Here is a 65828-nt window from a genome sequence, read left to right as displayed (position 1 = left end):
TATCTATCTATCTATCTATCTATCTATCTATCTATCTATCTATCTATCTATCTATCTATCTATCATCTGTCTGTCTCCCTGCCTCCCAATGTCCATACTATCCATCCTAAATAGTATGTGAGATTACAGTTTATCTCCATTGGTTTGGCTCATTTCTTGAAACAGAAATTATATTCTCAAAACTCTAAGATCATTTGGCAAAACAGTCTTACAGTTCAGCACAACACTATAGCTCACTTGCAAAAGCTCATATCTCTCCCAAAACTGTTCACTTATGCTTCAAAACTAAATTCCTTTCCCATATAAAGAGTCAGTGCCACAGAAATGGCAAAGATCCTTCTCAATTGCTTTGGCTCATTTCTTGAAACAGACCGGACATTCTCAACACTCTTGGTGCTTTTGCCAAAGTAACGTGGACGGTTCAGCACAACACCATGGTTCACCTGCAAAAGCTCATACCTCTCCCAAAACAAATTTCCTTCTCATTTAAACAGTTAGTGTCCCCAAAATGCTTCGTCCCTTTGGCATTGTGTAATCACTGCAGGTCAAAATGTTTAGATGTTTTGTCACTATGGCAGAGGACCATTGAAATATCCCTCATGTCCACGTTTCAGTCTTAGCCCAGTCCTTCATTGACAATGGTTACTGTACTGTTTTTTTGTCTAGCTAACAGAATACAATTGTGTATAAAACTGAAAAAAAGAAATAGGATTTTAGGGTAAAAGTAGCCTCCAAGGTTTGACATCACACATTGCACTTATTGTAACCATTATCATTCACATACATAAAGTAACTTCCATACATCAGAGTAAAAAGAAAATGTATACAGCATAATATACTATAATATAAACACACAAACAATGAAAATTATATGCAGCCTACAGTGCTGTAAATAAAGCTGGAGTTTCACAACTAACAGTTCTTCACTGGTCGCTGTCCTCACCCTCCCTCTCCTGGCCACCGTCCTCACCCTCCTGGCCATCCACACACTGCTGTCTGTTTGGCTACAGATTCTCGTCCACATCACAGCGTATATTCTCCCTTGTGATGCAACAAGGCAAGAAACGCTGTGCATGTCGCAACCATCCCCTACAATGATCTCCTGTAATATCCTCACACGCAGCGTCTATTGCTCTGATCTTGAGCCCGATGCTCATACACTCTCCACATCCAAGTGGAGAAAAACTCCTCAATAGGATTAAGGAAAGGAGAGTAAGGTGGTAGGAACACCATGACCATCCTTGGATGAGTAGTGAACCAGGCCCTGATGAGCGGGCCATGGTGGAAATTCACATTGTCCAATACAATGACATATTGTGGTAGGTGAGGCCCTACGAGACCTCTCTCATTTCCAGGGTCATCTGAGATGTGTGAAACTCCTCCTTCGTTAGTCAAGTTCTAGTTTCACCTGACTGTCAATTGCTGTAAGAAATGTATCAAATGTTCCAAGGATTATGGTATTCATGGAATTATGTTCTTGACTAATTTTGACAATTGAACAGACTATTGTGCACGTGATGACTTATACAATGAAATGATGCTGGCACATTTTGGAGCGAACAACCATTAGACTGAGAATCAACAATCAGTTTAGATCAACAAGATCTATTCACTAGGAAATTGTGCTAAATGTAGGCTACCTGTACTTAATCATTTGCAAAGATGTACTTAGACATTTGCAATTTGAGGAAATTAATGAGAAAATCAATTCTGTTGTGAACAATTGCCAGGTGGTTTGGAGGTTTGTCCATGTTGTTTTGAGAATGTAATTTCTGTTTCAAGAAATGAGCCAAACCAATGGAGAAAAACTGTAAAAAAACAAACAAAACAAAAAAACGACAAAACATGGCGGATATATGCGACCGACAATGAGAGGTCTGAGTGATTAATAATCAGTTTAACCTGATAGAAAATATTAATTTAATGTTATCCATGTTATATTTCATCTGCAATACCAATGACTTTTATAAAGATCCAGTTGGCCATTAACTGTTAAATGCATCATTATGCATATGAGATCAACGTGCTACTGCATTTCTCTCCAATATGGTAGGAAATTAATTAAATGAAATTTGGAGGATATACGATACTGACAGGCCAATTTACAGTGACAGCATGCGACAGAGAGCAAAGACGCAATTGTATGGTATGGTATGTCCCAAAGCTTGTGTACTCTTTAGCTACACACTCAAAAGTATGTATTTTTTGTTCAAAAAAAGAGTACATACTTTTAGGGTGTAGTAGAAGTATGCAAATTGGGACGCAGCATCTGTCTGTCTGTCTATCTGTCTGTCTGTCTGTCTCTATCTATCTATCTATCTATCTATCTATCTATCTATCTATCTATCTATCTATCTATCTATCTGTCTGTCTGTCTGTCTGTCTGTCTGTCTGTCTGTCTGTCTGTCTATCTGTCTGTCTGTCTGTCTGTCTGTCTATCTATCTATCTATCTATCTATCTATCTATCTATCTATCTATCTATCTATCTATCTATCTGTCTATCTGTCTGTCTATCTATCTATCTATCTATCTATCTATCTATCTATCTATCTATCTATCTATCTATCTATCTATCTATCTATCTATCTATCTATCTATCTATCTATCTATCTATCTGTCTACTTTGTGAAATACTTCTGCAGCACTTCAGAATAGGCTGTATTGTACTCTGTTCCACGATGAAATCTCCTAAAACAATAAAACACTTGTATGTATGCATTCCAACAAGTACAAAACTGTTCCCTTGTAACTGAGCGTTCTTGAGAAGTCTGCAGTTTCCATGCCATTTTTCAGATGAGAAAGCTGGCTGTAACCCTGTAGTATTTCACTGTCCCGCCACGCTGGGGTGAGAAGGGGCAGTTTCCCTTTGATGTCTGTGGGAAAAGTCTATCTTCAGTGGGATTTCGGCCCTTGTGATTTACAGTAAAGAAAAGAGGAGTCATAAGACAATGATTTGACCCCCAAACATCACTTTATTTGAACATGATTCATAGTGATTTCCTCTTTAACATCTTATCACTTTTCTGTGGATTTCAGTAATGGTGCAGTTACTATCCATAAAGGCTTCCAGAGCTGTAGTTATTTATTCAGTGGTGACTCTGGGTGAAGTATGACCAGTGGATCATGTTCTTTGGCTCTTTCTAAGTTGAAAGACCATGTTTGTATTTGCTGACTCACATTTACAGCAAGAAGGTACTTTATACATGCTTTTTTGAATACTGAGTACGCTTTTCCCAAATTCTTCCCACAATCGAAGCTTGACACACTCTTCCAGCATGCACTAAAACCACAGAAAAATTCCACACATTTCAAAATCAGCTCACTCCACTATAATCATTCACACTCATCAAACATGCAAGAGTAATCACACATTTTGTAAAGTTCAAAATAATATACTACTTAATTTTTCAAACTCCAAAATATAAGAAATGACACCCTCTAATAGTGTAAAACAAACCAAATGTACATATATATACTCTGTGTTATTGTGTTAGATACAGTATCAAATCTTTGGTGGCATCTGCAAAACGTTGCAGGACTTTGATGAAATCATTAAGAACAGGGGGACCTTTCTTTTACCTCCATCTTGTTAAAAGGTCATTCGTAGGTGGATGTAAAACATCAGTATGCCTCTAGTTGACACAGGTTTCTTAAATTAACCAAAGGTGTTAATCGCATCTTCTACCGGATACTCCTACATACTCATCAACCGAGGGCATGTGCCACAAAGTCTGAAACCAAAACTTTCTAAACACTGTAAAAAAAAAAAAATCCCCATAAAATTTACAGTAAAAAAAGCAGCTGTGGATGATAAATCAAAGCTCATCACAAACAGCTTTTCCACAAGCTGAGAAGGACAATACTAATATGTAGAAGGTGCACACAGTGTAATTTACACAAACACTAAACACAACACATGAATTTTTAAAAATGCAATAAACATTAATTTAAAAACATTAGATGTAACATAAAACCCTAATGTACATAAATTATTAGAAAAAACTAAGAAAAACTAAGAAGAAACAGAGTTGTTTCAACAAAAATACATCAAATGTGAAGTGTCACGCAGGGAATTGTGGGAATGTCAATTGTGGGAACTGTAAATTTGAATGAATGAATGAATGAATGAATGAATGAATGAATGAATGAATGAATGAATGAATGAATGAATGAATGAGGCATTTATATAGCGCATTCATATGTACTACTGAACACCCGAAGCGCTTTACAATCATAGCAGGGGTCTCTCCTCATCCACCACCAGTGATACCGTTCAATTTAATGGTATTTTACCATAAAATTACATTAAATGTACCATTAGATCTATTACAGTTATTCACCATTAGATCTATTACAGTTATTCACCATATATAGTACAGAAACTATCTTTATACCAATTTTGTAGTATTTTTACAGTCTTTTACTGTTAAAATCACAGTCATTTATTGTTCCATGACCTAACAATTTTTTTTGTCTCTTTTTCTGTCTCTCTTACAGTTTTGTTTGTTTTTGTTTTTGAAAGATCATTAAAAACAACATTGATAATAATAATAAATGTTTCTTGAGCAGCAAATCAGCATATTAGAATGATTTCTGAAGGATCATGTAACACTGAAGACAGGAGTAATAATGCTATATATGTATATATATATATATATATATATATATATATATATATATATATATATATATATATATATATGTATCATCAATAAGAAATACAATGACAAAATGATCCACAGTGTATCGAGAAACGTGCTTCAGCAGTAAATACACTATAACTTCTGGTTCCAGTTACCTATGCTATCTTTTTGCACATTATGCTTCGTTATTCTGCTTTCAGGAATTCCACGGATACCAGAGAAATTCCTGAAATGTTCCGTTTCTGTTAGGTATGATTTTGAACATGCATTTCAGCAAGATCAATTATAGTACACAGACCTGCCCCTGTTGCATTCATGGTTAAATGCTTTACTGAAAGTGATTGAGCAGGGTTTTCATTATCAGTATATCAGGACTTCCTTTGCCACCCCCTATACTGGAACTGAAACTTTCCTATTATCTCTAATTCAACTTTAGACATTTGATCCGTGCAGGTACAATGCATTTTTTCTTATTGTCAGCAATCCAGTTTCTGAAACAATTTCACCAAATGTTAATTATGAAGATACATACTGTTAATCTAAATCATACCAAGACATCTTCTATTCAAAAGGCTTTCTTTTAACATTTTTAAAGTCCTCCACTTGTTTCCCATGAGAAAGTCTCACAGCACAAATGGGACAAAGTTTAATGTAGTTTTATAAAGCCTGGGAGACTCCATTCATTTGAATGAACAAAGAGATAGTTTTGAATCTGGTATTGTTCAGACTCACAGATAGATCTCTGTAACACTGTCGACTGCTAGATGTTTCACACGTAGAAGCTGGACGATTGTTGCTTTCTTAAGGCATGAAGAAATACAGGATTTTGAAAGATGCATTGCCGACATAATAGCTTTTACTGACTCGTCACAGGCGTGGTACATAAAGTAATAAGCCACAAGAAACTGTTCATTACAAAGATTGTAACACAAGAGGATTCACATTGTAAACACCTTACAATGCTAAATGGGTTATTTAATTTTTTTAAAGTGATAAAGCATGTTTATGATCTGTTTAATTCATAAAATATAATTAAAATGAATAATGAATTAAAACATATGTATTCACTGTCACCCTTGATGATTGCACTATTGAACCCCTAGCAATTGAAGGTTTGAAGACAAGAGGCAACATACAATCAAAAAAGGCAATTAAATCCTGCATCTGTCAGGCACTGTGTATCTGTAGTAAGTGCACGATCGCAAAGGATAACAAACAGTGTTTAATAGTAAATTCTACTAGGAACCAATAGGACAATCACAGGGAAGAATCTCAGGAAATAACCACGCTTAACATAAACAATACCGGACAATGAAACAAAGGAAACTGAGGGCTTAAATACAATCAACTGAACAGAAACAGGCGCATAGAACTAATTAACAACCAAGGAAACTAGGGAAAACTAAATGAACTAAACTAAAAAAAACTAAATCAAAACTGAGCATACATGTGACAGCATCTTAAGTAGGCCTACCTCTTCTTGATATTATTACTTTCAGTACTGTCTCAGGATATAAAATCAATCTAAACAAATCTGTTGGTACAATGAAAAAGATGCCAAATGTTAGTCCTTCATTTACATTTAAGTGGTCCCCTGCAGGATTTATATACTTGGTATCTTTGTAAGCACTGTATTCAACAATGTATACAAAGACAGCTTCACCCCTTTGTTTAGTAAAATTAGAGAAGATTTAAATCATTGGGATACTCTACCTTCTGGTTAGATAGAGTGGCTCTTAAGAAAATGATTACTCTCCCAAAGCTCCTGTACCCAATTCACATGATCCCTTATATCCTGTTCTCTAAAAAGGGTTTAAAAGATATGAATGGCTGGCTCAGTTCTTTACCTGGAGCAGGGGTTCCCAAACACATTCCTGCCTCCCCAGCAGCACTACACATTTTGCATGTCTCCTTTGTCTGACACACCCATTTCAGGTCTTAGAGCAGAGATCATATTATTATAGGGAAATAAGAAGGTCTGTATCTCTTACCATTGGAGAAAGCGTAACAGCTAACTTAATCGCGTGCGGCCCCTCTCAGCCTATCGTGTCGCCGTTCAAAACTCCTCCCTGCGTACCGCCAGTTAGCATAAGCCGTCACGCTTTTTTGGCTAAAGGTTGCAGGCTTGCCTTCTAGTGGCTTTGCTTGGAGTCTCAACTAATGAGCTGATGATCTGAATCAGATGTGTTTGATGAGGAGACATGGAAAACATGCAGTGTTGGGGAGGCTCCAGGAATGTGTTTGGGAACCCCTGACCTGGAGCAAGTGCAAACCAAGGCTTAAATTCTCTGCACTACAACTACCGGGGTCGATGGGAGGACTGGATTTGCCTAATATTAAGCTATACCAGTGGTCTGCACATCTAAAATATGTTTCAGATTGGGTTGCTCTAGATAACTCTTCTACATGGTTGGACCTTGAACAATAATTGTCAAAACTTCCTCTTGTGGATTTGTTATTTTTCAAAAAACTGAAATCCATATTGGAGAACTGTGATAATCCTGTAACTTTAAATGCACTGGTGGACTGACTGTTTGTTGTTTCGAGGGAAGAGCTTTTGCTCTCACACCAATTGTGAACCATCCAGACTTCCCTCCAGGTAGATCTGATGAAAGGTTTAAATTTTGAGTGAACCAAGGTATTAGTCAGCTTATGGACTTTTTGATGAAGAATGTTTGATGTCTTTTGAGGAGTTGATACAGCAGTATCAATTATTAAAGCAGGACTTTTTTGTTTTTTACAGATTAGAAACTAGCTATATTCTGAAAGATACCTCATTATGTAACAACAGTCTGTCTCCTATAAAACAAAGTGAGGGAAATTTAATAGACTTGCTTGGAAGAGGGAACTTTTTGTCTCAAGTAAAGAAGAATGGGGAAGTACTTGGAAATATTCTAAATATATTTCAATATGAAATCGTGCCAATAATATACATAGCATGTGTATTTCACCAAACCGCAGACATGCATTTAACAATAAACCTTTCACCTCTATGGGCCCTGTCATACACCTGGCATGATTTTTGCTAGTTTCAGCCTGACGCAGTTAATCATTTTCACGTCCTGCGCCACATTGTTTAAATAGCAAATGCTTTTGAGCCCATTTGTGCACCCATGGGCGTGCTGGTTTGAAAACGAGTTGCGTTTAGGCACATTGCTGGCGCATTGCTATTTTGAAGCAACTGAAATAGACTGCACCATTGAACAACTGAAACTTGGTCTAAAGTCAATGGCACAATATTTTCTTGTTATTTAAAGAGCATGTTAGTAATATGCCCCTATAGGTCCTTGTGCTAGAAGCATTCAGTTTTTCCGCTTGCAAATTCCGCCGTGGTGCAAGTGCAACTGGCTTTTAAAGGGAATGGGACATGAGACTCTGATTGGTTTATTGCACGTTACGCCCAAAACACAGCCATTACTCATTAAGAGAATAGAGACAACCCTTTTAGACCACGCACTGGCCATTTTTCCCGTCGTTAAACTACCAAAAGTCGATTCAGACATGCCCTAAGTGCTCTTGCGCCATGCGATTTAGACTATGCACTTAGATCATTAAAATAGGGCCCTATGCCTTAGGTCCAGTATGTAATATTGACAGCTAGCAGTTGAAATAGGTACTGCAGTCCAAATTCAAAATATTGGAGAGAGTTGTTCCCCCCACCAACTCCTCCTCAGGCTCCACGCTCACGCGGGTTGCCAGATTAAGGACACGCAACAGGAGCGAGCGCAATTGACAATGGAAGACGAAGAGTTGATTTATCCTCGTTTTAATATGCTCCCATTCAAAAAGATTTTTAAATGGATGGGTTTTATGTCAGGTAGAATCTGCAATCTCTGACCAAGTTTGTTTGCTGGCTTCCATGGCTGCAATATGCTGTTTTCCGCCAACCGAGATGTTGAAATACTATTGGGTAAATCGGCAGTGTGTGGAATCACAGACCAAAACAAAACAGACATTCCGACAAGGAGCGCACATTTCAAAGTAAAATAACTTGCTGTAGCATTGTTTTTCAGAGAAACAAGTATGTGAACTTATGTGTATGTGAACAGCATGTTTCCTATATCTGCAAACATATGGTACAGTTAAAAAATTACATACTGTACCTTTAAGTGCAAAACACAAATTGGTACTCTCACTCACTGTCTTTGGTCATGTAATCATCTACAAATATATTGGGCCAAGATAGTTTGTGAAAAGAGTAATATCTTTGACAAGGAGTTGGAGTTGGTATTTGATCCTTTATTTTTGATCCTTGGTGTTCCTGATAAAGCTTTGATTTTATCAAAAGAAAAAAGATTGTATAATCTTCTTTTGCAGCTAGGAAAAATATATTACTAAGGTAAATAAGTGACAAGACTCCGACTATTTCGGGTTGATCCTTCCCTCTGCCGGATTCCCCATGGACTTTCCTCCAACTAACTTTGTTTCTGTTTTCCCCCTCAATCCACTTCGGTTTAGTTTCTGTTTACGGCATGAGGACACAGTGGGAATTATTTTATACTTTTGGTTTGTATCACCTTGTTTTCATGTATCCTGTCCTGATTCCATTGGTTCCCATGTTCCCGCTCATTATTTCTTAACATAGTTACTGATTTGAGTTTTATGAACTTATTTCTTTTAATTTAGACAAACTTAAGTTTAACTGAAACTGGGCTGGGATTTCTATTTCCCAGCATACTTTGCCCATGGCACTCATAAGAGAGGGTAAATGCTAAAATTAAGTGTTATATAATGTGCAAGATTAATGTTAAGTGGGAGATTTAGTGATTAATGTTTTATAATTTAGAAGAAATCCTGTTAATGTTGGTTTTTGGACCATCATGGTTACAAGTGCAGCATGCAGCTTGGTTTGAGAGCTAGTTATTAAATGCTTTATATTGCTGTGCTCATTCAGCAAGCTGCTATGCCATGCTATTGTTAACATGTTAGCATATTGGTTCAACCTTAATATTATAAAGCGATGAGAATACTTTTTGTGCACCCAAAAAAACAAACAAAAAAATGACTTTTCAACAATATCTAGTGAAGGGTGATTTCAAAACACTTCTTCATGAATCTTATGTTTCGAATCAGTGTTAACATACAGTTTGATCGTGTATCAAACTGCCAAAGTCACATGAACAATTCAATGAAAAGATTCATAAAGCTTCAAAGCTTCATGAAGCAGTGTTTTGAAATTGCATGAGGGTGAGTAATTAATGACATAATTTTAATTTTTGGGTGAACTAACCCTTTAAAATGCATGAGTACAAAGGAAAAGTTCTGCTTACTTAAACTTTGAGTTTTGCCAACTTATTTGGGTTTACAGTGCAGAGAATAATGCATGTGCTACAAGGAAGTGTTGGTAGAGCCAGGTAAAAGAATGACTCAATCTGACCTGAAAGGAGTGTTAACAGGGAGTTAAGATACTTTAGATACAATTGGGGGGGAAAAAACATGATAAAAGCACAAAATATCCTTAAATATAGACTTTTGAAATTAACACCATGCAGGAAAATCAATCTTCAACATCAAAAAGATCTAAAACTGTGCTCATAGGTAAGCAGGTCCGTGAAAATAAAATAGAAGCTCACTCAGGGGGGAGGGGGCAGCGGTGATTCCCAGAAGGTTATAGAGGAATTAAATGTTTGCTTGTTTGTACTTGACTTATTGAAAACAGCATGATGCATGATGTTACACAGATACACAGTTTCGAGAAAACCGCTCAGGCGGGTTCAATGACCTGAAGAAACTGTGGGAGAAACATGCTCAGATAAATTTCTATTTCGCAAGAAAAGTCATTGCCATACTTTCACTTGATTTAAAAATTATGAACTCTTTTTGTTGTTGTTATTTCTTTAGTAAATAAAAAATATTGGAAACATTATATGTATAAAGGCACAAAGGATAAAAGAATTTTGTGCAAGAATCCATATAATTCTCACACCCATACTGACATTCATGTTCATTTTCACACACCCACATTCCAAAATCTGTTTTACAAAAGACATCATTGCCATACTTTAACTTGGCCATTTTTTATTTTTTGAATAATAATAATAATAACAATAATAATGACAAGTGATAAACTGACTGCCTTAAAAATTGTGAAAGAGGAAAAAGTGATGAAAGTTCACCCCCTTCTTACAGGAAATTAAAGATTTCTCAAGAAGCTGTTTTTACTGGCATTTTCAATTAGTTTTAACAGGCTTTAAAGGCTCAACAATTCATAATATTTTATTCTAAGCCAGTCTAATGATGGCTAGACACTGTAATGAACATTTCAATGAACTGGTTTAATTTTGATTTTGATGCAAATGGTAAATGGTTTTTGATGGTATTATTATTATTATTATTTATTTATTTTAAAAATTAGCCTAAAATTTATTAGAAAAAAGTGATGGCCTTGTGGTATACAAAACACATGGAGATATAATAGACTAATGTGAATGGTGTAATGTGTCAGTCTTATCAGTGTCAGATAATAGCTTCCTATTCCTTTCTCTTATCACCACATTTACAACTTAATGAGGTGATAAGGGTCATGTTGGGCCACCTACTTCTTTTTTCTTTTTTGCTACTGTATGTAAAAAGTGTTGTGGAAATTTCATTTTGGAACTGTAATATCTGGGAGATATCTTCAAAAGAAGATTAATAACTCTTCATCAATTCTTAATGAGCTTTCTGTCTTGATTCTGCTTTATTTGGCCATATGTAACTGATTCATTTTAATTTTCCAGAAGAATCCAAACACAATTTGAGGTCACTGTTTAATTAAGTTTAATTACCTGATACAGGTTATTATCGTTAACAAAAACTAACTATTCAAATATTTCTGTTCATTGAAATAAAGCTGAAATAAAATAAAAATTTTAGTTGAAAAACTTGAACTAAAAGAAAATTAGAAATGTTGGCAATAAACTGAAAGAAGTTAAACTGGAAATAAATAAAAACAAACTAAAACTGAAATAAAAATAAATTAAACCTATATATATATATGTAAAAAAAATGTAAAAAAAAAAAAAAAATATATATATATATATATATATATATATATATATATATATATATATATATATATATATATATATATCCATGTGTGACCTACCAGCATCTGTTACATCGCTTCACTGCTATTCACAAATCCTTTTCTGGGGCCTCATGGGATAGTAAAGTGTCCATGGTATACAGATTTAAGAATCTCACCTGAAGTTGTAGGTCATCTGAGTACTTTTTGCCTACTCTTTTTTGAATACTGTGAATTCGGACATACTTTTTTGTCACATACTGTTTTTCACCTATAGTAGAGAAGTTTGTGATTTTGGATGCATCCACTGTGTTCTGTTCCTGTTTTGCCTGCCTGAATTCCTAGTCATTTTCCTCATACCTGTTTGTTCTCCTTCATACATTGTTCGGCACCCACATATATTGAGCAATAGGTAACGTGCCAAGTAGTTACTTCAGTAGCATTACGACCAGTCAATCAATGTTGTGTACACATTCATAGGTTTGAATAGCAATGAGACAGTTGGACAACACAGCTATATGCACACAGCTGGACAACACTTCCTCTGGATGTGTTTGTACAATGGCCTGCAGCATGACGTAACAAAGCATTCGGAGAAGGCTGAAGGGAACATTCTGCACTCTGCCATCAAAGGTTACAGTCATGCAGCATGTTCTGCTCATAACCTATACATAATCACACGAGCACTGCATACTTTACCAACAATTACAATAGGTAGTCCTAGCTTTATCTTAAGGGTGTTGGAAATGGTCTGACTGATGACATATGTGACATGTGTGCTGCTTGATGAATTATAAACCGATTTTCCACCTTCATGGGCCAAACAGTTCTTGTTGCTTAACCATTCCATTCCATGTCGATCTGGTCCAGTCGGTATATGGATATGGTTTCATTTTTCACTCTGGGGCTGATAACAGAACTATTTAGAATGTAATATAAATGTGATGTACGTGATGTAAATAGTGACCGCATTATGGAGGATGATCATGTATTTCTTTTCATTTTCTTATTATTAATAACTTGTTTACGTCTCTCAAATAGTGGGCTTGGACAGCTACAGAGAAACTGGCAGCGAGGCAACAGACAAATGACCAATCCTGAGTAGCGGCATCAATTAGGCCCTGTTTACACATTGGTCAATCAGATCACAGTTGGACGACACTAAATACAGGTGTAAATGGGGTCAAAAACATTTTGAGCTTATCCACTTTCGACCACTTAGAGGTAGTCGAAAACACATTGACCGGATTGCTTTCGTAGTGTAGACACTCATGTGGTCGAATGCATTCAAACAGCCACAAAAGACTACTCTCTGCCTACTTATTAATGAGTTTGGGAAGTGCACTAGACAGACGGGATTTAAAATTTATCGGCTGAAGACTCAAGTTTAGTTTGAAGACGAAAAACGTACCAAGCACAATGTTCTCTCACCATTCCTGATTTCTAACACACACTTACTGTACAGCGTCTACCATGGTCTTGCGGCTGTCAGAGCAGAAACGAAAGCTCTCCATATGTTTTTCCGTTGTGCGCGTTCATGTGTAAATTTGCACAAGCTTATTTTATCCATTGGATCAAAACATCTAGAAAAAAACATACATTTACCTGCCAATAGACCTTGAAGAAATCAAGACAGAAGTGGTTGAAAGTGGACAAAATACAGATTGTGATCCGATCGACCAAGACGCATCTTAACCCAACCCAGCACCAGACATCATCTGGACATTGTTTTTTGGGCTAAATCAAGTCGGCCCGACATGGCCTTCATCTATCCCAAAAATAGTCATTGAAAATTGGGCTTTAGATCCGTCTGATTTGGTCAAAATTTAGCTCAAAAATAGATGCTGAAAATTTGACTTTGTTAGGGCAGTCTGGTTTGGTTCAAATTTAGTCCAAGATGCGCTTTTTTTTGTTTGTTTTTATGTTTTACACCACGTTTACCACTTCTAAAGCTATATTATATTATATTATATTATATTATATTATATTATATTATATTATATTATATTATATTATATTATATTATATTATATTATATTATATTATATTATATTATATTATATTATATTATATTATATTATAAAACGGTTAGTTCCTGTCCTTGATTCTGATTGGTCAAAGCTGTGTTGTATCCACGATAAAACATGGCTATGTCCGCTTCACCCAACGGTTCGGTGTATCACTACACAACACCCTTAGCAACCACTCTTGTCAACGTAAACTGTATGTTCTAAATTGATATTGTTCATTGAAGCTCTAAAAAATGCTGGGTTAAAAACAACCCAAGTTGGGTTAAATATGGACAAACCCAGCAGGTTGGGTTAAAGGGCACCTATTGTGCTCTTTTTCACAAGATGTAATATAAGCTTAAAATACCCCACAAATTTGCCCCTATATGGGGGTGAGCAAAAACATGCCTTTTACTATATTAATATATTGCTGGCTAAAAAAATAAATCCAAAATTTGTTGAAAAAAATGGCTGGGTAAAAACAACCCAATCCCTGGTTTTGTCCATATTTAACCTAGCAGTTTTGAAGAGAAAGAGATCGAGTTTATTACCTGCATTCAGATTTAGCATTTTCCTTCAGGTCAGTCCTATGTTCATAATTCGAAATCTGGGGCCGTATTCACAAAACACCTTAAAGGATTAGTCCACTTTTAAATAAACTTTTCCTGATAATTTACTCACCCCTATGTCATCCAAGATGTCCATGTCTTTCTTTCTTCAGTCGAAAAGAAATTAAAGTTTTTGATGAAAACATTCCAGGATTTTTCTCCTTATAGTGGACTTCAATGGGCACCAAACAGTTGAAGGTCAAAATTAGTTTCACTGCAGCTTCAAATTGTTCAACACGATACCAGATGAGAAATACTGGTCTTATCTACAGAAAACATCACTAATTTTCTGAAAGAAAAAAAAAAAAAAGAAAATAAAAAAAAATAAGTTTTAACCAGAAATGCTCAACTTGAACTAGCTCTCTTCTTCTACTCTATTTGAATTCCAGCAGTGTAGATGCTGCTAAATGTATTACTGCCCTCCACAGGTCAAAGTTTGAACTAATGCCCTCTTTATAACGTTCTTTTTTTGACCATAAAATAACCAAAATGGAACGTCCCCCTAAAGTCATGTGGGTCATTATACAAAAACATGCCATTTTGTGTGCCTCAGAAGAAAAAAAAATCTCTGTAAATCTTAATAAACCATAAAACATATAAAATATTTTATAATTTAGTTTCCATAATATGTCTCATAATATAAGAATAAATTAATTTCTGTTTCTTTTGTTTTTAAAGGATTTTAATCACATTTTTGTGCAAAGCATCTTGCAGAAATGTTGAAAATGGCCTGTCCCTCAGTATGATTTTTCTACTTCTACTTGCTATCGAGGCCAAAAAAGTCAAACTATCATAAAAAAACATGTACTTGTATAAAGCCTTAAGTGTCAGTTCATTAGTCATGAATGGATTTTATTCTTAACATGTGTCAAATTTTAAAAAAACACACAATTTAGGTGGGTCCCTAGGTTCTCGTCAACCCTGTTACTTTTTATGAAAACACCTCTTTAAAGATAATTGACTGTTCCAAAAGTTGCATCAGTTCCAGGAAGTGACATCATCTGCCTTTCATGAAGTTGATGGTAGAAGACAAGTAAGTGTTCTCTTCTTTTTAATGAATTTTCTTTGAGTTTATGTAATGTCTGAAAGACAGGGACACGCTCATTGTGTCATTGTGTTACCAGAAAAGCATACGTTAAAAAGTTATTTGTACATATTTAAAAATTTACATATATAACAACATTTAAGCCTCTCATTAAGGCACGTAATGTGGTGTCATTACCTATCCCTCATGGCTAGTAATGGCCACCAATAACCTTTTTTGTCAACCCTGTTACCGTCAACCCTGTTACCATTCCAGGGTAACAAGGTTGACGCAAGTATGCTTTTGTGTGTCTTACCCATGTTGTATACCCAAGAAGGGTTAAATCAAGGGCAACTGGACTTGGTACTTCCATATTTGAAGATACAACAGGATGACTTGTTAAACACTGTGATGCAACATAAACTAAAATATACAGTGCTAAACATGCTACAAACAATCTAAATCATGCTAACGCTTAGCTGAATGCTAAAGCATGCTATTATCGTCACGAAACAGGAAGTTGTTGTAACTCAAGCATACAATGTCCAATCTGCCTAAAACTTTGATAAGTTTGATAAGTGCCCTTTCTGAAGATATCTAACTCTCCAAAATTTTGTTTTTTTTTCCTTTACTGAATCCTTTTGCTACGGTCCTGAGTGCCAGTACTTAAAACGGTGTTGTGGACATAGTTGACGACTAACGACTGTCTGCTGGGTGTGAATGGTTAACAAAAGAATTCGCTGCATCACCATTCACTTTCAGGATAGAATCAGGAAATGGCCACTCTGAAATGTCGATATGTGTCTAAACTTTAAATCCAATTTCTCTTGACATAAGATTTTTCACCAGTTTACTTCCTCCATGTTACAACACACTCACCAAATGCCTACATAATCATATGATCTGCATTTTGTTTTTTATACTTTTTTATAGTGGCCTTTAGTAAGTGATCGTTAGTGGTTTTTGCTTATTCTGTTAAGGCCAAACATGTTCAATTGGTCATTTAATAGCAATGTAATGTTAATGTTTTAATAAAACAATTGATTACATTTACATCAGCAGAATCATCATCATTTTTCATAATTTTTATGCTAAAATATCTCAATAGAGCTTTCTACAAAATATGCTGATTAGTCATGTTGAATTAAAGGTTTATGAATGTCCAATTAAGACTCCATTACAACCATAACTGTAACTCAAACAAGCGGTATAACCAATACGGTAACTGTTGTCAACCCTGTTACTGATGTGTCAACCCTGTTACTTGTATAATATTAAAAAATAAAAAATGTAATCAACTAAATGTAAATGTTTAGTAAGAGAGGCTAATAATCCACTCAAAATTGAATTGAGGTGTTTTATTTTTGTTTCCATACATTTTTCTTAAAACAGAAGATGCTGGGAGAGTGTCATTTGGAAATGAACGTATTCATCCACAAAAAAAAAATAAAACTTTCAATATTCTCAATTCACAAACACTCTTAATGTAACAAGGGGGGATTATCTTTCACAGTATATCAGATTTGTTCTATATATGTATTTAAAACCTTTTCAAAATGTAATTAATATGTCGGTAACAGGGTTGACCAAACACACACATTTACGTTGGTTATATGAAAAAAAAAAAATAATAATAAGATAGCCTGAGATGGCATGGCACATTTTCCTGAGAGGTAAGGATCTACTTCATCCAAAAAAGGGGCTTAAAGATTTTCAAAACAGTACTTTGAAAATCAAACATTAAAAGTGGGAAATGGCACATTTTCGTATAATGACCCGGAACCTTGAACTGCAGCACTTTCAGTACCACAAGAGGAAGTTTTAGGAATGTCCCGAATGTTCTGTAAAGGTTAAGAAATTTCATCACCTTTTGAGAACTTTTAGGGAACATTGTGTAAGGTCCTGAGAACGTTGCCTTCTACGTGGGTAAGACCAAATCATGCACAGTCTTAATCCACCCAAAGACACTGAACACCATTGAGGCAATAGCGACAGAGCCTTAGGTGCTGAACCTTTTCTTCCTAAATGCAATACATTTTGATTTATAGATTTGAATCTACGATGAGACGCCAAAAAAATCTTTAACAAATAAATAAAGATTGTCTGATTACCTGTGCCAGTGGTTTTCATTAGTTCACTCTTACAAATGATTGAATAGAGTAAAAAAAAAAAAAAAAAAAAAAACATATATATATATATATATATATATGTAAACTGTATATACTAGTTTAATTAGTGACACTTAGCCTATATTTTAAAACCTTTATGGCAACAATATGGCAACATTTATTTTAATATGGAAACATGACACCTCATTCTACAATATTTCTATGATTAAATTGCTGACTCCTTCCCCATCAGCCAATCACTGTGTGTATACTCCATAGCAACGAGGTCAACCCCGCCCTTACTCTTAGCTTAAGACTTCAGTCTATTCCTTAGTAAAAGTTGGTCTCAGCAGCTTTGTGAATAGGTTTTAAGAGAAAACTCTTAGCTAACAACTTTTACTGCTAGGAGAACTCTTAGTGGTAAGATAAAATGTTTTGTGAATACGGCCCCTGTTGTATTATCTTGTCGTTTTAACAGTTAAGGGGTTTTTCCTTTTGTAAGTTGCGTCTTGTTCCATGTTCACAACAATTCTGTCTTTTCAATGTAAAATCCTACTGACTGACACACTCATAAAGACCACTATCTAATGGCGTAATAATGAAACTTCTGTTGCTGTTCATGGTCAGGGACTATTTTTTCTGGCGGAAGGAAGGCTTAATATAGAAAGTTTATTTTTCATGAAAAGTGCATTGATACATATTTTTGGCTTTAATATTTGTATTGTGTGGTTCCAATTATAATTCTACTTGAGCCTGGTACGGCAGTCAGTACGGCATGAAAACAGTTCTTGGCCCGGAATAGAACCGTGCAGGTAGAATGCGTTTAGTGACATTGCTATTTTTATTTGCACACATTTGCACGTCTCATTGCAAAACATTTAATTGTAGCTGAATACCATGGACAGGCTAAAGAACACTTACACAATGAAATACCATAGGACAAGTGTTTATCAGACAAGTAAACACTATTTAGCAAATTAGCAATTGCACTCAAATACAACAGTGTTATAAGGTTTTCAGATATTCTAGGTGCAGAAACTGTAATCAAATGTAAAATAACACTGCACTTTATAAATAAATTATACATTAAAAATATAGTTACAAAAGTTATTCAAGAACAGTGAGTGAATTTTCTCTTTGTTATTTGATTCATGTTATTATTGAAGGCAGCAGGATTTTTAGGCTGCCTTCACTTTAAGAGCTGAACCTATCCAATATACTGTTGTGTGTTTTCTTTGTCAACTGTTTACGTTTACTTCAGACATAGCAAACTGTGTTTACAAGAATATTTTGACATTTTTGTGTCCATTATTTGTCAGTTCAAGTGCAAAAATATGCGAAAGAGAACTCAGTTCAGTATCACGCCCATTCAGTATGAGAGGCAGCTTTCTGTGCGCATGTTTTGGATGTGTGCAGAAAACAATGCACAAGTCTTCTTGAGCTCGAATGGTTTAAAATCACATTAAAATCACTTTTTCTGTCCGCACGCTTTAGATGTGTGTGCAGCACAGAAAATCAGCGCGGTATTTCTTACGCTTCAATGGTTTAAAGTCATATTAAAATACACATAAAGAAATCGATAAGTGGAATAACGAGTATGCCTATTCGATTCAAAAGCACGGTTTCCGAATACCTCTCGCGATTTTGGATTGTTCTGCTGACGAAACTCCTCAAAAAAATCTTTCCATGACATTTCAGTAAATAAAAATTTACACTCTAATTAGCATAGGAAAAACCCATTGTTTTAAATAATAAAATTTGCTAGGGGATGCAGTGACAATGTTCCTACTGTAACATACCAGCATTATCCACTGAAACCACCAGATAACAGATATTTCCTGTCTCGTTTCACCTCATTCACATTTATCTGTTTGGTGTTTCTTTCCTTTTACACTGTAACTGATAAATCTTCTGGAAAGATTTCAACATTTCTGAGACGTTTGTAACCAGAAGTACATCAATGGTTTGGCATTCCTGAAAGCAGCACATGCAAATAGGCAAATCAATCTCTCTCTCTCTCTCTCTCTCTCTCAAGGCCGGAACACACCAAGCCGACGGCGACGAACTAGTGGCGACGAAAGCAGACTGCGGGGTCGGCTGGCGTCGGCTGGCGTCGGCAGCGTCTGGGTCCAAAGTTGCCCTGACACACCAAGCCGACGTTCGACAGCCGACGGCCAAATAGCACGTCCGTTCTGCGCCTGCGTGAGATGAAATGCCTTTCCATGCCAGCAGGTGGCAGTAGTTTGTGTTCGTTGCTATGGTTCGTTGCTAGGGAGACCGGAAGAGCTACAGGGATACAAAACATAAACAAAGGTGCATGAAAAACCAGTTCTCGCTCATCACATACGGATTCGTGTTATTTCAAAAATGTCCGACACGTTGCAAATGGCACTGGCTTTGTCAGCCCTTGGTCTTTTGCTTGTGGAAGAGGAAAAGAAGAAGCGGATGAGAAAAATACGGAGAAAGCGCACTAAATGGGTGAAACCATGGATACTCCAGAGACAGGCCCAAGGTGCTTTCCCCGAACCTGTGTCGAGAGCTCGAGTTACAGGAAACTTGTGGTTTTAAAAATTTCGCTCGGCTTTTTCCCACTCAATTTCACATGTTAAAAGAACTTATTAGTCCAATCATACAGAGAACAAACACGAACCTACCGGGCTTGTATCTCCGTGGGGGAACGTATGCTGATTACACTTCGGTTCTTGGCAACAGGTAAGGTTATTCGTTGTTTGAACATTTCATTAAAACACCTTTTCAGTTGTGTTTATTTTGGTGTATTATGAAGCATTATAAAAGTGAAAAGAATTTTATTATTTTGTATCCAGTTGTAGCCTACTTTAAAAAGACACAATGTATAAAACATTATTATGGTTGTTTGTAGCACAATGTCTTTAATAACTGATAAAAAAAATATTTGCTTTAATGTAGTGTAGTACAAATGCATTAAAAGTGTTAGATTTGACTCTGTAAAAGGTGTGGAAAATTAATAGTGGAGTTATGTGTTTGTAATCTTTGCAGGAGAAAGCTTCAAGAGCCTTTCTTACCAATTCCGGGTGGGAATGTCCACAATTCAGCAATTTGTTCCTGAAACCTGTGCAGCAATCTACCAAGTCTTAAAAGAGAAATACCTAAAGGTATACATGTATCTGTTTAATGTTTTTTGTTTTAGCCCAAAAATGAGCAATTTTTTTGATCTCTCAGATATTGTTTTAGGAGGCCTCTGATGTAGAAATTAAAGATTTTTCAGTTTTTTTACATTTTAATAAGGGTAATTTTAGGGTCTTATATTGTAGTAGATAAACTGAAAGAATAGACAGGATGGTAGACCATGTGTCGAGGGCAGAGATCTAAGTATTATCCATCAAATTATAATTTCAATGCAAATAAAATTCCACTACTACATTCAAACAATACAGTCTGGCTGGCCTATTATGCTCTCTACTTATCATACTAAAAGAACACATTCATCCCCCCAGAGCACTTACAGGTTCATATTCAAGACCATTCATACCTGTCCCTGAACAATGCAACAGGCATCTCCCCCCAAAATCCAAAACATAAAGAGCCTAATGCTGACCTATAAACACTTCTTCAACCCAATAGCATTGTGAGGACGAACAATAGAACCCATTAACTATGTAAATGTGATCTTGAGAGAAAAAAACATTTGCAGGCATTTTTTTTTAAATTTTTGAAAGTGATGTTGTAATTCTGCAGAAGTGGGCTTTGCAGGGTTAATTCAAGAATGTCAAAATCACTGAGTTATTAATGGTCTGACGAGTTAAACTAATTTCTTTTAATTATATTGTTTTTTAGTGCCCAGACACAGTGGAAGAGTGGCAGCAAGTAGCCGTTGGATTCCAGAATCAGTGGCATTTCCCAAATTGCCTGGGTGCTCTGGATGGAAAGCACATTAACATTCGTCCCCCTCCAGGATCTGGATCTAAATTCTTCAACTACAAGCATACATTCTCAATAGTGCTTATGGCACTGGTAGACAGCAACTACAGATTTCTGTATGTTGATGTGGGCTGCAACGGGCGCATTTCAGATGGTGGAGTGTTTGGGGGATGCTCATTGCAGGATGCCTTGGAGAAAAGAACATCCAACATTCCTGCACCTGCACCACTTCCTGAATCGGACCAGCTGGCCCCTTACTGCATTGTGGCTGATGAGGCATTCCCCTTAAAGGAATACCTCATGAAGCCATACCCGAACCGCAAGCTGTCTGTAGAGCAACGCATATTCAATTACAGACTTTCGCGAGCTCGAAGGGTGGTTGAAAATGCATTTGGCATCCTGGCAAATCGTTTTCGCGTCCTACTAACCACCATTAATATTCAAAGCACTGCCAAAGTGGAGGACATTGTTTTGTCTTGCTGTGCTCTGCACAACTTTCTGCGCAAAGAGTGCTGTGAAGTGTACATGGCAGGAATCGACCAGGAAGAACAAGATCATGACACTGTCCCTGGAAGATGGAGAGAAGACCCTGGCCTACAGCAGGCCTCTCTGCCACGCACAACCAACAGTACAACACACGCCAAACAGCTCAGGGATAAACTGTGCCAGTACTTTAATTCGGACACCGGTGCAGTGCCCTTTCAGTGGGGCAAAATATAAGCATGTAGCAAACTTGTTTCTTTCCCCCTTGACCTTGGTTTATGTTTTATAACAATGGTGTGAATTTGCAAAATAAAGTTTATATTTTTACATCATTGTGTTTTGTGATTTTTTTTTTACATAAAGAACAGTGAAGTACCTTTTACACAAAGTCAGTGTTTTATTTTCAAATGTGCAAAAATAGCATTAAGGTAATTTACAGAAAAATATCAACAGTTGGTATTTAAAATAAATAAAATGTACAGAAATATAAACTTTGCATAAGTACTCTAATATAACGTACAACTAAGCGTGACATATTTACTAAATGCTACAATATCTGTTTACAATTTTGCTACATAAAAAATTACAAGTGTGTATACTGATTGGAAGATGCATCCAGTGCATGGTTGTGGCCCACTGAATATTTGAAAATGCAATTATCAACCTCATGCTGGAAATGTGGCAGTAGATGTGGTGGCAAATTCCGCATTCTGTGTTCAAGATTTTTGCAGTAAGCTGAGATGGCATCATTGGTGTTTTCCTGTGATGCCAACTTTTCCAGAGTTTTGCCGATGGTGCGCATCAAGTTTGTGGATTCCTCGCTGGAGGATTCGTCTTGCATCTTCCTGCGCTTCCCTGGAGGCTTTGGTTTTATGTTGGAGCTTTGCAAATGGTCCTTTCTCATGGCTGTGGACTCAGTTCCACAGATGGTGGATTCAGCCAAGGGTGTACTTGACCGTAGGTCAGCATCACTGAAGCTGGGGTCTTCATGGGTGCCAGTCCAGGTGTCACTGTTGGTACCATCTGAGGGTGAACAGGAATCACTATCAGCCGCAGGTTCCTTAAAAAACATAAGATACAAATGTGACAAGTTAATGTAATGGCTTGACTTAATATGCGGAGTTACTTGTGAATAGACTCTTTTAAAGAAGCACTTGCCATCTTACAAAAAGCAAAATGTTTATTTTATTCTGAAATTAAACAATAAATAAATAAATAAATATAAATATATTTGTTTATTTACCATGATCATTAGATTTGAAGTGCTCTCCTTCCTTTTTGTGTGAGGCTCTAGAAACTGCAGGCGGTTCAGGATCCATTGCTGCCTGCCAGTCTTCTGAGCTCCAGAACTTCCTGAGGGTCCTTGTTTCTTATAACGCATGTATTGGGTTCGCAATGAATCCCACCGCTTCTTGAGCTCTTTTCTGAGGGACAAAGTAAAATTTTGTAAGCATTAAGTGTTATGGCTGCTTATTTTGTCACTTTAATGAGTATTTGTTATGCCAACAAATGTTACTTTTTGCTGTATTGTTAATTATATTATTAACAATTTGATTAACTTTAATATTATTATGAAATATGAGATGCTAGCACAGCACATATTAATTACTGTCTGTTTCCATAAACAAACTTAGTTTGGTACACACAAAACACTAAAATGGTTATATTAGTTTTACTATGGACTATTGAACAATTACAAACAAGCTTTCTCAATTGCCAAAAAGGAAATCTTACCTGATATGACGAGTTTATTTTCGATCTCACGCCACAGTTCAGCTTTCAGCACACGGTTGACATAACATTTTTCCGTAATGTCATACAAACCCGGCCTTTCCTGGATCATGTTGATCAATTCGTCTTCACTTGCCTCGTTCCAGATAGCCATGTCTTTCACGTACCTAAGGTAAACAATGTGTGTTCCCTCTTGACTTCGTCGTTTACTTGCTTCGTCACTTCCGTTTTTCTTTTCTCATGCACTGGTTCGCTAGCTGAACAGCCAATCAGAATGATCATATGGCCCGACGGCCCGACGAGGTCCAACGCCGATTCAACATTTCGAATCGGCCGAAACAAAGCCGACGAGGACCAACTTCAGCCGACGGTGCAGAACACACCGAGGAAACTTAGTCGGCCGACGAAGAAAAACTGCCCGACGGCCGACCGTCGGCTTGGTGTGTTCCGGCCTTCACACACACACACACAGAACACTGTAAGAAGATTCTGGATTTCCTCTGAAGATAAGAAAACTTCTATTTTTAGTCTGTTTTATTCTTTCTCAAAACAATATTATTAGTATTTATGGTAGTAGATAAGGACTGGTCCCAAGGCATCCAAAAAAGGATAAATGTGATATCATTTACTCATCATATACTCATGTTTATCCAGACCCGCATGACTAGAAAAATCTTGGATGACCACCTTGTTCTTTTCCATGCAGTTTCAATGAACGTGGTCTGAAGTTTTAAAGTATCAAAAAGGATGCTAAAGTATAATAAACGCAATGTCTAATTCATGGACAAATCATTCCTTTGAGTTTGAACTTTTCAGGACTGATCCAGTACACAAAACCAGTCTGAGTGATTCATTGACTCACTGATGAAGGAGACTTGAATTTAGCAAGAATCTGAACCACATTCATGATACTTTTATGGTGCTTTTGAATCTGTTTGAAGGTTGTAAGCTTTATGAATTCTTCTTTTGTGTTCCACAGAAGTCAGTTAGTCATACTGGTTTGGAATAACATGATTAACAAGCTGAAGTTGCCAAGTCACATTTCACTATCATGCCTGTGCAGAGGCTGTTCCTGAGGAAAGTAAATTGATAAACTCTTGATTGTAGCATATTTTATAACCTACTCAAGTTGCATAAATACAAATCAGCTGAAGTTATACAAAATAAATAAGCAAAACAACTCTGCATTCAAAGTATTCAAAATGAATAGTATTAATAATACTACTACACCATCCTTTCAAAACACATTTGTTAATAGAATGCATCATACTGTACTAGAAGCATGTATAAATGACACAAAAAATGAATTCCAAGTAATTTTATTACAAATTTTTGTTCTTACAATTTTATATAAACATTATATACATAAAACATGTACACAACAAGGCACAAAATTTGCAACATTTTTACGAAGACAAACAGAGCGGCTCTCTCCATTCTTCTGACCTTCAATAATACTGTGAATTCACATAAAATCCTTCTTTCTATTGAAATCCACAGACACAAACACACGTAAAAGTGGTCACCAGGTAACTTGGGAGAGAATTAATTTATGCCTTGGTACAAGGTGTGCATTAGGTTGATAAATAAGCTTGGTTTTACAGTGCTTTTTTTCCTTCATAAGTTAAAAACATACAAAAATATATATATAACAAGCATTGCGCTGTTAAGGAAGAGTCCGAGATCCACAAAATGGATGTTCTGAATGCAACAATAGAAAACATACAAATAGTATCAAAAGATGAAGACCTAGAACCTCAAACAATCCAAAACAGCCCACTGGTAGAAAAAAATGCCCTGAGCAAGTCCAGTAACCAGCAATCAACCATCTGAGCTGGCATTTTTGAGCAGCACAAGTTGTGTTCTACCCACCGAAACAGATATGGTGCCTTATCCCACCAAATGTGTACCAAAACAAACAAAAGTGCTCAGGCCCTGTACCACCTTGGGTCCCTGGATAACAGTGCTTCCTCTCAGTAGTGCAATCTGCAAAAATAAATAAATATTAATAAATACAAGTTAAAAGTTAAGTTAAAATATAGTTTGGGGTTGCATCTGAATGTATATGTACACAAAGCATAATGCGAATAGTAGACATGCATACATACCGTTTTCTAGGTTTTACCTCCCACCCATCACGGCATTTAACAAATGTAATCTCTTGCCCTGGTGATAGCTCAGTCTCTTCAGCACAGAAGGTGAACCTGTGAAAGCAATAGTATAACATTAATGAACAGATTAAAAAGAGAAGAATTTGTTTTAAAAAAAAACAAGTAATTTCACATTCGCAACTAATGAGTACCAAGATAAGACTTACTTCTTCTGTGTTTCTCCTGCTTTGACTCTGATCCTCCGAACCTCCAGAATATGTTTGTCCTGTGTACTTGACCAGGACCAGAATGACGACTTGAAGTATTTCAATGCGGATGACCAGGAATCAGAAGGGCCTTCCCAGCGCAGTGAAATTTTTAGCAGATCACCAATGTCCTCTTCCGTGAAGACGAGAAATGTGTTTGTGAGGTTTAGACCAACTCCCTCAGCACTGCGGAAAAAAAAAAGCCAGGTCAAAAAAAAAAAAAAAACACCTACTTTTTACCCTACTGAAGTTGCTTTCATATTCAAAAGAAGCCATATAAATGATGTTTACCAGTTGATTGGAGAATATTTTTGCAATATAATTTAATCATGAGGTGCTTACATGTCTACACCGAGGTTACTGGTATCATTGTGGGATCCATGTAGTTTGACGTAGAAAGTGGGATCTGAATCACCTGCATTCTTCCTGTCGAACACATGCATCTTCATCTGATAGTGGTAACCTGTAGAGAAAATAACCAGTTCAATATTGCAGCATGCAAATAGAACATTTCAGTGACTCATCATTACCGAATGCGACTTAGAACACTAATTACTCACCACCAAAAGGTGTGTCTGCGCGAGTCTTCAGGTACATCTTGCTGTTTCTCCTCTTCCGCATTTTTTTGGAATTGTAACCAATGCTGTTGCAGCGGTTCTTCCTGCAGCTGAGACAAATGCCCTTCTTGAAGCGATCAGGGCCGGTACATTGAAAGGCGTAGCTCACATGGTCCTTGTTCATGAGGGAGTCCACAAAGAGATGCACTGCCCGCTCATGTTCACACTTCATGACTTCCACAAAGTCTGTGTGGTGACAAGACAAAGGTGGTAAAATGACAGTTGGCAACCATGAAAAGAGTTGGAAATTGCTTAATTTTTTTTTTTTAAAAAAAGGCTTACTTCCTGCAGCAGCAGTGGACAGCACATCTCCTAAAGAACAGCCAGGCTGTACATCCCCACCATTGGGATATATGTCAATGTGCCCAATTGGCTCCTGGATCCCAATACTGACTCCCAAAGCTCCCCGTGTGTATGTGTGCAGAACGTCGACAAAGTCTGCATCATCCGGAGAAAGCCTCTTGTGGGACTCTGTCCCCTCGAACATGGGGCCAGCTGGGTCCAAACCTATTCAAAAAAGACAGATATTTAGGCCCCGATGTGTGCAAAAAGACTGAGCAATTCCAAAGCTTTGTTTCAAAAAGTCAAGATGTCCAAACTCACCAGTTATACGTCCAATATTTCCATTTACAAACGTTCCAGCATATCCAGCAACATGAGCGCCAAGACTGTATCCAATCATGTGCACGTCCTCAAGCTGCAGCTTCTCTTCCTCCTATTAAAAACAGAAATACAATAAATATATTAATAATAGCAATGATTATTATTACTACTATAAGAAATATTAAATAAGAAAAAGGCAATTATATTATTATATTTACTTATTGTTATTTGTTGAATGTAACCAAATTTAAAAGGTTAAATTATTAAAGCTAATACATTTAATTTAATTTAATTAATAAATTAAATATTTGCTTTGTTTCTAAATTCAGAGGGTAAAATATTCTAAAAAGAAATGGTTATCCAATAGGGAAGAGTTCTAAACTGTAAAATAAATAAAAAGTATTAACATTATTGTTCAAAATAGAATATTTGTTTGCTTCATCTAACTAAATTCAAAAGGTGAACTGTTCTAGAAAAGAAAAGACATGATGCCACAAGGCTGATGAGATGTAAAAAAGTCATTATGCTTTCTGCACATCATTGCTGTACCATGCTCAATGCCAGCTGGGGCATCTGTGTGCGTGTGTGGGGGGTTAATATGCTTAGCTGCTCATTTACACTGCTTGCATCTTTCCTGTGTAAACTCTAAAGAACCCAGCTTTGATGCATGAATATGTATTATTCCATGAGAGTACTCATAATGCCTTGGGCTAATTCCCGACATTTCCAAACAACAACAAAAAAAAAAGAACAACAGATCCATCTGGAAAAGACAAATTGTACTTCACCAGGACATCTGCTTTCCTGAGAAAAGATTAATAATACCAACAAAGAACCAATGTACAAGGCCACAAGCAGAGTTTTCACGGTTGCCAGTTCTCTCAAATGCACACAAAGAGAAACGAAACACACCCAGCGGCATGTGTAATATAGATGTACCTGGAGCCAGTCCAAAAGGGTGGCGATGCTCTGCCCAACTCGGCGGGTATGGTTGACGGCATCAGGGTAAAGTTGGTGGGCGAGGCCCAGCCAATCGACCACCACCACATTAGCCTCGGATTCTCGTCTCTGAACAGCAGCCACCAGCTTGTGCATCCAGTTCTCAAACATCCCACTCATCTGTGAAAGATACCACATCCTTTACCAAACCAAACCAGCAAAGATCCAGCAATCACATGTGAAAGTCCAGTATTTGCTTTACATCGGAGAAGTGAATTTAGTGGAATTACACTAGTTTCTGAATAACTTCCATCATTGCTTCAAAGATAAAACATACACTATACATCTTTAAAAAAAAAAAAAAAAAAAAGGCAAATTCAATATTAAAACTAGGCGCATGACCATCTGCAATGTCTCACCGTCCAGCCGTGAATGATCAGAATGGTCTTAACTCTTGCATTGAAGCCACACTCCTTAATGCTTTCCTTTTTCCCAGGTTGGAGGTAACAGCCGTCGCCATCAAGATCCAAAGACTTTCGCATGTTGTACTTGATTCGGTCATGAAGTAGCACCGGATCCATCGTGACGTTATCTTTGGCATCATCTAGAAGGAACAGTAAAATGATGAATGAGTTTATGTAAAATCTCAAAACTCTATATATAATATTGCAAAGACCAAGTGCTTAAGGAATTTCAAAGAGCTTAATTGTTTCATAAGGTGTTGAGCTCGAGTTCATTCATGGCAAGTCTTGTGACAACATCTCGTTTTAATGACTAGCTTGAACAATTGAGCTACTGTAGAGAGAGCAGAACTTGAACTTTTCTATGAACCAATTGATCATTATAAGAATGCCAAATATAGTCTTGATTTGGGATGCAAGTTTACAAACAGTCCACAAAGTTTCAAGAGGACGAAATCACTGCGTTTCCTTACTTGGGCTGAAAAGTTAAAAAAAAACATCAGTTTAACCAATCAGAAGTGAGCTAGAGGTGAAATCCCCCTGTGATAGAAGGAAGTCTTTGAGTCTTTGCATCTTTGTATATTACTAACGCCTACAAACAGGTGGTATTGTTTTTAAAGATGTTAGCTTATGTTTTGAGTGTTAAATAAAAAAAAAATTACACACACACACACACACACACACACACACGTATGTTTCAAACTTAATGTTAACTTAACATTAATAAAAAAAAATAATAATAATGATAATAAAAAAAATACATGACAATGTTACATAAAATCGAGCAAAAACACAGATTAACAAATGTTAAAAAAAAAAATCTGTTATAGCACTCCCCGGTATTCCAAACGTTTATTTTTCACAAATGTTACAGTAATATTGAGTTTTTTTTTGTACCTTTTTAAAAGGGGAAATCGTTTAAAAGTGAAATTTGCCAACACAAAGTCACTGCGGTCGACAACGCGGCAGACAGGACCGTTGGTAAAACGTGGACTTGTCTGGGCGTTTGTTTAAAAGGCATACCCGAAACAAAGTGGATCGTCCGGGTTTTACTTTAGTGAGTCGCCGGACACGTCAAAGAAAGCGGACATTTAACTTTAATGTCATTCATTTTATTTTCATTGACAGGTTCATTCAAGTAGTAGTTTTGACAATGTGAGACTTAACGTGTTTCTTAACAATTTTAAAGAAACAAGAGTGACTGTTAGTGTTAGCCATTGTCCTTGAAGAGAATTATGGTAAACAGAAAGGTTTAAAAATATAAATCAAGGAGGAATTTTGCACACTAATCAATTAATCACAGAATGTATAGTCAGTCAGCAGCAATTAAGTAACTTAGCAAACTAAGGAAAGTCCTCTTACCTTCCAATGGCTCGTTATCGCCGGGTGCACCAGCGGCTATGGCACTGAATGAATGGCACAGCATAAAACATAACAGGCAAATTGCAGTTCTTATTGATTTCTCTACCATAATGTTCAAAGCTTTAAAATATTTTCGTTATTCTTTTGGCAAACTTTAGTAACTGAGGAAGTTTTACGTATTAATCCTTCACTAAGAGGTGCCAGGAAAGTGTATGAACCTGTATCAGGTTGCTCATTAGAGTTTTAAATAGTTTTTTTCAGTCATCTGACCATCGGCAGATATCTACGACAAAATTCTTTCACTCTAATTGGTCAAGCCTCTGGAACTACGTTCGAGGGCGTGGCATATACGTTTGAATGAGTAAGTTCGTCAAAGACTGGCACACACAATTCTCACGCTACTGTTAACCCCATGATCCCCGGGCTCGTGCACGCTGACGCACGGAGCATACCAAAGGAGCCAGCACTGCACATGACTGTGTTTTGTTTACAAATATACAAACGTGGGATGTTTATGTGCTCAAGTCTTTTGGGGTTATTGTTGTTCAGATTTTACAATGTAGGGATGACGGGGCTCTTTCTATGTTATGCATAAATGGTTGTTTTGTCTAGCAGTGGTTATTTCAAAAACGTTGTTCAAAACTGTCCTGAAATTCTGTCACGCCAAATTAAAATGACAACATTATCATATTTTTATAAACAAATATTTGTAAACTTTTTCTTCTTTTTTTTTTTAAAGGTGTACTGGATACTGAATAGCAGTAAAGTTTTATTGAGTTTTTACCCCCCAAAAAATTATATGTAAATATAAAAATGATGTGAATTCCTGTTATGAGATTAATCTTTATTATATGAGAAGATTAAATATTATCTCTCTATATCTTCCACATTAACTACTTTTTAACTTGATAATTTTTTATCTTCTCAATACAAATATGAATAAACAGTATTCCCTTTATGAGACTATAAGGTCAATGAGTTTTCAAGGAACTCTCTCTTTTTTCTTTGGGCAGTAATGTTGGCAGTGTTTATTAGGTTTATGCCTATATGTTGTCAACATTTCAAGGAACTTTCAAAAACAAACCTCAGAGAAATATTCACTGGAGTAAAGTCATGGGAGATATTTTTGAAATGTCCAAAATACATTCACAAGTTGTTTAGGATAAAAGACTAAACTCTTCATCATAGGACAACAAAGGTCTTGTGTGATGAAAAATTATTAACAACTATTTGCCGGAAGTGTCAAGATGAGATACTTTGTTTTAGATGATTTTGCAAACATAAAATTAGAACAGACTACTGGATGTTGGTGAAATCCAAGTGGGTCATATAGAAAAAGCTGGGCCCCCTCCCTCCATTTATATAGTGGATTCTCTTTTAGAAAACGCCCTGTGCATAGAAGACAAGGGCTGCATACTAAAGAGCTATAGAGCTTCACAAAAACACATTATTCATCAGCCACTTTCTGTCTGTGGCACAGAAGTTGGCCGTTTAGACATGTGGATATCAAAAATATTGACCTAGTAATTTAGTGTTTTATCAAATGAACAGGACATGGAATAAATTTAAATAAAAAAAAAAAAACAGACTACTAAATGTAGCATTTTCTGCAACAATTATGCAGTGCGCTTAATTTGATCTCATGCAAGCTTATAGAATGCGACATATGAATCTGTGCACCAGGGTCATTATAGTTAACTAAAACTGAAACTAAAACCATAACATTTATTTTTTTTGTTACTTGAAATAAACTTTAACTGAAATAAAAATGAAATTAAAACTATACAGACATTTAAAAAAAAACTATTAAAAATTAACAAAACAAAATCACACAAAAAATTACTAAAACTTTTAACTAAAATGAAATAAAAATGGAAAATATAAATAAAAACATTCAAAATATTAATAAAAACTATAATGCACTCAATGATAAATATATATGTAAATATAGACTCGGCGATACTCATAACGCTGCTGTGCACAACACATAACAGATTGAAATCTGCCCTGTTATGTAAGAATATATTTGGGTTAGTGTTATAGGTCAAACACATTTACAAAACTGGATCGTTCCATTTTCCCCATTTTCTTTAAAATCTTGTGTATTTAGCATTATTTTAGAGCAACAAACATTTTAAAAGTTACTAATCCTATTGTTCCATGCAAGGTGTTATGTTTTGGTAAATGGCCCGGGAAGTGAACACTGAAGTCCTATTGAGTTTCAACACATAATACCAGATTTGCATTTCCTGAAGGAAAAACTAGTGTTTACAAGACAGCAAAAGAAAAGAGTTAAAGTTTAGGTAAAATGATGCAGCTTTCCCACAGTCATGGGGAAAAACCTGGAAATATGGCAGAATTTTTAAATTTTGATTCCCATGTCACGCAAATGATATTCAGAATATAGCCAATATTTTGTAGGCTATATACAAGATCTTTATGTCACATGCCTGGCTTTCTGTCTGCTCTGACTGTGTAAAGATCTGTGCTGGCTTTTAGATCCGATTTTGCAGAATTTCCTTGTAGGTTTATAAACGTGCATTCAATAAATTATTATTTTGATGTTGGAGTTTTATATCACAAAGAGACACCAGCATAAAATGTGTTTTGCGGACATTTTACGTGTTTAACACAGAACCGGAAATCGTTTTGTTGTTAGTGTGACGCGTCGAGACGCGCGAGCTGTGAGGAGGAGCAGGTGATCAGTTACTATGGCAGTTCCCACTGCATTAACAGTAAATTATACTAGAATACAGACATTAACATCATATTTCCAGCATTGTCGGCGATCAAAACGATGGATTAACCTGAAAACAGTCAACCGGAGAAGCCCTTTTTGTCAGTCTCTGAAAAGGTTAGGACTGTATTTCCCCCCTGGTTCAGATAAACAAAGGCTGTATGCGTTTATAAGCAAAGCACGCGTGTTTTCTTACCGAGCAGCACATAATCCTGTTTTTTTTTTTTTTTTTTTTTTGAGCCTGTACCGGTATAGACATGGCATACAGGGCATATAGCCATTGTTCCCGAAGGTCGATTCATTCAGAAATACATCTCGTGCGTTTGAATATTCCGCCACCATGTGGCTGTCATAGACACTGTCAAAAGGGATACTCGAGCAGGTTTTTAAATACATTGCAGATGCATTATAACGGTTTGTATTTAGTGGATACTTCTTCCATATGTCTAGCGCGGTGTATTGTTACATATATGTTATGTTTGTCCCATAGATATGTTGCCACTGTGGTCTCAGGGACAGAACTTGCTCGGCAGATCCATAAAGAAATCCAGAGTGATATAGGAAAACTAGTGTCCCAGGGCAACAGGAGACCTCATCTGAGTGTTATCCTGGTGGGAGATGATCATGCCAGCCACACTTATGTGAGAAACAAAACCCGAACGGCTTCGCTGCTTGGTGAGCAAAACACAAAGTTGTTGTGAGATGTGATTTTACGTTACAATATGGAGCATATTTTCACTAATGTCTTTTTCAATGGTACTTGTTTAAAAGGCATGTCAAGCAGTACAATCTTCAGGCCATCATCAGTATCTCAGGAAGAGATGTTGGAATTGATTGACAAATTCAACAGAGACAAAAAAATCAGTGGGTTGCTGGTCCAACTTCCTCTTCCAGGTATTATGTGAAACTGCAAATGGTAAATAGTTTTTCTGTAATTATTTGTTGATTTTGCCTTACAGAGAAATGCTGTATTTCAAATTTGAATAGGATCTTTACTGAATTTAGTGAAACAAACAAAGGTGAAAGTGCTATAGTTATTGCAATTGTGAGGACTTTTTGAATGTATCTCTGTCAGAGCACATCAACGAGAGAGCCATATGCAATGCTGTCGCCCCAGAAAAAGATGTCGATGGATTCCACATAGTAAACATTGGGAAACTCTGCTTGGACCAGAGGTGCATGGTGCCGGCCACAGCAGCGGCAGTGTGGGAAATCATCAGAAGAACGGGTCAGCTTTCAGAGAATTGAGATTCAAATTTTCTTCAAGACGTAAATACAGTCAGTTTCTCAGCCCTCTCATATTGCGTCCCCGGCAGAGATGCCATTGGGATGTATATAATTACATTAGTTAGCAGCAGGTGTAACAACAGTATCTGATGTCAGTTTATATTACTTACACATTTGAAAACATTATTTTGCAATTGTATCTGTATTTTGATGGTTTTTCCATGCCATGGGCATTTGTGAAAGTAAGTTATTAATGTTTACTCAAATTCTATTGTCTCTTTTTTGGTTCAGGCATTGTAACAGTTGGAAGAAATGTGCTTGTAGTTGGACGCTCCAAGAATGTAGGAATGCCTATTGCAATGCTTCTGCATTCGGATAGAAACCATGAACGGCCGGGAGGTGAGATTAGTGTCATTTCCATTTTGTTTGTAGTTGCCTGCAGATAAACAGTTAAAAATATATATTATTTTTAGTACTGTTTTCCTATGAGTATAAATAAATATTCTCTTGAACTGTAGTTGAAGTTGGAGTTTTGAAGTGCCAAGTAGCATCATACAATTCATCATACTTAGTCACCATTAAATCAAAACTGACAAGTTTTTGATGGAACAGTAGTTATTATAAATGATTTATCCATGCACATTAGTATTATTATTATTTAATTCATGTGCCCTCTTTAATCAAAATAACTTCCCCTGCCGCTTGCAACAACATGTCTGCATTTCTCTGATAACATGTTTACTGGTGCGAGGGAAGGACAACCTGTCACTCACATGAGATCACAGCAATAGCAAACTCGGATATATACGGCACAGTAGGGTAGAAAAGACTATACCAACTTTCATTTCATGCCAACTTTAATGTTAATCTGGTACACAATAATTTTTCTTGTTACAAGATTCATGAACTTTTAAGTTTAAGAAATTACACCAATAATTACATTTCCCAAATATAAGGAAATTATGCCAGAAAAAGCCCTAGATGTATCTTGCAATTAATTTTTTTCAAAGTGAAAAATACATTTACATATTTATGTACTTAATGTAAATACCCTGCAATTGTACTTATGGTTTACTAAATTGGTATACTTAAAGTCTGCTACATTGGAACAACTAAGTTTGTACTTCATTATACTTTAGTTATCCAGAAATAGTGCTGAGGTCTAACTAAAGATATACTTAAAAGATTAGTTCACTTCAGAATTAAAATTTCCTGATACATGTAATTTACTCACCCCCATGTCATCCATGACGTTTATGTCTTTCTTTCTTCAGTCGAAAAGAAATTAAGGTTATTGAGGAAAAGGATTTTTCTCAAAATAATGGACTTCAAAGGGGTTCAGGATTGATTCAATGCAGCTTCAAAGGGCTGTACATGATCCCAGCTGAGGTATAAGGGTCTTATCTAGCGAATCGATGGTCATTTTCTAAAAAAAAGAAAAAAAAAGTATATACTTTTTAACCACAAATGATCATCTTGCACTAGCTCTGCGACACGCCACGCATAACGCAATCATGTTGGAAAGGTCATGCGTGACTCAAGTGGAAGTAACAACCCAGTGTTTCAAAAGAACACGAAAAGAACTAACACAAAGACATATAAATATGTGTCATTCAACATTCAACAACTTTTGAACGGTCCTCCTTCACCACACTTGTAAACACTGAGTTGGTACGTCCGCCTTTGTCACACGTGACCTTTCCAACGTGATTATGATTATTAGAGCTAGTGCAAGACGTGCATTTGTGGTTAAAAAGTATATACATTTTTATTTAAAAAAAAAATGACAGATGGTTTTGCTAGATAAGACCCTTATTCCTCGGCTGGGATCGTGTAGAGCCCTTTAAAGCTGAACTGAAATGGCAATTTGGACCTTCAACCCATTAAACCCCATTGAAGTCCACTATATAGAGAGAAATCCTGGAACGTTTTCCTCAAAAAATTGAATTTCTTTTCGACTGAAGAAAGAAAGACATGAACATCTTGGATGACAAGGTGAGTAAATTATCAGGAAATTTTAATTCTGAAGTGAACTAATCCTTTATGTATATTTGATTGTGCTAAAATGGAACTATTGCAAGTATACTTTAGGACTGATATTATACAGTGATCATACTATCCTTACTAATTTAATACTAATTTATTTTAAGCTTAATATTAAGAAATGTACATTGTGCAATAAAGAATTACTCCAAATAAAGTTTAATTATAATATTACCAGTATGTCAGTAAATATGTTAATGGATTTGTAGTATACTTAGTATGAAATAAAATGTATTTTAAATACTTTTTGGTATAGGGAGATTTTATGACTAGACTGTACTATTGTTATTTATCAACAATGTTTGTTTCGAAAGTACAAGTAGTTACTGCAAACTGATAATTCTGTGAAAAGCAAAATGGTCTGTATTTATTCAGCAGTTTTTTCATTGCAACATTTCAAAAGGCACATGTTTAGAATTTCAATCAATAAACCATCAACCCAGTCACCTTGCTTGTTGAAGGGGAGTGAGATCCTTGCAAATTACAAATTCACAGAATGAACCCTGGATGTAGTTGCTGGTGATGCAAGCAGTCACATCATTGCTATCAAAAATAAATGTTGACATTTTACCTGTAACCTGTAATAACCTTCCCATGCATTAAGGGACAAATACTGATAACTGTCTTTCATCCTTAAACATCTAGTTATATAATATATATAACATTTTATATATAAAATAATATATATAACATGGTAACACTTTAAAATAAGGGTTCATTTGTTAACATTAGTATCTGTTAAAAATTGTATCTGTTAATAGTTAATGCACCGTGAACTAATATGAGCAAACATTGAAGAATTGTATTTTTTTTATTAACTAACATTAATAAAGGTTAATAAATACTGTAAAAAAATATATTTCTCATAATTAATGTTAACTAATGCACTAACTAATGAGACATTATTGTAAAGTGTTACCAAATATGTAATAAGTGGTAGTATATTTTTATGTTTTAAAACCCATTTATACTTCATGTGAAATGCCTGTTTTTTTTAAATTGTACTAAACAATGATTAAAAGTACTGCAAATGGTTAAAATATTATAGTCAAGTCAAGTCAAAACTCAAGAGTTTAAAGTCTAGTCAAGTTTAAACTCAAGTGATGTTTAGAGTTTTGGCATTTTTTTATAATGCTTCCTGGAATAAGGAAAGGGAGAGACCGGATGCTTTGGATGCTTTTTTCTTTGTCTGGAACTGTATAATTGCTAGAAGGGAATCCTTTATTAAGATATCAAAGATTAGGTTTGTGCAAGATGATTTCAACAGGTGAAATGCAAGGCATGCTTAAATTGAGTTGTGAAATCAATCATTTTGATAGTAGGTGTGTGCTCTAACATGTAAGAAATTCCTTGCACAATGAGAGAAACAGCCCTTAATAAGTTATGCTTCCATTTTATGTGTGACTCACAGCCTTACAGTTAAAAGATTGAACTTGTGATTACCTGAAGAACTTTTTTTTTCCAAGCAGATATGTCTAATGATGAGGTCCTGTGACAGTGATGACCATTGCATTATAATTAACATTCCCATCACTTATTTACAGTAGTAAATTCCACAGAATGAAACCTGTAATTAGCCAAATTTAAAAGCTTTTGGTTTATGTAGTGATGTACAGTTACACATTCTGGAAACTTCTGTTTAGGAATTTTTTAATCTTACTGGTGGATGGAAACCACCCACCATTTACATTCTTTATGAGAATATGTGGCATGAACCAAGAAATGTGAAGTGGAATGAATTTCCTGGTTCCTGAACATACATAAATGCTAATGAAATGTTTAGAACATTGATTTTAGATACACTGGAAAAAATGTGCATGGCAGTCAGATTTTAGATCTGACTTTTAGATCAGATCAGAACTACAGCATTAAATTGAAATATTATGAAAGTAGTATTTACCAATGAAATCTGATTTTTAATAACGGATTTACTGAGATGTGAATAGTGAATAGTATTGTACTGGTCACACCATGACCAGCCCCATGTAAAATAAAACCTCTTTTATTTTTAGATTTTTAGATTTTAAAGTGCCCCTGTTATGCTTTTTCAAATATTACCTTTCATGCAGTATGTACAGTACAGTCCAAAAGTTTGGAACCACTAAGATTTTTAATGTTTTTAAAAGAAGTTTCATCTGCTCACCAAGGCTACATTTATTTAATTAAAAATACAGTAAAAACAGTAATATTGTGAAATATTATTACAATTTAAAATAACTGTGTACTATTTAAATATATTTGACATAAGTAATTTATTCCTGTGATGCAAAGCTGAATTTTCAGCATCGTTACTCCAGTCTTCAGTGTCACATGATCCTTCAGAAATCATTCTAATATGCTGATTTGCTGCTCAAGAAACATTTAATGTGTACAATTGTACAAAATATTTGTGTACAATATTGTTTTTTCAGGATTATTTGATGAATAGAAAGTTCAAAAGAACAGTGTTTATCTGAAATCTAATCTTTTGTAACATTATAAATGTCTTTACTGCCACTTTTGATTGATTTAATGCATCCTTGCTGAATAAAAGTATTCATTTCATTAATTTCTTTTAAAAAAAATAAAAATAAAAATTCTTACTGACCCCAAACTTTTGAACGGTAGTGTATAATGCTACAGAAGCTTTGTATTTCAGATAAATGCTGTTCTTTTGAACTGTCTATTCATCAAGGAATCCTGAAAAAAAAAAAAGTACACAACTGTTTTCAACATTGAAAATAATCATAAATGTTTATTGAGCAGCAAATCAGCATATTAGAATGATTTCTGAAGGATCATGTGACACTGAAGACTGGAGTAACGATGCTGAAAATTCAGCTTTGCATCACAGGAATAAATTACTTTGTCAAACATATTTAAATAGTACACAGTTATTTTAAATTGTAATAATATTTCACAATATTACTGTTTTTTTTACTGTATTTTTAATTAAATAAATGTAGCCTTGGTGAGCAGACAAAACTTCTTTTAAAAACATTAAAAATCTTAGTGGTTCCAAACTTTTGGACTGTACTGTATGTAATATAGCTGTCTGTGAATGTAAGGTATGCAAAAATTTAAATAACAAAGTTCACAACAAATAAAGTTAATGTCTCCTAAGAAGAAGAATTGATTCTGAACTGCCAAAAGGAGTCATCAGCAATTCCAGTCTCACTTCCTGTTACATGCGATACCTGCATAACCATGTAACAAATTTGCATTTTCCTCTGCTTGTCAAGTCATGATGTAAGAAATGCTCATTCTGGGTCTAAGCCTCTACTCATTTCACTTGAGAATACTATCTCAACAACCATTTATGAACACTATTTATTGATATTACAATAAACATCCATAACATAAATTCTAAGCATTTAAAAACGTGTGCTCACAGCGTCCCAGGCACAAATATTATAACGATTTATAACAGATGAATCACTGTCTGGCCATCTGGGATTTCAGTATGGAGATAAAATTTCAGTATTATAATTGTCCGGTAGTATTACATCAAATGACACATGAGTGTATATTAGCACAGTTTGTTGTTTTCTTGGGGCATCTGATAGATCGTTTGGACCTGGAAGTGGTGATGCATGAGTCAGACTTAACAAGTGGATTGGCTGCCTGTGAACAATGTCTACTTTTGACCCCCCCTCAAACACTTTAGTTGTAGCTGAGGCCTCGACATGTCGAGGAGAGGCTATTTTCAGCACTGCGAATCCACTTTGCATGCACTTCAAAAGGATGAGGACGGAATTGTACTAGAATTGATATGGAAAAAACCTACGCCATCGCTACTGTTTATATCACTGTGTATCAAGCGCTGAGGAAGCCTCCAGAGCTAAAATTCAGATATAGTAATGGGCGTTTGGTTTCCGACATGCACTTTAAGTGGTCGAGGCTGGGCCATCTGACCAATCAGAGCATAGTAGGCTTGTGGAACGGAAGGGTTAAGAGAGAGGCTACGTTTACATTAATCCGGATACATTTGAAAATGTAACACAGTTCGTATGTACGGGAAGAAGGAGGCGGGGACCGGCGAACATTCAACAAAACTTTAATTAAAAATAAACAAATACAAAACTAAAGTAATGCCGGCAGACCCTCACGGACGTCTGCCGGCCACACAAACATAATAAAACACAAAATAAAGTCCAGGCCTGGTCCTCTCTCGTCCTTCACTGACATCGCTCCTCCTTTTATGCCTCCGGAGCTCCTCCGTGAGAGACTCGAGACCGGCGCGCCTCGCAGGTGATGCTCATTATCACCGGCCTCGCACCGTTCCCTCACAGCTCTCGCCCGCCCTGCTCGTCACAAAAAACTCTCCGCCCTCACTAGCGTTTTCCAAAAGTTTCTCATCCACACAAACGTGAAATTTACCTTACTGTGAATGCGTAAAACCTCATAAAAGCTAACTGAGATGATAGAGTAAGCAGTATAAAACATAGGCTACATATCTACCGGTTCAATATGCATCACTGCAATATCTCGTCCCGTCATGGCCACCACTCCAGAGTCTTGTCCTGTCATGGCTGCTACATCTGTGTCTTCAGACAAGATGGCCGCCACACATGCGTCTTCAGACAATATGGCCACCATGCCTGTGTCTTCAGATAAGATGGACGTTAAGGCAATTTTTTTTAACTGCCTATCATTATAAATGCACCGATTCAGGGTACGCGGCCCAAGAGCTCGCGCTTGCCTTAAACACCATAAACAAAATTCACACAGCTAATATAACCCTCAAGATGGATCTTTACAAAGTGTTCGTCATGCAATATGTCTAATCGTGTAAGCACAGTATTTATTTGGATGTTTACATTTGATTCTGAATGAGTTTGATAGTGCTCTGTGGCTAAAGCTAACATTACACACTGTTGGAGAGATTTATAAAGAATGAAGTTGTGTTTATGAATTAAACAGACTGTAAGTGTTTAAAAAATGAAAATAATGACAGTCTGGTCTCCGTGAATACAGTAATAAACGATGGTAACTTTAACCACATTTAACAGTACATTAGCAACATGCTAACGAAACATTTAGAAAGGCAATTTACAAACATCACTAAAAATATCATGATATCATGGATCAGTCAGTTATTATTGCTCCATCTGCCATTTTTCGCTGTGATCCTTGCTTGCTTACCTAGTCTGTTGCTTCAACTGTGCACATCCAGACGTTAATACTGGCAGCCCTTGTCTAATGCCTTTCATAATGTTGGGAACATGAGCTGGCATATGCAAATATTGGGGCGTACACCCCGACTGTTACGTAACAGTCAGTGTTATGTTGAGATTCGCCTGTTCCTCGGAGGTCTTTTAAACAAATGAGATTTATATAAGAAGGAGGAAACAATGGAGTTTGAGACTCACTGTATGTAATTTCCATGTACTGAACTCTTGTTATTCAACTTTATATGCTGCAGCCCATTTTTTTTTCACATTAAAGTACCCCTACTACAGTACATTTGATGATGAAATAATTCTGATGTGTATTATACCTCCCAGGTGATGCCACAGTTATCATGGCTCATAGATGCACTCCTCTACCACGACTGAAGGAACTTGCTAGTCTGGCTGACATTGTGATTGCAGCTGCAGGTCAGGCTTTATGTAATATTATAACATGGCTGTCTAGAATACTTGATTCTTATTGGTCAATAGCATCATTCTGTGGTTAAAAATGTTTGTGTAATGACTGCTAAACTGTTTAATGTGTTAGTTTATTGTTACGTCCATGTATTTATTTATTTGGTAAGTGGCCTTGTAATAATGTACAGTAAGCTGGGCATTATCTCAAAATAAACACCTTCAGGATAAGATAAGAACTGTACTTTACTGGCGTTCATTTTGTAATAATGAGTAGCTGAATATATTACTAAGACTTTGGTTATGCAACATATTAAGTCAGATGTGCACTTAACTAATGAAGCTGGAATGAGTTTGAGCATTATCTGTATTTTATTCAAAAATATAGACAATGTATATTAAATATTAATATTTTGTTCTTTAGATAATGTGTCTTTCTGAACAACCTATCTAAATTTTGTAACAACAGGTGTGCCTCACTTAATAACGGCAGATATGGTAAAAGAGGGAGCTGCAGTTATTGATGTCGGCATCAACCGCATGCAGGACCCTGTCACTGGTAAACTTCGTCTTGTTGGAGATGTGGATTTTGAAGGTATATGACACATGACTGCTTTAGAATGTGGTTCATTTTTTTTTTTTTTTTTTAGTATTTACTATTTACTATTATAGCATTAATATTTTAGTAATTTTATGTACTTTTGTGCTTTTGTTTTAATGTAATATTTCTTTTTATCTTTAATTTATAATTAATTTATAATTTAATTTATTTATGCTGTAATCATTTTATTACTTCAAATTATTTTATTTCGGTTTCAGTGTGTATAAAAAGTCTACACACCCCTGTTAAGACAGCTGTCTTGTTTTGTTTTTTGTGTAAAAAATGAAAAATAAATCATACCGGAACTTTTGCACCTTTTAAAGGGGAACTCAAAACTTTCCTGTTAGTTCAAAGTTAATTGAACTTTGAACAGAAAATGACTTGTTTCGGATTTTTTCACATTATTACATCATTGTTTGATGAAAGACCACCTCTGCAGAAGAAGATCAATGCCTACTTGCCTACTTCTACATCATTGCCTCTTTAGCCCCGCCCACTGATTTGCACATGCCATGTAGTAGTAAATACAAGACAGACGCAAACACAGGATTACTCCAGCAACAAAACCACAGAGATGCCTCTGAGGATTAGAAAATGATTTGAATGTGGAAAAACAGTCTTTGCATTGTCATCCTTGTGATCCTAACGTTAAGAAAGTCTGGACAAACTTTTTTTTAACAAAGTTCTAGTCAGATCACATCACTAAGACACTATCATAAAATAGCTTATTACTTCTAAGTGATGATGTACAAAATCTTGATAACATTATAAATGGACCTCAGAGAACATTGTAAAAAAAAAAAAAAAAAGTTCACGATAATGTAAAAATGACAGTCTATGCAATGCCACTGAACATAAGTGACATTTCAGAGAAAAAAAGATCAAAATAAAACTTAAAATAACCTAACATAATCTGAATAAATATGCACACCCTTATATAATTGTGTAAGTGGCTGTGTTCAGAATTAACTAATCATCATGCTTATGTGAAATAGTAAAAAAAAAAAAAAAAAAACCTGTCTTCACCTGAAGTGAAGGAAATGGGTGATTTAAACTTGACAACTGAATCATTAAAATTTTGTGAACAGTGAGTCAGATGATTTATTGAAAAGATCTGCTTTAAAAAGATTTGTTCATAAATTGGACTTATGTCAAGATTTTCAGTGAATAAGAGAGAAAGGGTTTGAAATGACAGAATTTTGATTATTTTTGAGTGATTTATTCTTTTAAAATATATATAATTCTCAATGAACGTCAGTCAATGTATCTACATAAATTCTCAGTCTCTCTAGGCTCTGTTTTGAGCTCATTGTGTCTTCCTTGGCTACAGTATCCACTTAGCAACGCGATTTATAATTTATTTTCTCGTAGAAGTATAAAAGAAATACTTGGCTTGGGCAGAGTTCTCAGTGTTATTTAAGACATGGTTTGTTTTTGTCTCTCTAATCAGCTGTGAAGGAGAAGGCTGGATTCATCACTCCTGTGCCTGGAGGAGTTGGCCCAATGACCATAGCCATGGTGATGAAAAACACAGTCACTGCTGCCAAAAATGCCCCAACATACTGAACAAACACAAAACCTGCCATTATAGGTGGACAAGATGTAAGCACTTCACAGTCTGGATATTTTAATTGGCACTATTTGGCCGTATCTTGATTATAAACGCAAGCCCCTGCAAGCTTTACCTACAGCTTCCTTCCCTGCCCATCAGCAAGCTGCAACAGGCTCTTCTAGCTGGCTTGGCAGCCATGCATGTCTATGACAGTAACTGCACCCTAATTCTTTTCTTACCTCTGGTATGATTAGAGAGATGCCTCCTCACTGATTCTAAGAAGCTGTTGCCTTTGCTACAGTGTTATTATTTTGTTGAGAAAAAGGCGAGAAAAATGGGTTGTTTTGTGCAAGTGTAATATTACCTCCCTGACAATGCATCACTGAAGACGGAAGTCTTTTACTTACATCATCCTGACAGGAGAGTTTCGGTAGCACTTGATAAGCTGCTCAACAGGTGGCCTGGAATGGATTGTTCTCAGATATCCGGCAGATAAATCTGTTGACAGTTATGGAGACGGGGAGGTATTAAGGGACATTAACACATTTTCTCAGGAAATTATTTTAACAATCAATGTCACTTGAATTCACAAAAAAAAAAAAAAAAAGCAAAAAATAAGACAAGGATGCTGCTGTATTTAATATTTATTTATTCATCTACCTATTTATGTCATTATGTATACATATTGTTTACTATGCACAAATGTGTTTTTTGTTAAACTAGTTTTTGTATATATAGCTCGTATTTATCATTTTTATCGCCATAAAATATTTGATAATATTTATATTTTTTATTTATTAGTGTGATTTTTGTTACCAAACATTTTCATTATCATTTTTGTTGCATTTTGGGTCCTTTACATCCTAACTGCCAATAAAAAAACAAAATCAAACAAACATTGAATTAAATATATCTGATGCTTCCCTATGACATTTCATATGGTGGGTGTATATTTTGCCCTAGAAAAAGGCTGTGAAACGTAAAAATGAATTGAAAGTATTGTCAAAGTAATTTGTGCCACCTATGTGCTTCTTCTAAAACTTCTGTTAAACAGTATAATAACTTTGTATAAGGATCAGACCAGAAATTTAAGTCAAAATTCAGGAATGGCACGCAAAAACCATGACGCTTGGCATCATTGACGTCAAACGTGACATGTCTTAACGTGTATAATTGAGAATGTGAGTGAGATTTCTGAGATATGGGAAATTGCCTTCTTTTATAGTGCTTTTTATTTACTTTTTTTTTTTTTTTGAATGAATGAATGAAAGAAATCAACTGACTAACATAAGGGGGAATAAATGATGACAGAATTTTCATTTTGTGTTATGTGGGCTTTTGTGTTGCTAAAAATATGACTTCAGAAATCTTATATCTATCTATGACTATAAAATACATTTGATTCTTTTTGCAATTAAATAACTGCTCAAAATATTGGTTGTGTACAAGGAGAAGGTGTGTATGAAACTGTATTCCTTAAGGAAACTATGGTTTCCATGGTCCACCTTAGACAGTCTAACTATAAGTAACTTTTTAATTACATGTCACTTAACCCTCAGAGTATATTAGACTGTAATAGACTGTAGGGTTAGGTGTTAATGTTACTAGAATAACATGACATGAGGTTGCAAAGTTACTTATAGTCAGTAGAATGACTGTTGGGGACCATCAAAATAAAGAGTTAGCAGATATTAAGCAGACAGTCTACTAATACTCTAATGAGAGTTAGTTGACATGTAGTTGCAAAGTTGCTTGTAGTTAGTAGAATGTCTAAAGTGGGTCATCAAAAGAGTGTTACTGAATCTGTTTATGTATCCTGGAAAGTTTAGGGATAATTGACCCAAAAATGACAATTCTGTCATAATTTACTCACACTCATGTTGTTTTAAACATACACACACACACACACACACACACATATATATATATATATATATATGCTAGCATGATTTACAGCCAATACAGGCAGTTTACTACTTGAACTTCTACACAAATCAGCCAGGAAGAGGGACATTTTCAGCCATTTCATGGGATTTGCCATGAAAATACAGCTTTTTTATACCTTTTTAACAGTTAAAGGTGATAAAGAGGATTTTTTCGTCGACTGAGAATCCAAAGACTGTTACTGAGTTTTTGAAATGAGCGCATGCGTAAGAACAACCCCTCTCCTTCGACGGAACGCCTCCCAAAAACTCGTAAACACTCGTATTGGAACACGAGTGTTTACCACCGGCATTCACTGTGTCGTGTTAGTGGATTCATTATGTCGGACTCACCGCAGGTAACTCATAATCTGCAGTTGTTACTCCTGTCTCCTGACAAAAACATTGCATGTGGCGCCTGTGGAGTGTGGAAAGTTACTGGAGCGCGCAGATGCGCTCGTCTCTCACAAGGAACGTCACGGCAGTGATTGACAAGCCAGAGGGCCAATCGTTTATGCGATGATCACGTAAACAATTGGCTGATGTTTTTAAGGCCCTAACTTGTGCACAGATGATGTATATTAATATTATTCCTTTCAGTGCACCTAATAAATAGTCTTTTATCAGATAGTAAAGACAGTTTCAAGTAATATTGCAAAAATGTATAAAACAAAACATCCTCTTTAGCACCTTTAAAAGTCCCACTTATGGGCCGATCTGCAGAAAAGTTTGCATGTTTCTTAATCATATGCCGCATGTGCTCACCAAATGATACGAAGTTCTGAGTTTTCGTTTAGGAATGATAGGCTTTCGGGTAGATTTGGCAATGTATATTTTCTAAATAACCCCACTATAGCTATCCAAAGGCCAAAGTTCAACTTTTTTTTGATAATTATTGACCAATAGAGTCCTGAAAATTGTGACATAGTGTTTTTATTGAGGTTGAGTCAAAAATTTAGGATTAGTTCACCAAAGTTGGTTTTTGAAATAATGTCCAATATATAATGAACGATTTGATGGACAGTGGCGGTCCTAAAGGTGAAGTTGCTCAATGAGGAGTTCTAGCATGTGGTATGAACATCGTGGGTGTGTGCGAAAAATTGCATGATATAAAATCTGATGGTGGCCTCTGGTGTCTGATTTCTTTCAAATGTCTCACAGGCCTCTATGGCCATGAGTCAAACAGGCCTAGTAAGTTTTATTCCAATTAGCCTCCGTTATGTCTTGTCTGATAGCTGCTCAAACTTATTTTGTCATCGGCCATGTTTTTCAAGATATGCAAATGTCCTCAAAGGCAGTCTTGGCACCTTGTACAAAGACACTGCATGCCAATTTTCAAGTCAATCAGACTTGCGGTTCCATAGTTATAGCAGTTTTTTCCATGCTATAGCGCCACCAAATGACCAGTAGCTGCATCCTTTTTCATGCAACCACAGAATGAGCTCTTACAAATGTGTGCCGAGTTTGGTGAAAATATATCAGTCCATTCACGAGTTATATCCATTTTAGTAAAAGTGGCTCTTTTTTTTTTTTTTTTTAATAATAATAATTATTGACAATCAGACTGCACTAATTTTGGTTCCAATTGGATAAAAACCTAGAACTAGTTCGCAAAAAAAGTTTTTTTTTAATTTTTTTTTTTAATTTAAAATACCTGAAATTTTCACTAGGGCAACGATCGAATCCGCATGCAAGCCAAAGATTGCAAAAATATAAGACACTTAAGCCTACGGCTAACAATTTAGGGGTTATGAGCGATTTCACACTTTTCACTGCTGTAGCTCCAAGTGTCAAGTCTCTATGACTTATGGTTTAGTCTGCCCATTCACTTTTAGGGGAGAATGCTGATCCTTTGAAATTTTAACAATTACAGGGTTGTACATAAAACATAAAGAAGTTTTTTTTTTCTTTTTGTCCACACAATCGAAGCCAATGACAAAAACAATTTGGTTACCAACATCCTTCAAAATATTTTCTTCTGTGTTCCGCAGAAGAAAGAACCTTTGGATCAACATAAGGGTGAGTAAATTATGATAGAATTTTCATTTTTGGGTGAACTATCCCTTTAAAGTGTAACCCAAAAGATGAACATTAGGGTGAACATTTTTTTTTTTTTTGGAAAACATTGCGATGGATAATGTACTGAATGGTATCAATGACAGAGGTCATATCAAATCCTCATCTGATTATAGATGATTTTTTTTTGGGGGGGGGGGGGGATAGCTATCATAGAACGTCATAGAATTTAGAATCATGGCCTATTTAATATTCAACATCCAATTTGCTGGTGAGATGGAAGTTACTCTTGAAATGGATCTTCCAAAATAACTAAAATATTTGTTTTATCATTACTAAATTGTGTCCTCCCACATAAATGCTTTAAAATAATAAATGACTGATTTTCAGTCAGTTTTTTTTCAATGTTCCAAGGGTCTTGGCAATTATGTTCTGTTATATCTGTTATTAGACTTTTATTTGACATATTTTGTGCCAATAAGCAGCTATGTCAAGAATCTGTTTTTGCAGCTGCTGGCAAATACTTTGGTCACTGAAAGAAAAGGGGGAAAAAAAAAAACATGGGGGCAAAAACACGTCTGTGCATGCTGCTGGCCTGTGGACCAGGAAATGATGCGGCACATTATACAGGTATGGGTAAAAGACTGTGACGCACAAAAGGATAAGGATGCTATAAATTGTGAGGAAAAAACACTTTCATCCAGAAAGCAGCAGAAGTTTGACGAAAGCCGATCAGACCCAGAATCTCCAGTCAAATCGAATCTGTACTTGTGGCCACAGCATGACACAGGTTGATAAAAGGGGTTTTCATTATCAGGGTGAGTCCTAATATACTTTTCATAGCACGAGGAGCTTCAAACAAATGTATTTTCTACTTTGAAGTAACTATATATATATATATATATATATCACCTTTATTGTCTTTAATGTATTCTTAAAACTCCATCAGTACTTGGATTGATGGTGTTAGTCCTCTTCTCTGGATTTGGAGATACTAATGAGAACTTAGATGATGTGCTCCAATACAACACAACACTTGATGGTAAGTACCCCTAAAAAAGATTTTCAACTTTCAAAAACAATATATATGTATATATATATAGGTTTTGAAAGTTGTCCCAAGTAAAAACAGTAATATTGTGAGTGAAATATTATTAAAAGACCTGTTTTGTATATTTATTCCTTGTAGTCTTTTTTTAATATTTCAGGTGCTAAATTGTTCAAAAGACTGTTATTTAATTTGTTATCAGAACTTTGCAGTGTATGAAATGAGCAAACGTCATTTTAAACATTCATTGTGCTAAGAATGCAGGTTCTTTGGCATGTGGACACAAGTCTGAATACCAATCTGTTAAACTCACAATCCTTCATGCTTATCCAGTAAAACGGTCTGGGTGTGTGTGTGTGTGTCTATCAGTAGGTAGTGAAGAGCAACCACGGGTTTTGGCTATTCAAAGGCCCTGCGGTCCAGAACATGAAGGATTCTGTTTCAATGGTGTGTGTTCCTACTCCTCTGAACTGGACACCCCCATCTGCAGGTGAGACCAGCCACTAAAAACAATTCACCTATAAAATTAAAGACCACATCAGTTTGAACCCAATGAACCCTTGATTTTCTGGTTTATGTTTGTTTGATTAGAAAGTTGCAAATCTTGGGTTGTGGCTGTGATGTAAATAAAGCCTTGTAGATATTTACAAAATGGGATGTTTCTTTGGATATGTCCCACCCAAATGTTTTACTAGGAATCAACAGCTTACTCTGCAAAAAAAAAAAAAAAGATGTAGATGAAGATGTAGCCTAAACAAATCAGATTATTGGAGAATGTTTTGCAAGAAAATATTTCAGTGTTAACTACTATTTCTTTTTAATTTTTGTGACCAGCAATTTCTCAGTGAAAATGGTTTCAGTGCCTTTTTTTTTTTTTTTAAGTATACAGACAATTCTATTAATAGCTACTGTTCAAAATGATAGATTCCTATAGGCCTATCCCGAGACCTCCTTGACAAACATAATTTCCACTGTCTTTAGGTGCAGCCAGATGTACAGTGGTATGCGCTGTGAACACTTACTTTTGGACTCCCAAAAATTTTCGCGTCCTGAAGAACTCATTGGAATTAGCTGTGGTGTAGTTTTACTACTGGGGTCCATCATCGGACTGATGTACTTCTGCTTACAGAAAAGGTAAAATACAGCATTTTAGTCTTTTATTATACAAGTAACAAATGCTTTTATTACGAAGGCTCACTAAAATCAAAAATTATAGAAGCATTCACTGTATGTATGATTAAATAATATTTTCTTGTACCTCACAGGTGTCGGAAGTCGTCACCACCCTACAAGAACTATGGCTCTGAAAACTCTGTTTAATATATTTAGCTAGATATAATTAATGCTCCTAAATTTAGGAGAAAGAAAGGAAGAGGGACGAAACATCTAGTCAGACTCTATGGCGTAGATGCACAACGCCCTCTACAGGACAGAGCGAGAATGGCAAAATAAACACTCGCGAGTCGCGAATGACACGTTAATGTAATAAATTACAATAGCAATCACATTTGGAAAATGCAGGTTGTTCAACAGTCACATGTTTCTTAGTGCTGCACGATACTTGTAATTATACTATAACATGGGCACTGTAAAGCGTGAACATGAGCATTGCTTATCATGTACTTTTATTTAAAATGGTCAAAAGAAAAAAACTGCATGTACAACTATCAATCAGATGAATTTCTGTTTATCTGTAAGCAAATGTCATATGCTGTCTCAGTAAAGAATGTATTGTGCAAGTGCACATGGTATTTATTGCACAATTATAAACATATGATATTGCTAAATAATACCTAAACTGTTGTAATGTATTTGTATGATATTTATTTATTGAAAGATTTGTATAAAATTTGCACCTAAAATAAAAATATAAATATATAAATGCATTTTGTTTGAAATTACTGTTGCATTATTGCAGAAATGTGAACTTTACGATGTCATTGTTCACTTTAAACTCAAAAATTGGGATTATAGAGAAATTTCATGCTGTGAGTTCCTTGGGGAAAAAAATTAAAATAATTTCAAAATAATCAGGATGCTCGTCTTGGCAAGCACCCCTAATAATGACATTTGAAACAAGTATTTTTCATTTATGGATTTAATCGAGAAGGACAAAGTAAAGTGTTGTTCACACAGAAACCAGAATTTAATTTCTGTTCTCATTAAACAGAGTGTACAGGAAAAAATGCTAATTTGGTATCAATAGATGTTTTTAATCTAATTTGGCCAATCTGGTTGACCAACAGAAAACAGCAAAGTACTGAATATTCCAGTTGTAGCATTCTGGAAGGCATTGTACTTGAAGTCCAGACAGAAATTAAACACTCTCAGTAAAAAGTTGTAGACTATATTAGAGAAGCATTCTAGGAAATGCTGTCCAGCTAAGCATTCAAAACACCTTCTGGTGATCTAGAGTTGTAGGATGAGCTGATATTTGCCCTAGCATCTGTAAAAAATAAAATCGTTGCATTAAAAGTTCAGACAATATGCTCCAGAAATCAATATGCAGTGCATTGACATTCAACTTACTCCTCCCTCTTCTCAAAAGGGTGTTGAAAACATCTGTAAGAGTCGTTCTGTTGGAAGAACTGTAGGATTGGGCTCCAGAACTCTGCGATAGGAAAGATGGCACTGTGTTTTCATAAATGTTTTAGCATGAAAAACTTGAAGGAAACAAATGAGGAAAATGTGTTTACGTATGTGGCACGGGATCCAGTCAATCTAGTGATTCTCAGTCTTGTTTTAAGTGTCTGCCGAACCTGATGGGAATAAATAAGTGTCTCAGACAACAAATACCTAGAACTTGCGATGTCAAGCACAGCTCATGAAGCAAGAAACTCAGCTCTTACCCTCTTTTCCATCAGTGTTCCAAGGACCAATATTAAGAAGCCCTAAAATTAATGAACAGGCCATACGAGTTAGTTGTCATTGTTTATTTCGGATAATCTGTAATAATGTGAAATGAATGAATCTTTGAAGGAATATTCAAGGTTCAGTACAAGTAAAGCTAATCAAAAGCATAATGTTGAATTCATTAAAGTTGCAATGAAATGGAAGTAGTGACAGATCTTTTCTTCTGTATTGTGACATCTGAGTGTAATGAATTATGGGAAAAAAATATAGGGTGGGGACTTGGTTCAATCCATCGGTTGTTGATTGGATGGAGCTTGCAGTCGATTGTAAAAAGAGGCGAGGTTTAATTGACTAATTGACTGGCATGTGTCAACGTTTCATAAGAAAACTAAGTTAAATAAATATATGTGTGAAAAAGAAAGGACATAACATGATATTTTTAGTGATATTTGTAAAATGTCTTTCTAAATTATTCGTTAGCATGTTGCTAATGTACTGTTAAATGTGGTTTAAGTTACCATCGTTTCTTACTGTATTCACGGAGACAAGAGCCGTCATTATTTTCATTATTAAACACTTGCAGTCTGTATAATGCATAAACACAATTTCATTCTTTATAAATTTCTCCAACAGTGTATTAGCCGTTAGCCACGGAGCACAGCCTCAAATTCATTCAGAATCAAATGTAAACAATATAACCGACGCATGCATGCCGCATGCATGACGAACACTTTGTAAAGATCCATTTGAGGGTTATATTAGCTGTGTAAACTTTGTTTATGCACTGTTCAAGGCAAGCGCGAGCTCCGTGGGCGTGGAGCACGAGAATTAAAGGGCCAGTAGCCCTGAATCAGCTCATTTATAATGATGCCCCAAAATAGGCAGTTAAAAAAATGAATTAAGAAAAATCTATGGGGTATTTTGAGCTGAAATTTCACAGACACATTCAGGGGACACCTTAGACTTATATTACATCTTTTTTTTTAAAAAGTTCTAGGGCACCTTTAACAAAAACAAGGCCAAAATGGAGAAGCAATGGGTGATAAACTACTGTAAGTACACCATTACTGCTTCCACAGGAATTAAAAGAGTAAGTAGCAGTCAGGCACTGCTAATCAAATGTCCTTGATTAATTGATCATTGCTGGTCTGGAGCATTCAGGTGCGTGTTAATGAGACGGCAGTGCAATCGATTGTGACTACGCTCTTGGAAAGAACGTGCTTTTGTTTGGTTGGTAATTTATTTGCAGTCTGTGCGTTTCTCTTTGCATTGAAAGATATGTTTTGGGTAATTCATTCATCAAGCGCAACATTGAACGGAAAATGATACTGATACTGGGTCATACAACAGGACAATGATCCCAAAAACACCAGCAAATCTACACCTGAATGGCTGAAAAAGAAAAGAATTGAGGTGTTGCAATGGCCCAGTCAATGTCCAGACCTCAACCCGATTGAAATTCTGTGGCGGGACCTTAAGAGAGCTGTGCATTAACAAATGCCTGCAAACCTCAATGAACCAAAGCAATGTTGTAAAGAACAATGGGCAAAAATTCCTCCAGAACAATGTGAGACTGATGAAGTCATACAGAAAATTATTACTTCAAGTTATTGCTAAAGGTTGTTCTACAAGCAATAAGGTGTACAAATGGCTTCTCTATTTTTGCTGAATAAATAATTAATCAGAGTAATATGCCATGTGTTGTTGTTGATCTGAGGTTGTTTTTACTTAATTTTAAGATGACCAGATTATTTTTTTTTATGTCCTGATACTTAAAACCATAGAATTTAAAAAGGTGTCCTTTCTTTTTTCACATGACTGTTTACAGAATTAAATAAGTCAACAAAACCGTTAACACTTATATTGTTTACATCTTGAAACGGTGAGTATTTTAATGTTTACGGATTCACATGCCTCGCAGTGAGCTTGAAATTAATTTTTGTGATAATCAACACTATAGGTAGATAATTGAGCTTCACTACTGAACCAAGAATATTTCTTTAAATTAATCAATATTGAAAATGTAAGTGAACATTTATACCTGCAAGGAGTTGAAGATTGTAAACAAGTAGTGGAGGGCCAAAGCTTTAGGCTCTATCATAATGCCCAAGCCGAGACCCCATGTGATGCCGAAGAGGGGCGTCAAAATGACCACACATCTGAGAATGACCACCGAGACTTTCCTTTCATCTCTGTTGCTCTCTCCCACTCCCCTCCTGAGCATTTTCATTATAACTATTATCACAACAATAATATTGACAACCACAGTGACCAGAGCTGGTAGGACAAAAGCCAGAAGGGCCTTGGAATCGTCCCAATTCAGCCAGCATGTTCCATTCTGAGTGACGTATTTTTTACTTCCGGCAGTGGAGGCGACGGTAATAACGGATATGAGGACAGGTGTGCCATAGCCCACGATGAAGGCAACCGCCATCATTACCGATTTGGAAAGCTGAGAGAAGACCACAGTGGTGCGGTAGAGGAGCAGAAGGGCTGAGGCCATCATCCAGAAGAAAAGGGCCAGGTAGAAGAAGTGGGTGAAAAACACTACAGCGCTACACGAGCTAGTATAGTCCTCTCCAGGGTTTGCGACAGCAGCCCCGATAATGAAGCATATGTCAGCGATCAGGAGAGAAAGAGCAATATTGACTAAGGATACATGCCGAACATGTGATGTAGAATTTCTGGATACGTCCTTCCAGATGATCATTTCGATGATCAGGCACACAACCAAGCTGGCTATCGAAACAGCAACACCAACGTACGTAATGACAGACAAGGCAAGATCTTCAGGAACAAAAGGGGACATCAATATTGAAAATGAAGTGGTGTGATTACAGTGACAAGTGACTGTGTCGTTTACCCGTATGACCTCACATCCTGTTGAGTCCCATCCTCCAGTGTGATTAAAAAGGTTAAATTCCCAGAAAACGCACTGAGGGTTCCCTAAGTTTACTGAATTATTGTTTTGAGTTACTGAATTACTGTGTTTTTCAAAGCTCAGCTCTATGTTGTTGATAGATATGCTTGTATTTATTACAACAATTAGTCCGTTGATGACATTTTCAGTCTTATTTAGGTTATCTGTACGATTTCTTGCAGGCATAACATTGCCCAAGGAAGAGAAGGCCACTGTTGTGATTGTAACATTTTTATGAGTGGATGTAATATTTGGGATGAATATTTCAGCTGTTGAGTTGAGCCTCAATACATCTCTAAAGTTTTCAGATGTTGTTACTTTTTTGAACAGGAATGAGTTGGATGGACTTGTTATGTTGAAATTGCTGTCTGATGTCGCTTTTATAACATTTTCAATGGCACTTAGGAGTTGAGAGCTGTTGCCTTGGCTTGCGCCATTTGAATTTAACTCTACCCATACAGGTTTTGTTGTCTCTGATGAAATGACATCCACTATATTGAGGAAATTCTGTAAGATAAATGTTGTAAGATTGGAAATTGTTAAAAGGCATCACATTTAGATGGCCTAAAATACATATTACAGGCTCGTTTTTAGCTTTATCAGTTTCTCTTCTTAAAAAAAGACACCTGAATTAAATAATAATAATAAAAATGCACATAGATTCATAGACACTTCAACTGTAAAAGTTCATATCAACTAAAGTGTGGCCTAAATAATACTACTGCAGTACAGTCATCAAACTATAACAGCAATAAATTTTAGCTTACCGTTACCACAACTTCATCCAGCGTAACATTTTGAGAGACATCTGCAATATTGTTTAGTATTTCCACAATTGTAGAAACTGTAACTTGAGATTGAACTATGTCTCCTTTATTGACTGTGGTGGCATTGTTCACTTTAATCACAAAATCTGTTAAAGTTTCAGGATCTACAACCTTTTGAAAAAGAAAACAGAAAAAGGTTTAAAAAAAAAAAGGGTGGGGGGGGGTTGTATTGTGCAATTGGAGTCTGAATTCCCGGATTGACCAATACTTGTGTCATTAAGAAAAAAATATCACAAACATCAGCCTTTCAGATCTACTCAACATACAAGTATTTACAAAAATGGATACAAAAATGGAGGTTAAACCACTGGAGTCACATGGATATATTTAATGATGTCTTTACAACCTTTCTAGGGCTTGAAAATGGAAGTTGCGTAGGCTGTCAATGGAGGCACAGAGAACTCTCAGATTTCATTAAAAAGATCTTAATTTGTGTTCCAAAGATGAATGAAAGTCTTATGGGTTTGGAACGACATGAGATTGAGTAATTAATAACATAATTTTCAGGTTTTTAGGTGAATAAACCCTTTTAAAAAAAGTTCGGCTTTTTCAAAGTTGTTAATAAAACAATGATTATTCAAGTTTTACAAGAAAATACTATTTGTCTTTCTACTTCAGAATTTCACATTTAATGCAATATGTCAATTGCCAATTCTTTGTAGTTATTTGTAAAATTTACTAGCCATTTCTAAGTGAGAAAAAAAATTACAACATTGTTTTTCAATGAAGCTATGTGTTTTTCTAAATTTTTACACCAAATAACTATTATTGTGATGCATGGGTGATAGACTTCTTGTGTATTATAATCAACAGGGCAGGCAGTAAAACTGAAAAGCAAACCTTTGATTCCTCTTGCAGTACTTCAATGATACGAAGAACACAGTTGTTGTTTACAGTTTCCCATAAGCCATTAGACTGACACACTCCTTCTAGGTAGCCAACTTTATTTTTCTCACAGTCTCCCACTGTACGATCACCAAATTGTCCAAAACCATACACTTCATCAAAGCATGTGACCGCTATGAAAAGAGGCAGAAAATTATGTATTTAGTACTAACTGATTTTAAAAAGTAAAACATTATCCCTCGGTTTCACAGACAAGGCTAAAACTAGTCCCAGACTAAAATGCATGTTTGAGCTGTTTTAACTGAAATCAACTTGTAAAATATGTCAGTTCCACTGTTTTGTCTCAAGATGCACACAAGTAATGTTTTTTTCTAGTGAACGTTTATAAAAGCTACTTAAATATCCTAATTGAACTAAGGCTTAATCCTGGCTTAGGCTAAGCCCTGTCTGTGAAACTAGGCCAATATTTATATGAGTTTATATGATAACGTTGGTCCACAGTCGTCATGGGGGAATGAAAGCACCACTATGGTACACCACTATGGCACCACATTTATGGCACTCTTGTGAATTTAAGTGACGGCCCAGAATTGGTGAAAACAGAATTTCAACTTACGGCTGTTTGGGGGTAGAAGGTTTGAAACAACAAGTTCCACAGCTTTTGAGCTATATGAGAATCCAATTAGATCTTTATTGTCCAGTTTGCAAGTGAATATGCTTTTTTTTCCACATGAACTTTCACTCGAGATAGTAAACGGTTGTGTAATACAATTCAGTGAATCAGCTTCTGGAAATACAAGATGCAGATGAAAGACATCACAGATGTGGCTACTTACATACTTCAATAAAAATGTTTAAATAAAATAAATAAAATTGTCCCATTGCTGTTTTAAGACTGAATTTGTAGAATTACAAAATGACTGTTTAAATTTTTTGTTAAATACTTACTGCTGCTCAGCATTTTTTTGTCCTGCACCCACTGTATGTTGTAATCAGAATGCACACAGCAGATGACATCAATCTGCTGATTTTCACATTTGTATATCTTATTAGTAGGTACTTGCATATTGGGATATGGCTTAATGTAGTCAATCCTGTCCCAAGTAATACGTGGCCCTGTGGCTGTATTGTACAAACATTCATATCGACCTACAAAAACAGACATAGGTTTAATTTCAGTTTCAAAGACATGAAAATAGTTAAAACAGTTATTTCTTAACAGTACACAGATTTTTTTTTTTTTTTTATTAAGATGAACAAATAATTAAAAATGAACTATTGTAATTAAAAAATATTTGAATTGTGGCAAGCAGAGTGAGGACAAAAGCTGTTAGGATGCGAGCTATGAGAACAGAGCGAGGCCAGAAGAATGAGTGTAAATGAGTGACACCTGCATAGCACACACTGTAAAAAAAATATTGTGATTTTAATGGTAAAAGACTGTTAATTGGTTTACAAAAAGTTAAACCAAAAAAGTAACTGTAATAGATCTAACCATACATTTAATGTAATTTTACAGTAAAATACTGTTAAATTTTCAGTTTTTGGAAGTGAAAATTAACAAGTCATTGTATAATTTACAGTGGAAAACCACAATTCCCAGAATGACACTTCACATTTGATGAATTTTCGTTGAAATAACTCTGCCTCTTCTTAGTTTTTCTAGGGTTTTCTAATCAGTTATGTACATTATGGGGTTATGTCATATTTAACACGTTATAAAGTAAAATAAGCTACCGTCAGACCACGTTCCGTATTCAACTTAGAGGTGTTACACTTTCATACTCACAGTTCAAAACGCTTCGTCCACCGCCTTCCGTATTCAACTTTCGAAACAAGCGTAACTGACGCGTCGTCAGACAGAAGGTGGTCTGGTGGAAGCTAGTTATTTTACTTTATAATGTGTTAAATATGGATATTTTTCTTACACAAACGCATCGCTTCTCTTCAGAAGGTCTTTATTAACTCCCAGGAGCAGTGTGGAATATGTTTATGATGGATGAATGCACTTTTTTCAGTTTCAAACAGGTGGTTTCTATGCACTGCCATTACAAAGCTTAGGAGCATCAGGGTGATTATTGATATATCTCCGATTGTATTCATCTGAAAGAAATATATTTTTTTTAATCTGCAGCTTTGATCTGACATGGGTCCAAAGACTCACCATTATCACTGATGGTAACACTCTTGACTGTGAGGGAGAGATGATCTGATGAGAACTCATAATGATTGCTTGGCTGTATGTTTTTTCCTTGAAATTTCCAATCTACATTTCCAAGAGGGCTGGTGGCAGGGCAGGAGAGTTTTATATCTTGTTCAGGGAAAACATTGTCTCTTGGTCTCAGGTCTTTATTCACTGGAACATATGGCCAGATATGGACATGTTACAGCTCCAAGAAGCATACACTACATACACTGCTATGCGTTTGCATATTTATTTTGAAATATAATGGCTATTGAACAACATGTCTTTTACATATCTGACATAATTTTGCATATTTGTTCTAAAGAATCCAAAATCTTACCAGTTTCAGCGATTGAAGTCAGATCAACTTTGAAATTAAACTCTTTCATGTTGGTGTAAATTGCTTGGTTTATCTCCCCAGAAATCTGTACCACCTCAGCTGACGTAATAAAGAAGTCTACGATCACACTTCCAGGCCTGCTCAAACACAAAAAAACATATGATGCATTTCAATTAACAAAAATATAATGACCATGCCAAAGCAAAAAATCTTAGGGAAGAAAAATATCATACCTAAAACCAGTGACAGTAGCAGAAATGAAACCTTTTACATCCTTGTAGCTGCTATGGATCTACATGAGACAAAGCCTTGTCAGAATTTTTTTTATTTTTTTATTAATTGCTTTTAATATTGTGTTATTACAATGAAGTTCATATAGTTTTAATGTTAAAATTTCAAGCACCTTTTTTACATTAATCTACTTATTTACAGTGTTGATAAAAAATAAATGATAGCCTTACTATATGGCTGAATTAATACTCTAACACAAAAACATTGATTATATTTAATTAAAACTGCATGAAGTACAATATGTATTTAACACTTACTGCCTTCTCAATATCTGATTTGTATTTCTTGAATTTGTCACTGTTCTGGTTTTGCAGGCTTGCATCAAATGTCTCGTCTATTGACAGTGATATCTGACGATTTACTGGAGTAAAATGAAAAGAAAAAGCAATAACAAAATATTGAAACAAGCTGATTTTATAAGCATGAAAAGACCATAAACCCATAAGTTATAACTGGGACTTGCAAACAAGTCATACTATTATTAAACTTTTATCATACTATTATTAAAAATTTCAGTCCAGTCGTTAAAGTAATCTTCTGGTTTTTAACACACTTAGATCTCTGTTAGAGAATGTGACTTATGTGTTGCTTTTTTATGTTGCTAAAAGGCAAAACTTCAACATTTAGTCGAACGTGACATTATATTTCCTGTGACTACCAGATTTACCTAAACTATGTTAAGATTCACAGACAACTAAGTGTGAAAATTGATATCAAATAAATCAATATTCAAATAAAAAAATCTGTGCACCAACCAACCACCAGCACCCAATTTTCATTTCAGAAATCTGGCATTATATAGGTTTATAACATTCGTTATGGGGTAAACTTCTTTGTCTTTAGATTTCTTTTAGATGCTTCTCTTCTAGAGTTTACAATAAAAATACTGGAAACGTTACTTACCAGACTTTGGTGTTGTTGTTACCGGTCTTGCTGTTGGTGGCTCTGTTGTTAATGGTTTTGTTGGTATTACTGTAACTGGTTTTGTTGTTGGTGGTGATGGTGGAGCTGTTGGTGCTTTTGTTGTTAGTACGGTTGATGGTGGTGGTTTTGTTGTGGTAGATTGACCTAAGAATAGAGGGTTTATTTTTCCATTGCATATGTTTTATTTGTACATTCTATATATGAATTTTAGAATCACAAACATAAAGTAAACATTTGAAACAATATACTTTTTTTTAAAGTCCCCCTGAAATTAAAATGGAAGTTTTTTGGCTGTTTGTATGAATATGTTTGTCTTAAGGTTGTAAAAGCTATGGTGTGCTCGATACACTATAAAAGGTGCTAAAGCAGTGGCTGAAATCGGTCTCTTGCTCAGACATTTACTATATTATTTATGGTGAATGACACAGTGCACTTTATAGGGGCCAGGGAGTGACTCAGACAGTGTAATTATGATATCCGAATGATATCCAAATATCTAGTTTTTGCGTCAGTGTCATGCAAACCTCTGCAGCACGCACATAGTGTGCTCTGCTCCAAAGACATGATAGCACAGAGAGGATCATATGCGAGTGTTGGTGCGGACCACAAAATGCATCCAACCTGTCTGAATTCTACGCAGAATGATGTATTTTAACATGCTATTGAAGAGACACAATTACAGATTCAGCATAATAAACGGCACTGATGAGGAGAAGAGATAACAACGGTGCCATGCACCATAAGATAAATTATAGGCTTTCAAACTACACATTATCAACACTACTAAAAAGTACTTTTTTCTCGGTAGTAACAGTTTCATGTTAATGTAAAGGAAAAAAGAATTAGACTTGATTTTAATATTTAAATGTGATTTGATTATTACTGATAACATCATAGATTTGCAGCAGGTCTAATAGGTTGCATTCACACTAATTCACAGATCTATTTTAAAATATCAGATGTTTTGTCCTGTCCAAGATATAACTGACTGTTTACATTAATTTCACATCATAAAATTGTGCGCTGTGGGGAATTAACATTTTAAAAACACATTTACAAGCAATATTTATATAAACAATAAGGTAAAATAAACAAAAAAATTAATTAAATAATATTAACAGGAGTCTGATTTAGCACACACAAACATTTCTCTGATATGAAGAAGTCTGTAGAAGAACCTACTTGTTCCTGTTGTTGAGGTAGATGTCAGAGCACTCGTCACTGCTGTTGTGCTTTTAGTTGTGTTTGGGGTTGAAGGGATAGTAAACTCTATGAAAAGCAAAGGTTTTTATTGATCTGACAAGTACAAGCCTAATGGTTAATGATTAAAGATAGTCAAGTAACTAGTGGACATCTCAGTTACTATTGTAACCTCCGTACCCTGATGGAGGGAAAGAGAAGTTGTATCGAGACTGACACTAGGGGTCGCACTTGGGAGCCCCAAACATATCTGATAATTTGAGAAAAGGCCACTGAGAATTGGTGAGTGTGATTTGCATTCGCCACTTCCCTGGACATACGGGTGTAACCAGATTTAAGCACTGGGGAAGCGCTCTTCTTCCTAAGTAGGAAAAAGAACACTGCGGAGAACACATCTTGCCCGAGGGGAGGTTAAAGGATTAGTTAACTTCAGAATTAAAATTTCTTGATAATTTACTCACATCATGTCTGACCTTTCCAACTTGACTACGTAATGCGTAGTGCATCGCAGAGATAGTGCAAGACAAGCATTTGTGGTTAAAAAAGTATATAATTTAAATTTCTTTTTGAAAATGACTGATTGTTTCTTTAGACTAGACCCTTATTACTTGGTTGGGATTGTGTAGAGCCCTTTGAAGCTGCATTTAAACTGCAATTTGGACTTTCAAACCATTGGTAGCTGTTGAAGTCCACTATATGGAGAAACAATCCTGGAATGTTGAAGAAAGAAAGAAAGACAAACATCTTGGATGACATGGGGGTGAGTAAATTATCAGTAAATTTTAATTCTGAAATGAACTAATCCTTTAATATGTGGAGAATACATCACATGGACTTACCTACTGGGAAGTACCACATGTGGAAAGAAGTCACTGTGGTAGGTCCTAACTGAAGAGGAACTACTACAAACACAGTGACTGGTGGTAGAAATGGAGCTCTGCTTAGGAGAAGAAATGGGTTTACCAACATGGAAACCGTACCGTGGAAAATACATCATATGCGATTACCAACAGGGAATCACTACATATGGAGCACATAGCCCAAGTATACGGGCTGATCTGAAAAGAGCATACTACATGACTATTGGGCCTGGCGTCGAATTTCTGTGCCAAATTCGACTGCCTCAGGGTGCAGAAGAGTAAAACACATCCAGGATTTGCTGGCATGGGGAACTCACATGGACAAAAAAATACAAGTTTTCACCCCAAAGCACTGTGTGCAAGTAGTACACCCAGCCAGTTGCCCACATTTTATCTGCTCATACCTGACAACACACAGAATGATACTGGCTCAACCCAGAGATTGTAAAATATTACACGTCATATAAAGATATTATGCGTCACCCAGCTTGCCACTTTGCAGATCTCTGTTAGAGAGGTGCCATTGGCTAAAACCCTTATGGAGTGTGCTCATACTCCAAAAGGGCATGGCTCACTCTGTGCCTGATATGCCAAGGCAGTGGCATCCACAATCCAGTAGGCTAACCTCTGTTTGGAAATAGTCTTCCCCTTCTGTTTCCCAAAGCAAACAAAGAGCTGCAGGGTGCGTACTGGACACAACAATGATAAGGCTGGGTCTACCTCGTCTTGAGGTAGTGCTTGCAAGGTCACCACTTGATCCTTAAAAGGGGTAGTGGGAACTTTGGAAACATAGCCCGGGCAGGATCTCAGAATCCTGGCAGTAAAAGGTGCCTTCCACAACTTTGCGAGCTCTTTATGCACTTCTGGGAAGAAGGGCACTGGGTGGGACGCAGCTATGAGTCATGGCGGAAAGGTTCACATTGTTGCTGCCTATTGTGGTGTATAGCAGAAGGACTGGGAATGGAAGCAACCTTTGCAAGGTCACCACTTGATCCCTAAAAGGGGTAGTGGAAACTTTGGGCACATAGCCCAGCCGGGGTCTCAGAATCACGCGAGAGTATATTGGACCGAACTCAAGGCACATTTCGCTGACCGAATATGCCTGCAGGTCCCGACCCTCTCCAATGAAGTGAGCGCGGTCAGGAGGTCTGGACGTGGGTGGCAGATTGTGCCCTGTCACGGAGAAAGGAGGTCCTTCCTCAGGGGAAATCGGCATGAAGGAGCTGTCGCAAGACACATGAGCTCCGAGTTAAGGTTAAGGTTGTCTGAGAAGTGAGAAACTTCAGTCGCCTTGTTGTCCGTCCGTCCGGACCAACACAGTCTTGCCCTGGATCAATGGCTGAAACCTCACAAGGCCAGCAATACCACTAGCAACTTGAAGTAAATGATATGACAAAGCAATCAAGGTCCTTTCCAGGAGCCCACGGCTGCATGCCCATTGCATACAGCACCCCAGGACGTGGAAGCCTCTGTTGTTACAACATGCCTGGACACTTGTTCTAGGGGATCCCCTGCCTGTAGAAATGCAAGGTCTATCCAAAGGCTGAATGTACAGTGACAGATCGGCGTGACAGTCACGGTGTATAGCCGTGCATTCTCCATCCCAAGAAAAGAGATGTTCTGCACTGGGGAGAGCTTGCTCTTTTCATAGTTGACCTGAAGCCCCAATCGGCTGAGGTGTCTAAACACCAGGCCTCTGTGCGCACACAATAGATCTTGAGTGTGACCTAGAATCAGAATGTAACTAGAATGTAAAATGCCTTCATTTCGGACAGGCTCTATTGTGTCCTTTACCAAGAGGACTGCAATTTCCGCACAAATGAGGAAGCTGCTCTTTCTTGAAATTGCCATTTGGGCAAGTGGCGGAACAAAAATAAAAAGGGAACAAAAGATTCTCCAACTGGACCTCCACCAGGGGAAGGAGCGGTACGCTTAGTGTCTCCTGTGGAAGAGCAGCTGCTGCCATCCCTGGGTCACCCATCTCAGGGATGCTTTGAAACCTTCTTGGGGTTCTTTGCACTCGCCTGACGAGTGGGCTCTGTCAATTTCCTGCATGCAGCTCAACGCTATCGACTGGGTTTGGGCTGTGGCAGTGTTGGTGTGGTAGCTGCAGGTAGATGCCCTCAGTGATGAGAAAACATCGAGCATGACCTCGGCGGCCTGTATGTGGCGGTGGAATCACAGAGGCAAGATGTGTTTTAATCGCCTCCATCTGCTGCTTGACTGCCGAGAATTGCTGGGCAAAGTGCTCGACAATGTCGCCGAAGAGGCCACTCTGCGAGATGGAGTAGTCAAGAAAGCTGACTTTGTCAACTTCCTGCATGGAAGAGGTGGCCGGAGATAATTCCGCCAGGTGGCGGTGTTCTGATTAGACATACCATGTAAATAAAATTATATGATCACTTACTTGTTGTTTCCACTGTTGGGGTAGATGCTGGAGCACTTGTTATCGTTGTACTGTTAGTTGTGTTTGGAATCAGGGTTGAAAGACTTGTAACATCTACAAAATCAAAATGAGGTAATGAATATCTTGTATGTTGTAGGATCTATAAAATCAAAAATCTAATTCATAGTGAGATAAGAAGTAATTGATATTGTCTGGCAACTACTTACCTATAAATAAACATGGTAAGTGATAAACACATTTCTGAAGGTTTTAGTTGTTGGTGATGATGCCATGTAAAATTATATGATCACTTACTTGTTTCTACTGTTGGAGTAGATGCTGGAGCACTTGTTATTGTTGTACTGTCAGTTGTGTTTGGGATCAGGGTTAAAAGACTTGTAACATCTACAAAATCAGAAAGAGGATCTATAAAATCAAAACTGAAATTCAAATAGACATGGGAAATAATTAATATTATCTGGCAACTACTGAACAATAATTAAACATGGTATAAAATTATATGATCATTTACTTCTTTCTGTTGCTGGAGTAAATGCTGGAGTGCTTGTTATATTTGTACTGTCAGTTGTGTTTGGGATCAGGGTTGAAAGTCTTGTAACATCTGCAAAATCAAAATGAGGTAATGAATATCTTGTATGTTGTAAGATCTACAAAAACAAAAATCTAATTCAAACAGACATGGGAAGTAATTAATTTTGTCTGGCAAATACTGAACAATAAGTAAACATGGTATGTAAATTATATGATCTTTTACTTGTTGTTTCTATTGCTGGAGTAGATGCTGGAGCACTTTTTATTGTTGTACTGTCAGTTGTGTTTGGGATCAGGGTTGAAAGGCTTGTAACATCTACAAATCAAAATGAGGTAATGAATATCTTGTATGTGGTATGATCGAAAAATCAAAAATCTAATTCATAGTGAGATAAGTAATTGATATTGTCTGGCAACTACTTAACTATAAATAAACATTTTAAGTGATAAACATCTCTGAAGGTTTTAGTTGTTGGTGATGATGCCATGTAAAATTATATGATCACTTACTTGTTTCTACTGCTGGAGTAGATTCTGGAGTGCTTGTTATTGTTGTACTGTCAGTTGTGTTTGAGATCAGGGTTGAAAGGCTTGTAACATCTACAAATCAAAATGAGGTAATGAATACCTTGTATGTTGTATGATCTATAAAATCTAATTCATAGTGAGAAGTAATTAATATTGTCTGGCAACTACTAAACAATATGTAAACATGGTAAGTGATAAACATCTCTGAAGGTTTAAGTTGTTGGTAATGATGCAATGTAAATGAAATTATATAATCACTTGGTGTTTGTTCTTTTGGAGTAGATGCTGGAGCGCTTGTTATTTTTGTACTGTCAGTTGTGTTTGAGATCAGGGTTGAAAGGCTTGTAACATCTACAAAATCAAAAAGAGGTAATAATTGTATGTTGTAGGATCTTTAAATTCATAGTGAGATAAGAAGTAATTAATATTGTCTGGCAACTACTTGACTATAAATAAACATGGTATGTGCTAAACACATCTCTGAAGGTTTTAGTTGTTGGTGATGATGCCATGTAAAATTATATGATCACTTACTTGTTTCTATTGTTGGAG

The 65828-nt window shown here is 36.1% G+C and overlaps 5 protein-coding genes across 7 annotated transcripts; 2 read left to right on the top strand and 3 right to left on the bottom strand.

Annotated features, from left to right (window-relative positions):
• Nucleotides 1-22062: 22062 nt before the first annotated feature.
• LOC137026385 (uncharacterized) lies at nt 22063-23191 on the bottom strand. Its single transcript, XM_067393713.1, has 2 exons — nt 23026-23191; nt 22063-22842 (listed from the first exon to the last, which is right to left on the bottom strand). Exons 1-2 carry the CDS (start codon nt 23161-23163, stop codon nt 22366-22368), a joined length of 615 nt encoding a protein of 204 aa, XP_067249814.1. The 5' UTR covers nt 23164-23191; the 3' UTR covers nt 22063-22365.
• Nucleotides 23192-24827: 1636 nt separating this feature from the next.
• On the bottom strand, nt 24828-30126 carry lipg (lipase, endothelial). Of its 2 annotated transcripts, XM_067394836.1 has the most exons (10): nt 29852-30122; nt 28448-28632; nt 28029-28208; nt 27090-27201; nt 26769-26993; nt 26430-26672; nt 26212-26332; nt 25831-26055; nt 25622-25717; nt 24828-25499 (listed from the first exon to the last, which is right to left on the bottom strand). In XM_067394836.1, exons 1-10 carry the CDS (start codon nt 29958-29960, stop codon nt 25487-25489), a joined length of 1509 nt encoding a protein of 502 aa, XP_067250937.1. In that variant the 5' UTR covers nt 29961-30122; the 3' UTR covers nt 24828-25486. The 2 variants fall into 2 exon arrangements, with proteins under 2 accessions (XP_067250937.1, XP_067250936.1); XM_067394835.1 differs by having other exon boundaries at nt 26430-26993; nt 29852-30126.
• Nucleotides 30127-32345: 2219 nt separating this feature from the next.
• Nucleotides 32346-44162, top strand: mthfd2l (methylenetetrahydrofolate dehydrogenase (NADP+ dependent) 2 like). The gene is made up of 8 exons (XM_067394837.1): nt 32346-32705; nt 33079-33263; nt 33360-33482; nt 33664-33816; nt 34107-34214; nt 41345-41437; nt 41895-42020; nt 43477-44162. The coding sequence occupies exons 1-8, from the start codon at nt 32563-32565 to the stop codon at nt 43590-43592; spliced, it is 1047 nt and encodes a 348-aa protein (XP_067250938.1). The 5' UTR covers nt 32346-32562; the 3' UTR covers nt 43593-44162.
• A 4076-nt stretch (nt 44163-48238) lies between these two features.
• On the top strand, nt 48239-50412 carry epgn (epithelial mitogen homolog (mouse)). 2 transcript variants are annotated; one of them, XM_067393712.1, is made up of 5 exons: nt 48239-48334; nt 48466-48558; nt 48937-49054; nt 49546-49698; nt 49830-50412. In XM_067393712.1, exons 1-5 carry the CDS (start codon nt 48298-48300, stop codon nt 49882-49884), a joined length of 456 nt encoding a protein of 151 aa, XP_067249813.1. In that variant the 5' UTR covers nt 48239-48297; the 3' UTR covers nt 49885-50412. The 2 variants fall into 2 exon arrangements, with proteins under 2 accessions (XP_067249813.1, XP_067249812.1); XM_067393711.1 differs by having other exon boundaries at nt 48934-49054.
• A 283-nt stretch (nt 50413-50695) lies between these two features.
• Nucleotides 50696-63026, bottom strand: LOC137027435 (adhesion G-protein coupled receptor F1-like). The gene is made up of 17 exons (XM_067395620.1): nt 62672-63026; nt 62386-62589; nt 60933-61019; nt 59730-59894; nt 59084-59187; nt 58769-58827; nt 58536-58672; nt 58175-58366; nt 56959-57159; nt 56627-56797; nt 56005-56183; nt 55105-55275; nt 53459-54844; nt 51414-51455; nt 51261-51323; nt 51094-51175; nt 50696-51010 (listed from the first exon to the last, which is right to left on the bottom strand). Exons 1-17 carry the CDS (start codon nt 63024-63026, stop codon nt 50946-50948), a joined length of 3663 nt encoding a protein of 1220 aa, XP_067251721.1. The 3' UTR covers nt 50696-50945.
• Nucleotides 63027-65828: the final 2802 nt, after the last annotated feature.

Source organism: Chanodichthys erythropterus, chromosome 9 (genome assembly GCF_024489055.1).
Source record: "Chanodichthys erythropterus isolate Z2021 chromosome 9, ASM2448905v1, whole genome shotgun sequence".
Taxonomy (NCBI): domain Eukaryota; kingdom Metazoa; phylum Chordata; class Actinopteri; order Cypriniformes; family Xenocyprididae; genus Chanodichthys; species Chanodichthys erythropterus.
This window is presented reverse-complemented; position numbering and strand designations above follow the sequence as displayed.

What these genes read in the sequence shown, in the direction of transcription:
- epgn (XM_067393711.1), top strand. Translation starts at nt 48,298, where the DNA reads ATGACACAGGTTGATAAAAGGGGTTTTCATTATCAGG. An exon ending in AAGGGGTTTTCATTATCAGG is followed by an intron (nt 48,335 to 48,465) that starts GTGAGTCCTAAT and finishes AAACTCCATCAG; the next exon opens with TACTTGGATTGATGGTGTTA. An exon ending in TACTTCTGCTTACAGAAAAG is followed by an intron (nt 49,699 to 49,829) that starts GTAAAATACAGC and finishes TGTACCTCACAG; the next exon opens with GTGTCGGAAGTCGTCACCAC.
- LOC137026385 (XM_067393713.1), bottom strand. Translation starts at nt 23,163, where the DNA reads ATGCGTTATAAGAAACAAGGACCCTCAGGAAGTTCTGGAGCTCAGAAG. An exon ending in CTTCAAATCTAATGATCATG is followed by an intron (nt 22,843 to 23,025) that starts GTAAATAAACAA and finishes ATGTTTTTTAAG; the next exon opens with GAACCTGCGGCTGATAGTGA.
- mthfd2l (XM_067394837.1), top strand. Translation starts at nt 32,563, where the DNA reads ATGGCAGTTCCCACTGCATTAACAGTAAATTATACTAGAATACAGACA. An exon ending in TTTTGTCAGTCTCTGAAAAG is followed by an intron (nt 32,706 to 33,078) that starts GTTAGGACTGTA and finishes TTTGTCCCATAG; the next exon opens with ATATGTTGCCACTGTGGTCT. An exon ending in CCGAACGGCTTCGCTGCTTG is followed by an intron (nt 33,264 to 33,359) that starts GTGAGCAAAACA and finishes CTTGTTTAAAAG; the next exon opens with GCATGTCAAGCAGTACAATC.
- LOC137027435 (XM_067395620.1), bottom strand. Translation starts at nt 63,026, where the DNA reads ATGCCGATTTCCCCTGAGGAAGGACCTCCTTTCTCCGTGACAGGGCAC. An exon ending in AATCAGATATTGAGAAGGCA is followed by an intron (nt 58,828 to 59,083) that starts GTAAGTGTTAAA and finishes TGTCTCATGTAG; the next exon opens with ATCCATAGCAGCTACAAGGA. An exon ending in TGGATGAAGTTGTGGTAACG is followed by an intron (nt 54,845 to 55,104) that starts GTAAGCTAAAAT and finishes TTTATCTTACAG; the next exon opens with AATTTCCTCAATATAGTGGA.
- lipg (XM_067394835.1), bottom strand. Translation starts at nt 29,960, where the DNA reads ATGGTAGAGAAATCAATAAGAACTGCAATTTGCCTGTTATGTTTTATG. An exon ending in AAATATTGGACGTATAACTG is followed by an intron (nt 26,994 to 27,089) that starts GTGAGTTTGGAC and finishes TTTTTTGAATAG; the next exon opens with GTTTGGACCCAGCTGGCCCC. An exon ending in GCAGGAGAAACACAGAAGAA is followed by an intron (nt 25,718 to 25,830) that starts GTAAGTCTTATC and finishes TTGCTTTCACAG; the next exon opens with GTTCACCTTCTGTGCTGAAG.